The sequence below is a fragment of the Arachis stenosperma genome, chromosome 1 (assembly GCF_014773155.1).
Source record: "Arachis stenosperma cultivar V10309 chromosome 1, arast.V10309.gnm1.PFL2, whole genome shotgun sequence".
NCBI classification, from domain to species: domain Eukaryota; kingdom Viridiplantae; phylum Streptophyta; class Magnoliopsida; order Fabales; family Fabaceae; genus Arachis; species Arachis stenosperma.
In genome coordinates this window covers 13,429,484-13,501,572 of record NC_080377.1, presented here as the reverse complement: position 1 = coordinate 13,501,572, position 72,089 = coordinate 13,429,484, and the positions used below count along the sequence as shown (strand labels likewise).

The 72,089-nt window shown below is 31.8% G+C and overlaps 4 protein-coding genes across 5 annotated transcripts; 2 read left to right on the top strand and 2 right to left on the bottom strand.

Moving 5' to 3' along the window:
- Positions 1-19,062: 19,062 nt before the first annotated feature.
- Positions 19,063-26,779, top strand: LOC130975663 (diacylglycerol O-acyltransferase 2D-like). Its single transcript, XM_057900422.1, has 9 exons — positions 19,063-19,244; positions 20,083-20,157; positions 23,246-23,331; positions 23,778-23,884; positions 23,970-24,125; positions 24,512-24,598; positions 24,695-24,792; positions 26,207-26,294; positions 26,508-26,779. Exons 1-9 carry the CDS (start codon positions 19,063-19,065, stop codon positions 26,607-26,609), a joined length of 981 nt encoding a protein of 326 aa, XP_057756405.1. The 3' UTR covers positions 26,610-26,779.
- Positions 26,780-32,960: 6,181 nt separating this feature from the next.
- LOC130975654 (uncharacterized) lies at positions 32,961-36,252 on the bottom strand. Its single transcript, XM_057900417.1, has 5 exons — positions 35,629-36,252; positions 35,357-35,508; positions 34,960-35,068; positions 34,777-34,844; positions 32,961-33,111 (listed from the first exon to the last, which is right to left on the bottom strand). Exons 1-5 carry the CDS (start codon positions 36,250-36,252, stop codon positions 32,961-32,963), a joined length of 1,104 nt encoding a protein of 367 aa, XP_057756400.1.
- Positions 36,253-44,016: 7,764 nt separating this feature from the next.
- LOC130975646 (glutathione S-transferase T2-like) lies at positions 44,017-44,571 on the top strand. The gene has a single exon (XM_057900410.1). The coding sequence runs from the start codon at positions 44,017-44,019 to the stop codon at positions 44,569-44,571; it is 555 nt and encodes a 184-aa protein (XP_057756393.1).
- Positions 44,572-66,044: 21,473 nt separating this feature from the next.
- On the bottom strand, positions 66,045-70,886 carry LOC130941689 (protein PIN-LIKES 3-like). Of its 2 annotated transcripts, none has more exons than XM_057870261.1 (11): positions 70,692-70,886; positions 69,982-70,164; positions 69,751-69,830; positions 69,537-69,661; positions 68,781-68,902; positions 68,370-68,567; positions 68,179-68,271; positions 67,841-67,941; positions 67,380-67,432; positions 66,655-66,840; positions 66,045-66,410 (listed from the first exon to the last, which is right to left on the bottom strand). In XM_057870261.1, exons 2-11 carry the CDS (start codon positions 70,114-70,116, stop codon positions 66,286-66,288), a joined length of 1,218 nt encoding a protein of 405 aa, XP_057726244.1. In that variant the 5' UTR covers positions 70,117-70,164; positions 70,692-70,886; the 3' UTR covers positions 66,045-66,285. The 2 variants fall into 2 exon arrangements, with proteins under 2 accessions (XP_057726244.1, XP_057726253.1); XM_057870270.1 differs by lacking the exon at positions 70,692-70,886 and adding an exon at positions 70,431-70,639.
- Between the last annotated feature and the right edge of the window lie 1,203 nt (positions 70,887-72,089).

Sequence of the window (72,089 nt, the reverse complement as noted above, 5' to 3'; positions counted from 1 at the left end):
AAACAAATGAAAACATCCCTAAAAGTAGCTTGAACTTACTAAAAACTACCTAAAAACAATGCCAAAAAGCGTATAAATTATCCGCTCATCAACGCTGCAGAGCTCCTCACCCCCAACAATGGAGTTTAGAGACTCATGCCATCAAAAAGTACAAAGTTCAGATCTAAAATGTCATGAGGTACAAAATAAGTCTCTAAAAGTTGTTTAAATACTAAACTAGTAACCTAGGTTTACAGAAAATGAGTAAACTAAGATAGATAGTGCAGAAATCCACTTCTGGGGCCCACTTGGTGTGTGCTGGGGCTGAGACTTGAGCTTCTCATGTGCCTGGGTTGTTTCTGGAGTTGAACGTCAGGTTGTAACCTGTTTCTGGCGTTTAACTCCAACTTGCAACCTGTTTCTGGCGTTCAACGCCAGAATGCAACATGAAACTGGCGTTACACGCCAGTTTACATCGTTTATCTTCGAGCAAAGTATAAATTATTATATATTTCTGGAAAGCCCTAGATGTCTACTTTTCAACCCAATTGAGATCGTGCCAATTGAACTCCTGTAGCTCCAAGAAATCCATTCTGAGTGCAGGGAGGTCAGAATCCAACAACATCAGCAGTCCTTTTTCAGCCTGAATCAGATTTTTGCTCAGCTCCCTCAATTTCAGCCAGAAAATATCTAAAATCACAGAAAAACACAAAAACTCATAGTAAAGTCCAGAAATATGAATTTTGCCTAAAAACTAATAAAAATATACTAAAAACTAACTAAAACATACTAAAAACTACATGAAATTACCCTCAAAAAGCGTATAAAATATCTGCTCATCACAACACCAAACTTAAACTATTACTTGTCCCCAAGCAACTAGATAAATAAAATAGGATAAAAAGAAATCAAGAAGCGATAATATCTCAGAGTTTCAAGTGAAGCTCAGATTCTAATTAGATGAGCGGGGCTAGTAGCTTTTTGCTTTCGAACAGTTTTGGCATCTCACTTTATCCTTTGGAATTTAGAATGATTGGCATCCATAGGAACTCAGAATTCAGATAGTATTATTGATTCTCCTAGTTTAGTATGTTGATTCTTGAACACAACTACTTTATGAGTCTTGGCCGTGGCCCTAAGCACTTTGTTTTCCAGTATTACCACCGGATACATAAATGCCACAGACACATAACTGGGTGAACCTTTTTAGATTGTGACTTAGCTTTGCTAAAGTTCCCAATTAGAGGTGTCCAGAGTTCTTAAGCACACTCTTTTGCTTTGGATCACGACTTTAACCACTCAGTCTCAAGCTTTTCACTTGGACTTGCATGCCACAAGCACATGGTTAGGGACAGCTTGATTTAGCCGCTTAAGCCTGGATTTATTTCCTTGGACCCTCCTATCCATTGATGCTCAAAGCCTTGGATCCTTTTTACCCTTGCCTTTTGGTTTAAAGGGCTATTGGCTTTTTCTACTGCTCCTTCTCTTTTTTTCACTGCTTTTTCTTGCTTCAAGAATCAATTTCATGATTTTTCAGATCATCAATAACATTTCTCTTGTTCATCATTCTTTCAAGAGCCAACAATTTTAACATTCATAAAATTCAATATAAAAAATATGCACTGTTCAGACATTCATTCAGAAGACAAATAGTATTGCCACCACATATAAATAATTAGAATTTCCCTTATTAAAAACTCGAAAAAATATTGCCTCCTTATTCTAAAAATCTGCTATTTTATTTATGTTTGATGATGATGAGAAAAATAAATTATAGCTTAATTGGAGATAAAATCAAAATAGATATACTAATTACTACTACTCATATATAACTTCTAAGGTAAATTCCTAAGAAGAACAACTATCACAGAGTTAAGGCTAAGATTAGGACTCAACAACCTTTATTTTGGGAGGTGGATGCTCCTTTAATCTGTGGGGTGCTTGGCCCTTCAAGAGATAGCTTCTGACGCTTCAGTTGCTTCAGTTCACGCCCTTGCTCTTCTTGTTCCCTAAGCAGTTTGTAAAGCATGCTATTTTGATTTTTCTGTTCTTCCTTTAGTTGCTCCATAGCTTCTTGCAACTTGGTGACAGATGGTTCAAGACGCTCCCAGTATTCAATTTGAGGGATTTCCAGGAAGAACTCCTGTGCTTTCCTCTTGATGGGGTTGTCCTGCACTTGTTGTCCTTCCATTGACTTTTTGGTGATTGGTCACTCAACTGAGATATACTCAGTTACTCCCATCTTTACCCCAGCATCTTTACATAGCATAGAGATTAAGCTTGGATAAGCCTATTTGGCATCTTTGGAGTTCTTATTTGCAATTGTGTAAAGTTCACAAGAAATCAGCTGATGAACTTCCACTTCTTTTCCCAATATAATGCAATGGATCATTACTGCGCTTTTAATGGTGACTTCAAAGCAGTTGCTAGTGGGCAGTATAGAATGCCCAATGAAGTCTAGCCAGCCTCTGACGACTGGTTTGAGATCTTCTCTCTCGAGTTGATTTGGGACACCCTTTGTGCTGGTTGTCCACTTTGTTCCAGGGAGGCATATGTCCTCTAGAATTTCATCCAAGCCCTTATTTGTTCTCATTATTCTCCTATTAAAGGAGTCTGGGTCATCTTTCAGCTGAGGTAGCTTAAAGATCTCCCTGATTTTGTCAGGGTGGAGGTGAACAATCTTCCCTCTGACCAAAGTTTGATAGTCATAGAAGGCGGTTCCAGCTATTCTCTGCCTGTCTGTTTACCACAGATTAGAGTAGAATTCCTGAACCATGTGTCTTCCCACCTTTGTTTCAGGATTAGCTAGGATTTCCCAGCTCCTGTTTTGAATTTGCTCTTGGATCTCCGGATATTCGTCTTCTTTTAGATCAAATTTAACTTTCGGGATCACTGACCTTAGACCCATTATTTTGTAGTAATGGTCTGAATGTTCTTTGGTTAAGAACTTCCCTTGATTCCAAAGTGATTTTGGAATATTCTCTTTCTTGCCTCTTGGAGTGGTTTGTTTTTCCTTAGGAGCCATGATCTTAGTGGGTATTGGTTTAGTGATCATGGATAAACACACCAAACTTAGAGGTTTGCTTGTCCTCAAGCAAAAGAGAGGAAAGGAGAGGGATAGAAGGACAGCCAATTTTGAATTGTGGAGGAGAGGAGGGAGGCCGAACGTGGATTTAAAGGGGGTGGGTTTTTGAAAATTTTGAAAAAGATAAGATAGAAGATATGATGAGTTTAAAAAAGCTTTGAGAAGATTTAAAAAGATTTGAAAGGAATTCAAAAAGATAATTGAGTTTTGAAAATGGTTTGAAAAGATTTTGAAGAAAAATTAAGAAACATGTTTAGGATTAAAAATTTTTGGAATTGAAGTTGAAAGATGAGAGTTTGTAACATGTTTATGCAAGAAATCTTGAATTGAAACATGAAAAATGGAAAAAATTTGAAGTGAAAACGAATTTACATCCTCCCCACAATCCTGGCGTTAAACGCCCAAACGCTGCATATTTTGGGCGTTTAACGCCCATTTGTAGCTTCTCCTGGGAGTTTAACGCCCAGCTGTAGCATCTGGCTGGCGTTAAACGCCAGAAAATCCTTTATCACTGGGCATTTTTCTGAACGCCCATGATGCTGCAAATCTGGTGTTAAACGCCCAGAAGTTGCTTCTTTCTGGCGTTTAGCGCCCAGATGGCTATCTCTACTGGCGTTAAACGCCCAGTAGATGCTCCTTTTGGGCGTTTAATGCCTAAAATAGCTCTTATTGTCTTTTTCGCACCAGTGAGCTTCTTTTTGCTATTTTATCCTCTGAATCTTTCTGTAACTCTGTGAAGTCATGCAATTGCTATTTTACCTTGAAAATAATTAGTATGAACCTGTAAAATTCAATTAATTAACAAAATGGCTAGGTTACCTCCCAGCAACCGCTTCTTTATTGTCTTTAGCTGGACTATTACTGAGCTTTAATCAAGTCTCAGTTTTGAGCATTCTTGCTCAAAATTGCTTTCAAGATAATGTTTGACTCTCTGTCCATTAACAATGAACTTTTTGTTAGAATCATTATCCTGAAACTCTACGTATCCATATGGTGACACACCTGTAATCACATATGGTCCTCTCTACTGGGATTTTAATTTCCAGGGGAATAATCTGAGCCTAGAATTAAACAGCAGAACTTTCTGTCCTGGCTCAAAAGACTCTGGATGATAGCTTCTTATCATGCCATCTTTTTGCTTTCTCTTTGTAAATTTTTGTATTTTCGAAAGCATTGAGTCTGAATTCCTCTAACTCATTTAACTGGAGCAATCGTTTTTCTCTAGCTAACTTGGCATCAAGGTTTAGGAATCTAGTTGCCCAGTAGGCCTTATGTTCCAGTTCCACTGGCAAGTGACAGGCTTTTCTATACACAAGCTGGTATGGAAAGGTCCATATAGGAGTCTTGAATGCTGTTTTGTATGCCCACAGAGCGTCATCCAAGCTTCTTGCCCAATCCCTTCTACGGTTAATCACAGTCCGTTCCAGGATTCTTTTAAGTTCTCTATTAGAGACTTCAGCTTGCCCATTTGTCTGTGGATAATATGGAATTGCCACCCTGTGGCTAACTCCATATCGAACCATAGCAGAGTAAAGCTGTTTATTGCAGAAATGAGCGCCCCCATCACTGATTAGTACTCTAGGGACACCAAATCTGCTGAAGATATGTTTTTGGAGGAATTTCAGCACTATCTTAGTATCATTAGTGGGTGTTGCAATAGCTTCCACCCATTTGGATACATAATCCACTGCCACCAGAATATAAGTGTTTGAGTATGATGGTGGGAAAGGCCCCATGAAGTCAATACCCCATACATCAAATAACTCAATCTCCAAGATCCCTTGTTGAGGCATGGCATAACTGTGAGGCAGATTGCCAGATCTTTGACAACTGTCACAATTAAGTACAAACTCTCAGGAGTCTTTATGGAGAGTAGGCCAATAGAAGCCACATTGGAGGACTCTTGTGGCTGCTCGCTCACTTCCAAAATGTCCTCCATATTGTGATCCATGGTAATGCCATAGGATCTTCTGTGCTTCTTCTTTAGGCACACATCTACGGATTACTCCGTCCGCACATCTCTTGAAGAGATATGGTTCATCCCAAAGATAGTACTTTGCATCTGTGATCAATTTCTTTGATTGCTGTCTACTATACTCTTTGGGTATGAATCTCACAGCCTTGTAGTTTGCAATGTCTGCAAACCATGGTACTTCCTGGATGGCAAAGAGTTGCTCATTCGAAAAGTTTTCAGAGATCTCAGTAAGAGGGAAGGACGCCCCTTCTACTGGTTCTATTCGGGACAGGTGATCTGCTACATGGTTCTCTGTCCCTTTTCTGTCTCTTATTTCTATATCAAACTCTTGTAGAAGCAACACCCATCTTATGAGTCTGGGTTTTGAATCCTGCTTTGTGAGTAGATATTTAAGAGCAGCATGGTCAGTGTACACAATCACTTTTGATCCTACTAAATAAGATTTGAACTTGTCAATGGCGTAAACCACTGCAAGTAACTCTTTTTCTGTGGTTGTGTAGTTCTTCTGTGCGTTATTTAAAACACGACTGGCATAATAAATGATGTGCAGAAGCTTGTCATGCCTTTGTCCCAACACTGCACCAATGGCATGGTCACTGGAATCACACATTAGTTCAAATGGTAATGTCCAGTTTGGTGCAGAGATGACTAGTGTTGTGAGCAGCTTAGCTTTCAGAGTCTCAAATGCCTGCAGACACTCCTTATCAAAGATAAATGGCGTGTCAGCAGCTAGCAGATTACTCAGAGGTTTTGCAATTTTTGAAAAATCTTTTATAAACCTCCTATAGAATCCTGCATGTCCCAGAAAGCTTCTGATTACCTCAACATTGGTAGGTGGTGGTAATTTTTCAATTACCTCTATCTTAGCTTAATCCACCTCTATTCCCTTGTTTAAAATTTTGTGCCCAAGGACAATTCCTTCAGTCACCATAAAGTGACATTTCTCCCAGTTTAAAACCAGGTTAGTCTCTTGGCACCTCTTTAGAACAAGTGCTAGATGGTCAAGACAGGAGTTGAATGAGTCTCCAAATACTGAAAAGTCATCCATGAAGACTTCCAGAAAATTTTCCACCATATCAAAGAAAATAGAGAGCATGCACCTTTGAATGGTTGCAAGTGCATTGCATAGACCGAATGGCATCCTTCTGTATGCAAATACTCCGGATGGACATGTGAATGCTGTTTTCTCTTGATCCTGGAGATCTACTGCAATTTGATTATAACCTGAATATCCATCTAGGAAGCAGTAGTATTCATGACCTGCTAGTCTTTCTAGCATATGGTCTATGAATGGTAAAGGAAAATGATCCTTTCTGGTAGTTGTATTCAGCCTTCTGTAATCAATACACATACGCCACCATGTAACTATTCTTGTAGGAACCAGTTCATTTTTTTCATTATGAACCACTGTCATGCCACCCTTCTTAGGGACGACTTGGACAGGGCTTACCCAGGGGCTATCAGAAATAGGATAAATAATCCCAGCCTCTAGTAATTTAGTGACCTCCTTCTGCACCACATCCTTCATGGCTGGATTTAGTCGCCTCTGTGGTTAAACCACTGGCTTAGCGTCATCCTCCAATAGGATCTTGTGCATGCATCTGACTGGGCTAATGCCCTTAAGATCACTGATGGACCATCCAAGAGCTGTCTTGTGTGTCCTTAGCACTTGAATCAATGCTTCCTCTTCCTGTGGCTCTAAGGTAGAGCTTATGATTATAGGAAAAGTGTCACCTTCTCCCAGAAATGCATATCTCAGGGATGGTGGTAATGGTTTGAGCTCGGGTTTAGGAGGTTTCTCCTCTTCCTGAGGGATTTTCAGAGGTTCTATTATTCTCTCTGGTTCCTCCAGATCAGGCTGAGCATCTTTAAAAATATCCTCTAGCTCTGATTCGAGACTCTCAATCATATTGACCTCTTTCACCAGAGAGTCAATAATATCAATGCTTATGCAGTCGTTTGGGGTGTGTCTGGATGCTGCATAGCTTTGACAACATTCAACTTAAACTCGTCCTCATTGACTCTCAGGGTTAATTCCCCTTTTTGGACGTCAATGAGGGTTCGTCTAGTTGCTAGGAAAGGTCTTCCTAGAATGAGAGTTGCACTCTTGTGCTCCTCCATTTCCAGCACCACAAAGTCAGTGGGAAAGGCAAATGGCCCAACCATGACAATCATGTCTTCAATCACGCCTGATGGGTATTTAATAGAGCCATCATCAAGTTGGAGACATATTTGGGTTGGTTTGACTTCTTCAGTCAAACCAAGCTTTCTGATAGTAGATGCAGGTATTAGGTTGATACTTGCCCCAAAATCACATAGAGCTTGCTTGGTACAAGTACCCTCTAATGTGCATGGTATCATAAAGCTTCCGGGATCTTTAAGCTTCTCTGGTAAGCTTTTCAGAATGACTGCACTGCATTCTACTGTGAGGTAAACTTTTTCAGTTTCTCTCCAATCCTTCTTATGACTTAAGATCTCTTTCATGAACTTAGCATAAGAGGGTATTTGCTCAAGTGCCTCTGCAAACGGAATCTTTATTTCAAGAGTCCTAAGATAGTCTGCAAAGCGGGCAAATTGCTTATCCTGTTCCGCTTGGCGGAGCTTCTGAGGATAAGGCATCTTGGCTTTGTATTCCTCAACCTTAGTTGCTATAGGTTTATTTCCTACAGAGGTGGTTGGGAAAGCCTTCTTAGAGGGGTTGCTATCAGCACTTGTATGTGTCTGATCCCTCACTGGCGTTTGAATGCCAGGGTTGGAAGCTGGATTGGCGTTGCATGCCAATTCCTTACCTGTTTTTGGCGTTTGAACGCTAGAACTGAGCTTCCTTTGGGCGTTTAATGCCACTTCCTTGCCTGTTTGTGGCGTTTGAACGCCAGAACTGAGCATGGGTTGGGCGTTTAACGCCAGCCTTTCACCCTTTTCTGGCGTTTGAACGCCATAGTTGTTCCTCTCTGGGCTCTTACTGTCCTCAGAGGGATTTTGGGTAGCAGTTTGTTCATTTCTTGGCTTTCTGCTGCCTTGAAGTGAGGTATTTAATGTTTTCCCACTTCTTAATTAAACTGCTTGGCACTCTTCTATTATTTGTTTTGATAACTGTTGTTTTGTTTGCTTCAGCTGCACTTCCATATTCATATTAGCCATTCTTGTCTCTTGTAGTATCTCCTTGAATTTGGCTAGCTGTTTTGTTAGAAAATCTAATTGCTGATTGAATTCAGTAACTTGTTCTGCAGGACTTAGTTTAGCAGTTACTGTTTTAGCCTCTTCTTTCATGGAAGGTTCACTACTTAGGTACAGATGCTGATTTCTGGCAACTGTATTAATGAGCTCTTGAGCTTCTTCAATTGTCTTTCTCATGTGTATAGATCCACCAGCTGAGTGGTCCAAAGACATCTGAGCTTTCTCTGTAAGCCCATAATAGAAGATGTTTAACTGCACCCACTCTGAAAATATTTCAAAGGGGCATTTTCTTAACATCTTTTTGTATCTCTCCCAGGCATCATAAAGAGATTCATTATCTCCTTGTTTAAAGTCTTGGATGTTCAGCCTTAGCTGTGTTCATAAAGAGATTCATTATCTCCTTGTATAAAGAGATTCCTTCTGGACTGTTCATTTCCACTTAGGTACATAATGGAGAAAGGAAGATGATGTGGATTTATTTTATTTATTTTATTATATAAAAAAATAATTTTCGAAATAATAAAATAAAATAAAATAAAATAAAAAATAAAAATAAAATTTAAAAAATATTTTAAAAATTTTCGAAAAAGTGAGAAAAGAGAAAGTGGTTAGGATATTTTTGAAAAAGATATGATTTTTAAAAATTTTAAAAGGATAAGATTTGAAAAATTTTGAAATTAAAATCTGAATTTTTATGAAGAGTTTCGAAAAAAATGTTTAAAAATAGTTAGAAAAAATAGTTTTTTTTTATTTTTGAATTTTATTATGAAAGAGAAAAACACACAAAAGACGCAAGACTTAAAATTTTTAAATCCAATGCTCCTTGTTTTCGAAAATTTTGGAGAAAAAACACCAAGGCACACCAAACTTAAAAATTTTAAGATCAAAGCATAAAGAAGACTCAAGAACACCTTGAAGACTCACAAGAACAACAAGAACAAAAGATAGAACACCAAACTTAAAATTTTTAGAAAACCACAATAAAATTTTCGATAATTAAAGAACAATTAATAAGAGAACACCAAACTTAAAGTTTGGCATAAGATTTAATCAAAGAAAAATTATTTTTGAAAAAGTTTTAAAAGGAAGATACCCAATTGCTAAGAACACAAGCCCACGCTCTAGCCAATTGAGCTATAAATGTAACGTGTTTTAAAGAGGTATTTTTAATAAATATTTTTTTTTTGAAAACTGATAGTTTGAAAAAGCATAAGAAAAACAAGAAAATACACTAAACAAGACAAACTAAAGATCAAATAAGGAAAATAGACAAGAACAACTTGAAGGTCAAAGATGAACAAAGAACATGCAATTCGAAAATTGAAAGACAAAGAAAAGCATGCAATTGACACCAAACTTAAAATATGACACTAAACTCACATAAAAAAAAAACTAAAAATCAATAAAGAAAAATAATATTTTTGAAAAATTTTTGAAAAGAAAATAAAAGACTCTGACCCAAAAGACAAAATTTTCTAATCTAAGCAACAAGATTCACCGTCAGTTGTTCAAACTCAAACAATCCCCGGCAATAGCACCAAAAACTTGGTGCACGAAATTGTAAATCACACTTTTCACAATTCGTACCACTAACCAGCAAGTGCATTGGGTCGTCCAAGTAATACCTTATGTGAGTAAGGGTCGATCCCAGAGAGATGGTTGGCTTGAAGCAAGCTATGGTTATCTTGTAACTCTTAGTCAGGATATCAATTATAATTATCAGTTGACTTGCAAATGAACAAGAGAGCATGGATTAAATAATACTTATTATGCAGTAATGGAGAATATATTGGAGTTTTGGAGATGTTTTGTCTTCTAAATCTCTGCTTTCTCCATGTCTTCTTTTTCACGCACGCAAGGTTCCTTCTATGGCAAGCTGTGTGTTGGTGGATCACCATTGTCAATGGCTACCATTCGTCCTCTCAGTGAAAATGGTCCAGGTGCGCTGTCACCGCACGGCTAATCATCTGTCAGTTCTCACTCATGCTGGAATAGGATCCATTGTTCCTTTTGCGTCTGTCACTACGCCCAACCCTTGTGAGTTTGAAGTTCGTCACAGTCATTCAATCTCTGAATCCTACTCAGAATACCACAGACAAGGTTTAGACTTTCTGGATTATCAAGAATGCTGCCAATGGATTCTAGCTTATACCACGAAGATTCTGATTAAGGAGTCCAAGAGATACTCATTCAATCGAAGGTAGAACGGAGGTGGTTGTCAGACACACGTTCATAGATTGAGAATAGTGATGAGTGTCACGGATCATCACATTCATCATATTGAAGTGCGAATGAACCTCTTAGAGAGAAACAAGCGTGTTTGAATAGAAAACAGAAATAATTGCATTAATTCATCGAGACGCTGCAGAGCTCCTCACCCCCAATAATGGAGTTTAGAGACTCATGCCGTTAAAAAGTACAAAGTTCAGATCTAAAATGTCATAAGGTACAAAATAAGTCTCTAAAAGTTGTTTAAATACTAAACTAGTAACCTAGGTTTACAGAAAATGAGTAAACTAAGATAGATAGTGCAAAAATCTACTTCTGGGGCCTACTTAGTGTGTGCTGGGGCTGAGACTTGAGCTTCTCACGTGCCTGGGTTGTTTCTGGAGTTGAACGTCAGGTTGTAACCTGTTTCTGGCGTTTAACTCCAACTTGCAACCTGTTTCTGGCGTTCAATGCCAGAATGTAACATGGAACTGGCGTTAAGCGCCAGTTGACGTCGTTTATCTTTGAGCAAAGTATGGACTATTATATATTACTGGAAAGTCCTAAATGTCTACTTTCCAACCTAATTGAGAGCGTGCCAATTGGACTTCTGTATCTCTAAAAAATCCATTCTGAGTGCAGGGAGGTCAAAATCCAACAACATCAGCAGTCCTTTTTCAGCCTGAATCAGATTTTTGCTCAACTCCCTCAATTTCAGCCAGAAAATACTTGAAATCACAGAAAAACACACAAACTCATAGTAAAGTCCAGAAATATGAATTTTGCCTAAAAACTAATAAAAATATACTAAAAATTAACTAAAACATACTAAAAACTACATGAAATTACCCCCCCAAAAGCGTATAAAATATCCGCTCATCAATGATGTAATATTATTTAAAATAAAAAAAGGGATAGGAAGAACAAAGTAAATGAATACCCAAACATGGGCTAGGAAGCAACCTAGTTTGAGAGGAAGTGAAGCCCTTCTCATCCTTGTTTTATGAAGCATTAGCCTCAGCCCATTTCAAGAAAGCCAAGAGAGTATTGTATTGGGAGGGAGTCAAGCCCGTTTCTCTGAATTAGGGCATTCGGTGGCTAGGACAGACAGGGCTGGAAGGAGGCAACGGTGCTATGCACAGAAGAGGGAGCCCTTTCTCTGGAGATGCACGGCCGTCCTAGGAATCACGGATGACCTGGGGATGACAGTTCTTTCCATAACAAATATCCACGGTGTGACCTCCTTTTCCACATAACATGCAAAGCTTGGAAGAAGGAGCACTATGTCCGATGCTGGCGGAACCAGAGCCTCACCCGCGGCCATAGGAGGCGCGTCAGGTGTCCAATGTAGCGGTGATAATCCGCTACTCATCCAGGATACTAGATTCGATTTGGATCTGCCGCTCTTGTTGAATTACCATAGCAAAAACTCTTGTCATAGGAGGCAGAGGGTCCATGAGAAGTAACTGTGAACGAACGACTGCATACTGTTCATCCAGGTCCTTCAAAAATCTAATGATGAAGTCCTGGTTTCGATGAATTTTAGCTGAACAAGTGCAGATAGGAAGAGGTCTGGAGTTTTCAAGTTCTTCCGAGAGAGTTTTCAGATAAGTATAGAAGTCAGTGATCGTAAGTGTACCTTGTTTTAGGCTGTAAACTTCTTCTTGTAATTCTACTATGCGTAAGAGATCTGATTGTGAAAATCGTTCTTTAAGATCAACCCAAACAGTCAGCAGTATTGAGATATATCACACTCTGAGTGATGGACGATGAAAACGAATGAAAAAGCCAGGAAAGAATGAGGTTGTTACAACATTCCCAGGCTGGGAAGAGAGGATCTTTAGAAATGGGAGAAGGTATTGTACCAGTAAGAAAATCATGTTTATTTTTTGAAATAACTGCCATGGTGAAGGATCTGCTCCAAGAATGGTAGTTATTTCCTGTTAAAACAGGAGTAACAAGCACAAACGTAGGATTTTCACTAGGATGTATATAATAGGGACTGAATTGATCTTGAGAAATATCCATTGTGTGATGAAAAAGAAGGAAAAAAGGGAGGAGTTGACTGATTATTAGGATTAGAAGTTTTAACCATATTTTGGGTATCAACAGAGCCGTAATGGCTCTGATACCATAACAAAAACAAGAAAAAGGCAGAGAATAGCATTAAAGAAAATCATAAATATGTATTGAAGTTATGTTTTACATGATACAAAAGTCATGCTATTTATAGGGATATTACCAACTAACTTCATAAATATTCATCTACTAACTACTAACTCTCAACTACTTATTAAATATTTTTTGTGTTGTTAATATGTTGGGCTGATGGAGATTGGTTTAATACCCCCCCCCCCACAAAAAACGGCGATCCTTCCCTTCCCGTGTCAAGTTCTTCTTGGTAGCGTTTAAGTAAACTTACTCCTTCATCACTACCTAATGAGATCCCATAGAATCTGCACAAACCATAATTGCCATTTGCATTATAAGATTGTCCATTTTTTGTTTCGAAAACCCGTGCTGCCATTCATCCAAATCCGCAATGGTAATGACTATTCTGCCCTCATGTTATCCTCCTGCTGTGAATCCTGTGTCATCATCTCTGCCGCCATGTCCCAATGCATCTTCATCGGTTCATTACATGCTTCAACATCCTTAGTGTAGTCGTGTTCAACAATAAAGATCCATTTTATTACTGGTCCTATTTTCTGCATACTTTTCAATCAATCTTTCCTGGGTACATGATTTTTCCCATGATCAAAGAGCCCTTATGCAAAAGAACTATTGTTATCTACATCCTTCTTATCCTGCTTCGCCTTAACATCGACATCATTCCTCCTATACTTAGCCTCTCTCACATAAATCTCTTTAGTCCGCAACTACATTCGGTTCATTTCATTTATTGCTTTCCATGCACCTCATTTCGTAGTATATCTGAAAGCTATTAGAGCAATAATAAGTAGTTGTGTTAGAGTAATGATAAGTAGGTGAGAGTTAGTAGTGAGTAGATAAATATTTATGAGGTTAGTTTGAAATATTCTTATAAATAACATGACTCTTTATCATGTAAACAACAACTTCAATACATATTTTTCATTCTCTTATCTCTGTTTTCTTGTTATGGTTTCAGAGCTCTAAAAGAGCTCTATTGGTACCCATGGTGAAAACTTTAAACCTAAATAATCAGTCCCCATTGTCTTCTTCCTTTCTAATGGCAGAATCATCTTCTAACGTAGCACAAGATCCCACTAGCCCTTTTTTATATTCATCCTAATGAATCTAACCTCTGTCCTTGTTACTCCTGTCCTTATTGGTAGTAACTATCACTCTTGGTGTTGATCCTTTTCTATGGTCATCATCTCCAAAAATAAATATAGCTTTCTCACTGGCTCCATTCCTTCTCCTTTTACTGATGATCCTCTGTTTTCAATATGGGAACGTTGTAGTAACCTGGTGTTGTCTTGACCATTTCATTCCCTCTCTCCCTCTATTACCCAAAGCGTTGTTTATTTTCCTATTGCCTCTTCTGTATGGACTGACCTTTAAGAGTGTGTTTTCCAAAGTGATCTTCTTTGTATTGCAGAATTACAAGGAGAAATTTATGCTCTTAGACAACAAAATTGGTCAGTAACAGAATTTTATACCTCTTTTAAGACATTGTGGAAAGAGCTTGATAACTCACGTCTTCTTCCCGTATATAATTGCCCAGCCAAAATACATTACTCACAAGATTTCATCATTCGATTTCTTAAAGGTCTGGATGAGTGTTTTTCTATAGTCCGGTTACAACTTCAAAATGCATCTGGAATTTCAGACGATCAACGAACCATTGCTGCTGCGGTAGAAGCTCGTCGTACTCCTACTAGTCGTGGTCATGGGTATGCCTCTTCAAACCCAGGACACTGCAGTAGTGGTTCCTCGAAGGTTTGCTCTTATTGTGGTCGAGGAGGGAACACCGTAGATGTTTGTTACAATAAGCATGGCTACCCTCCCGGCCACCCGCATCACCTAAGAAGACCACAATTCCTTAACTGTGTCTCTGCCTCTATTAATGCCGTTGTTGTGCTGACACCGCCTCCTGGCTCTCTCACGTCGCCAGTTCCCTCTCGTGTCCTAGTTCATGAAGAAAGGGCTCCTCATCAAAGAACACACACAGAGTAGGCTTTGGGCCTCACTCCAACCTAACACAACATCCTTCTAGCATTTCTAAAAAAGGTTGAATCTCAATCTTCAGATAGAAAGGATAAAAGCCTCTCACCCTCTAACCAAATTGGGCTTCTTCCTAACCCAACTTTGGGTACCCATTATTATACTCATTCCACACTTATTCTATTTTAAATAATTTTACTGAACAACATAAATTTACAGGCACTTGGATCATTAATTCTGGTGTCACAGATCATATTACCTCAATTTTATTCATATGCTTAATGGCTCTAAAGTTACTTCCTTTTGTAAAGGTGTTGTTAAATTTTTAACTTCATTAATATCCATTTTCTAGTCATACAATAAACACCACTCATTCAACACCCATTACACCTTTCAATTTATGACATTTTTGTTTAGGACATCTTTCTAGACAAAGATTAAAATTTTTATATAGACAATTTCTCTTTATTTCTATGCTTCATAATGAGCCTTGTGATGTTTGTCATTTTTTCAAGTAAAAGAAACTTTCATTCTCTCCAAGTTTTAATAAAGCTAATGTAATTTTTTAATTATTGCATTTTGATATATGGGGGCGTTTTGACAAAATTCAATTTATAATCATAAATATTTTTTAACTATTGTTGATGATTTTAGCCATTTCACTTAGGTAGTTTTATTGCAATAAAAAAGCGAAGTACAAAATCATGTCAAGAATTTTATTGCGTTGGTCGAAACGTAATTTAACTCCAAAGTTATGTATATACGTTCTGACAATGGATCGGAATTTATTTTACATGATTTCTTTTCTTTAAAAGGTATAATTTATCAACATAGTTGTGTTGAAACACCCAGAGTGGAATGTAAGCACCAACATATTTTAAATGTGGCTCATGCTCTCATGTTCCAATCTAACTTACCTCTCTCATTTTGGTCCTACGTTATCAATCATGCAGTTTATCTAATTAACTGAGTCCTTTCTTCTATAAATAATTTTAAAACTCCTTTTGAAATTTTATTTAATAAATCTCCTAACTACAATGAGACAAAGATTTTTGGTTGCTTATGCTATATATCAACTCTTATGGCTAATCATTCTAAATTTGATCCAAAGTCAAAGAAAGCTGTTTTTCTTGGTTTTAAAAATTGAATAAAAGGTCACATTGTTTACACTTTGGAAAATAAAAAATTTGAATTTTTCAGAAATATTGTTTTCTATAAAATGGTTTTGCCACTGGTACTAAATTACTTTTAAACATATCAAGTCCAAACATGTCCAAAACAAAACAATTCCATGAAACACCAATCAAACAACCCATTTTCCTTCTCATTGGGCCTGAACCATTACTCATTGACCCACTCATACTTCATCATCAACCTAATACACCTCAGTTCATCTCTTCTCCTCCTTCACAATTCTTAACCACGTCTAATGCTTCCCAATCAGACATAATCTCTATTACACAGTCCTCAACCATTCCTTCTACCATCCGTCACAGCCTCCTACCTCTGTCAAAGACATCCCCTAACCGTCTCGCTGACTACATTTGTGGCTCTTCTCTCTACTCCAACTCTACCATCTTCAACTTATAGTTATCCTATTTTCTCTGTTCTTTCTTTGACCTCTCTCTCCCTTTTTCATCAGAAATTCATTTTATTCTTGCATTCTAAAATTGAGCCAAAGTCTTATCAGTACGCCAATAAATATTCTCATTGGCGTAGTACTATAAAAGCTAAACTTGTTGCTCTGGATTTGAACCAAACTTGGTATGTTGTGGATTGTCCTCCTAGTGTAAAATCCATTGGCTGTAAATGGATGTATCAGACCAAGCGTCGCCCTGAGAGTTCTGTGGAACGCTATAAGACTCAGTCTCGTAGCAAAAGAATACACTCAAACAGAAGGGTGAATTTCTTGGAGACTTTTTCTTCTGTAGTCAAATCAGCTACCATCTGACTTGTATTACCTCTGGCTTTCAAGAAGAGGTGGCTTATCTATTAATTAAATGTTAACAATGCCTTTACACGAAGATTTATCTGAAGATGTATACATAACCTTGCCTCCTGGCTCTAGTCATTCAAATCAATGTTATAAACGGCTGAAATCACTGTATGGTTTACAACAATCAAGTCGTATGTGGTATGAAAAATTTTCTAAACTTTTAATTTCTTGTGGGTACCAACAGACTCTCTCTAATTACCATCTTTTTGTCAAATTTATTGGTGCTAAAGTTTCTGTCTCGTTGGTGTATGTTAATGATATTATTCTCACTAGCAATTCTATTTTTGAGATGACTGTCATTAAATCTATGTTAAATTAGTATTTTAAAATCAAAGATTTGGGTATTCTTAAATATTTTTTGTGTATTGAAGTTGCTCATTTTGCTCAAGAAATTTCTTTATCTCAAAGAAAGTACTATGTTGATTTATTGAAAGACTCTGGTTTGTTGGGTGCTAAACCAGCATCTATTTCCATAGATAGTTCTACAAAGTTGCATCAAGACAGTAGCCCTTTGCTTCCTGATCCCTTAATTTATCGTCGTCTTGTTGGCAGCCTCCTCTATCTTACTACTACTCGGCCTGACATTACATTTGCTATGCAGTAGGTTAGCCAATTCATGGCTTCTCCTACTGAATCTCATTTTGTTGCAGCAAATTGGGTTTTGAGATACTTGATGTCTAATTCAGGCAGAGGCATCTTTTTTTTGTGACTCTTCTGTTCATATATGTGGATTCAATGATTCTGATTGGCGCAAGTTGTCCAGATACTTGTCGTTCTTTAACTGGTTACTGCTTCTTTTTGGGAAAGTCTTTGATCTCTTGGAAAACAAAGAAGCAATCCACTATTGCCAAGTCTTCAACAAAAACAGAATATAGCGCTCTTGCAAACACCACCTGTGAGCTCCAATGGTTGATCAATATGCTGTTTTTTCTTCAAATTCCAACTTATCGCACTCCTATTCTTTTCTGTGATAATCAGAGCGCTCTACACATGGCAGCAAGCAAATCCTATTTTTCATGAGCTAACTAAACACTTGGAAGCTGATTGTCATGTGGTCCTCAAAAGACTCAAGTTGGAACGATGAAACTTCTTCCTTCTCTTTTTCAGGACAATTGACTGGCATCTTTACTAAGTCATTATCTCCTTCATCTCTTTCATCTTAATCTCTCAAATTTTAGAGCTCTTTGAATTTTTTCATCCTCCAACTTGTGGAGATGTATTAGAACAATAATAAGTAGTTGTGTTAGAGTAATGATATTTTTTTATCAAACATTCTCTCTTTTCTCTATGGTAACATTTGTTTTGAGGTATTGAGACAGAAATTGGGAGACTGAGACTCAGTATCATATTTGTTGGATCAGAGACTGGTACTAAAATTTCTGTCTCTGTCCTCAAAATTTCAGTATTTCAGTACCTCCAAAAAGTGAGGACACAGGGGACTAAAATTTTTAGAGATAGAGACTGAAACTTAAATAACATTTTACACCTAAAATACCTTCATTTCAATTAATTAATTTCAATTTTACCCTTTGTACAAATTAAATTAGAATTTTATTTTCTGTCTCCCACTTTGCACCAAACAGAATACTGAAATTTATTTCAATCTCTGTCTCTTAATCTCTGTCTCTCAGTCTCAGTCTTTCCGTCTCTGTCTCTTTATCAAACGCTACCTATATGTACTCTCGATGTACTCTTATGGAGATTTTAAATTACATATTTTTTTAGATGTAACCAAATTTGAGATTTTAAATTACATATTTTGTTAGATGTAACCAAATTTATTACTGAAAGCTATCTTTAAATAAATTGCTACATTCCACGTCAGATTATCTCATTCATTTTCAATTTATTGCCGCCAATACTATAATGAATAAGGATGCTATTGGCCAACTAACTTAAAGTCGGTGAATTAGTTAATTCAATTTTTTTAAAAAAAAATAAGTCTTATAGTTCAAATTTTCTAAATTTTATATGTAATTTGTTGCTATTGCATGGCAAGGACAAACTCTACTAATAGAGAGAAGGACAAAATTGCCTTCACATTTGGAATAGAACGAGAGCAGAGTCACTGAATTGAAGTTCTTTTATTTTTAGTTACTGAATAATACGCCAAGTTCTCTTAGCTTGCTGCATATGCTATATATAGACACACACGACTATAGCCAAAGAAGATCAAGACAGTAACTAATTTATTTTTCCTTTCAGTCTCAACTACTCCCTAACTTTCCTTTCTGCCACGTTCTTATTATATCACACGTGCGTGACATTGTTGCTTCCCATCCATATTTCATAACATTTAATTTACCTCACAAGTATCGTTTTTATTATTAAATAAAAAATACAAAAAATACTGTACACACAAAATTAGTAGGGTAAGAGAGGCAACATCAATCTTTAAATCTAATTAATTGATGTAGGGTAGAAATGATAGTTGATATTGTATTAAAACATTATAAATTAAACAAAACACATAGTATAGATAGAGCGAGAAACATGGCAGAGGAGAAGGTGTTTAGGTCCAATGAAGTGTTCGCCGGCGATGTGTCTTCCTGTAATAAGTTATTGAAAGGCCTAAAAACAACTGTGGCATTGGCATTGTGGTTGGGACCTATTCACTTCAACGGTGCCTTCTCCCTCTTCTCACTTTTTTTCCTCCCTCTCTCAAAGGCACTCTTGTGAGTTTCCATCTCTCTCGTCTTCCTCTCACTCTCACATATACATTGTCTTAAAACAAAATCTTACATGGAAATACGAATATGGTTTTGGGTTTTTTAATGTGTACAAATAATAAAATATAAAAATAAAAGCTTAATTATCCTTTGATCTTTTCAACTTAGGCATCTTAGAGAGGACTATTATTAGTATGTTCACCCCCTTTCAATAGTAAGAAATTAATTTGTCAAATTTTGATAGATAAATTTATTATTTTTAAATTAAGGGCTATTTTATTCTTCAATTTGTATGAATATAATAAGGCTGTGTTTGTTTCTGAGAATAAGATAATATACTGAAAATAAGATATAAATGACAAAGACATTTATATTCTATTTGATGATAAAGTAAATCAAATTGTAAAAATTTAATTTATTTTTAATTTTCTATTCAAAAAATTTAAGATGAAAAAATTAATAATAAAAAATATAATTATAAAAATTAACAATAATAATGAAAGAAAAAAATAAAAAATAAGTTGTATTTCTTATTAGTATTTATGTGTTTTTCTTATTAGAATAGATATAAAATACATTAATTTAGTGTCTCTAAATATAATATTTCTATTCATTCAATTTAATTCTTTGTCACAGTCTCGTTTTTATAAACAAATGCAACAAGAGAGTTTCAAAGAAAGAGGCAAACAAATTAATTTCCAAATATTTTAGAAGGTTATTTTCATGTGGCTATATTTTCAAAGAGTGATTTAATTCTTTTTTTCTTTACTTTTGTTACTAACTATTAATATTTTTTCTAAAAAAATAACATTAAGAAAAAAAAATCTTTTACATTGTATAACAGGACATTTGCTTTGCTGTTTGTGTTTGTGGTGATTCCTACCAATGAAAAGAGTAAATTTGGTCGAACATTGTCCAGGTTAGTGGTTACCTTGTTGGATTTCTATTTTTGTTTATGGAATATTTTTTATCCCGTTATTAAAGAAAATTTCATGCTCTAAGTTGTTTGATGATTTGATGAACTAGAAGGGATTAAAAGAGAAAAATAAGTTCTTTTCATTTTGAAAAGAATAAAAAATCCCTTCAACAAATATTTGTTGAATTATTACACCTTATATACTATATACTCCTTATGTACTGTACTCCCACTAAAAAATTACAACAAATAAACTTACATCTACTATTGGTAAAAAATACACTAGTAACACCCTTCCGCAAGTTAGAATCGTATAAATCTAACCATTCTAACTTAGAAACATCAGTAAGAAAAGGACCCAGTGGGAGAACTTTAGTAAGAAAATCAGCAAGTTGATCTTTGGAACAAACTAGCATAAGATGAATGAGACTAGACAAATATTTTTCACGAATAATGTTACAATCTACTTCAATATATTTGGTTCTTTTATGAAAGATGGAATTACTAGCGATCTGAATGGCTGACTGGTTGTCTAGAATAGAGTGATAGACTTTTGAAGCGATAAACCAATAAAATCCATTAAGAAAGATAACCAACTAGCTTCACAAGTGGCAACAACAAGAGACCTATATTCAGTTTATACAGAGGACTTGGCAATGGTGGTGAGATTCTTACTCTTTCGGCTAACGAGAGAGTTTCTAAGCATGAAGCAATAATCGAAAACGGAACCACGAGTAGCCCAGTCAACATCAGCAAATCCGATGAGATGCAGATTGAGAAGAATAGACCAATTGCAGGTCTGCTTTTTAAATATTGGAGTACGCAAAAATTAGCCTGTAGGTGAGAAGTGGTTGCACAGTCCAAAAACTGGCTCAAACGTCCCACAGCATAAGAGATATCAGGTCTAGTATTTGTGAGGTAAAGGAGTCGGTCGATGAGTTGTCTGTAAGTAATGTTGTCCGTTAAAATGGTACATGATTCCTTCGAGTGTTTTTAACTATAATCAAATGGGGTGGAGAGAGATTTCCAATCTAGATAACCAAAATCTTTGAGAAGGTCTATGACGTACTCTAGGCTGATAAATGTGAATTCTAGAGTTAGAGCGTGCTACTTCCATTCCCAAAAAGTACTTGAGATCACCAATATCTTTTATTTTGAATTTGTCATCCAAAATTTACTTGATGAAATTGATTTCACGAATGTCATTCCCAGTTAAAACCAAGTCATCAACGTATACTAAAATGGCAGTGAACTTTTCAGATTGTTTCTTGATGAATAGGGAATCATAAAAAAATTGCTTATAACCATATAGAGACTTTTGTAATTTACAAACCAAACCTGGTTGTGATACAGCCAAATCGGGTGGTATCTTCATATAAATTTTCTTGTCCAAATCTCCATGAAGAAAAGCAGTATTGACCTCCAACTGTTTCTTTGCCAGTTGCCAATGCTAACATTACTCATAGGGTAATCATTTTGACAACTGGACTAAAAGTGTCACCATAATTCACTCCTTGTACTTGAGTGAATCCTTTTGCAACTAGCCTCATTTTGTGCCTTTCTATGCTGCCATCGGGATTGAATTTTACCCAAAAAATTCATTTGCAACCCAAGCCTTCTTGCCTTTTGGGAGTTGAGTGAGACATCAAGTTATGCTCTAATCTAGAACTGTCAATTCAGCTTGTATTGCCTTTCTCCAACATTCATGTGTAGCTGCTTCCTCATAAGTACTAGGTTCTGGATTTGAGGTGATGGCTAGAGAAAGGGACTTATATTTTGGGGTTAGTTTATCATATGATAAGTATTGTGAGATAAGATATAAAGAGTTAGAGTTGATAAAGTTGCTAGAGTGAGCTGCGTGGGTTATCATACAATGGTAGTCCTTTAAATAAGCAAATGATTTTTTTACTCTTTCATATTTTCTAGTGATGCAATCATGTGTGATGTTGTAGTTTTGTGATGCAGGTGCATTGTTATAGTGTGTGGTGTGGTAATGAGTGCAATGATGTGTGAGAAAATTGGTGAGTGAATTGAGCTTGAGAAATATTGATTTGAATATGTGAGTGTGGTATATGTGAGTGGTGGAAAATGATGTGTGGATGGTGTATCATGTTGAAAAAGATCAATGCATTGTGGAGTACGAGTGGGTAGCGCAGGAATGTCAGTGTAGTGAAATATGAAAATGGAAAATGAGTTTCATAGAAAGTTACATGGCTAAATATAAAAATTTCTTTTGATTTTAAATTAATAAGTTGAAAACCTTTTGTTCCTAATTTAAAACTGAAAAAAAGTTGTTTTCCCGTCTCTTGAGTCTAATTTTATTTTTGAATTTGTTAATGTCGAAAAAATAAGCCTAGATTTTTTCTAGGGGGAAGAAAATAAGATTTTGATTGATATTGATCAGATTTGTGGTGTTCTTCGAAATTTAAGATTGAAGATTCGTGAGTTAATGGAGGAGATTGCCATTGCTCTAGTTGTCAAAATCACTCCTCGAGGATTTGTTTACATGTGCGCCATTTTGAAAAATCAATGAAACACAAAGTAATAAAAATTCAGATCAAGAAAGAATCTTGCGAAATAGCCTCTCATCAAACTCTATTGGAAGAGTTTGAAGGAAGAGATAAGGAGAGAGAAAAGGAAATGTAGAAAGAAAAATTAGGAAAATAAAGAAAATGGCAAAATTGGCGACGATTGGATCTCAATTCACAACTTTTTTAATTTTATTCAAAGTCTGGTTGCTCTCCGCATTCACCACACTATAAAGAAAATCTCATGGCCTAAATTGTTCAAGTTGTGATGATAATTTGATAAACCAAAAGAGATTAAGAGAGGAAAATAAGTTCTTCTCATTTTGAAAAGAATGAAAAAAAATTTTTAAAAATATTTTTTTATTGTACGTTATATACTATGTACTCTTAATATATACTGTACTCCCACTAAAAAAATTATAACAAATAAATTTACATCTATTATTGATAAAAAATAATAAATTAAGTAACAATTATAAAAGAAAAATAAAACACAAACCAGTTATTAACTAACCAAATATAAACCTTGTTTTTTGTTTCTATTTTTATTTTCTATTTTTCAGGTTTATATGCAAACATGCTTGCAGTTATTTTCCCGTGACACTTCATGTAGAGGATATAAAGGCCTTCAATCCTAATCGTGTTTATGGTTTGAACCAAACTACTCTTGATTAAATTTTAGATTATAAATACTACGCTTAATTACTTGATAGTATAACATTTTTATATACCTACAAAGTATATATTTCTTTTGTTCTTCGTTTCATTTAAAATTAAATTGTGAGGTGTTTCCGGGAGAAAAAGCTAAGGTTCATTCAAAATAGTGGGCGGATGCATAGAGTGAGGAATAACATTACATTTTATTTACATTCAAAAATAAATTTCTATTTTTAAAATATGTTCATGACGATAAATTTATCAAAAAATACTTAATCACATTAAACTTATAATATATGAGCTCATGCTAATTAATTGTAGACTAGATTGAATTTTAATTATGATTAAGATTTTGTTATTCTATATTATTAAAATACATTATTATTTTTGTGAATGAAATCATTTTGTCATTTTATGGCCCTATATATTAATGTGCAGTTTTTGGTTATGAACCACATTCAATTTTGTCGAATGGCATTATTGCACTAACAAGCAGCACAGGTCTCATACCTCTTCCTAAGATAAAAGTTCTTGCAAGCAATGTGGTAAGCTTTTTTTCTACTTGAGAATTTAATTATTTTTTTGTAATGATTATCATTAATAAGTATATAATTTTAAAATTTTATGTAGATATTTTATATACCATTTTTGAGACACATATGGACTTGGTTGGGTTTTACATCAGTGTCGAAGAAAAATTTTCTGTGGCTATTGGATTCTGGCTATAGTTGCATTCTTGTGCCTGGTGGATGGCGAGAAATCTCTCTCATGGAGTATAGTTCTGAGGTCCATTTAATTTCTTCCTTCATTTCTATATAATTATTCATATATCAAAAGTTATCATTATTTTTTAATCAAATTATTTTATTATTATTATGAATAAATTACTTAGAGAAAAAATTAATACCCCCTAAATATTTGTAAATATGACAAATATTTTAAAACCTTTAAAAATGCAAATGGAATAAATATTATAAAACAAATGAAGTATTAATGTTTTCTATGTATGTGTTTTTATTTAAATTTATTGTGTTGCATTATCCTATTTCTAGTATTGGATAAGATGGACTGACGGAATCATTGAAGAAGATTTAATTACTATTTTCATTTATGATTTAATTATAAAAAGAAATTTTTGGTTCATATTAAAAAATTTATTTTGTATTTTATAGGTTATCTTTCTTAAGGAAAGAAGAGGATTTGTCCGCGTAGCAATGGAGAAGGGCAAACCTCTTGTTCCAGTTTTCTGCTTTGGGCAGGTAATTTCATGGGTCTATATTATTCCTTTTAATACTTCATGCTTTTCATTTTAACTAACCACAATTTCTCTTTTGATGCAATGGTGCTATATATAGTCAGATATCTATAATTGGTGGAAACCAAATTGGAAGTTGATTCTCAATTTTGCAAGGGCCATCAAATTCCCCGCAATATTTTTTTGGGGAATTTTCGGGTTTGTGTTTATTTTTTATGTCAATGTACCTCTTGGATAATTAGAATTTTGGATAGAAATGATTGAAGGTGGTGTATAAATTAAAAGGCGAAAACTCACGTGCAGTTATCTTTACGTAAAGTTAATAATTAAGAACGGTTAGATGATTTGATAAATTTAATTAAATTATGATCTAATGATTCTTAATTACCACTTTAAATAGAGACCGTGTATGTGAGTTTCTACCAAATATGGTTAGAATCCATGAATTTATCTAAAGAATTATTACAACAGTAATTAGGCCAGAGACAGGACAGAACATGATATTGAAATAGAGACAATAGGACGGAAACACTAAAAATGATTGTTTGTGTATTGTGTTTGGATACGATGTACAACACTAATGTAATGTCCAGTATTATGTTTAGATACACATAGACAATACTAAAATATTATATGAAATGACTAAAATAATCATATGATTCCAAATTTTCTACGTTAAGTACAAACTAATTTAATAGAGAATGAGAGTACGTAAGCAGATGAAACTTGAAAAATTATTTGAAGAGACAAAAAATTTTAATAAAAAAAATATAATAGTATTTATATTAAATAAAAATTATAAATATATTTATTTTATTTTTAAATTTATTATTAATATGTAGGAATACATATGGTTAAGATTAACAAAAAAATACATCTGAGTTTGATTAATAAAAAATTTTGTTTAGGTTAATAAGTCAAATTAATTTTAAATAAAAAATCACTTTTAAAAAAGAATCCGTTTTTACATAAAAAAAATTTAATTTTTGCACATAAAAATCTATTTTTATTTAGAAAACTAATTTTTTATCTAAAAACTGATTTTTCTTTAAATTATATAAAATAAATTACAACTTATAAATTATTTTTTAGCATTTTAAAAGATCAATTTTATCTTTAATAATATTTATCTTTCAAAAGTTTCAAAACTAATTATAGGAAAAACAAGAAGGGATAATAGTGGAATAACAAAAAATATCTATAGACAAAAAAGAAAATAAAATTTATAAAAAAGTCCGTGTTCACTCTTCTAAATCTCGTGTCCATCATTGTCATTTATAAAAGAGTGGACACAAAAATATAAAAAACTGTCTCGAAGACAATGTGTTCCGTGTCTATATCTCTGCTTCCAAACACATTTTAAACATGTACTGTCTATGTCTCTGTATTCCGACTTCGAAAATAAACACTACCTTATAGATTATGACGGTTTTCAACCATTGCTAAACGGTTTAGTGACGCTTGGACTTAAATTGCTGCTAAACGGTTTAGTTAATATTATATTGCATCTTTTGAGAAAATATTTTTTTATAGAATATAATTAACCCAAGTAATTTTTCATTTTTGAGGCTGAGAAAATATAATTTTAGCACAAGTCCTCTTTTCTATTCAGGTCTCCAATACCATTCAAACGTCCAATGTATGTTGTGGTAGGTAAACCTATTGAGGTCAACAAAAATCCAGAACCAACCATGGAGGAGGTATGTACTATATATATACTCTTAATTTTAAATTTTATGTTAGTTTTAGAAAGAAAAGAAAAAGGTAATGCGTTACTCAAAGAACTGTATATATCTTCTTTTTCATACATTTTTTTTCTATATAATAGATATTTTGAGAAATTAAAACTTTTAGTCTTCCAACAATATTTTATTCTACTTGAACACTAACACTAGATGGAAAATAAATTTTAGGTTGGCAAAGTACATAGTCAGTTTATTGAAGCACTTGAAGATCTTTTTGAACGGTACAAAACTCAAGCTGGGTATCCAAACCTTTCGTTGAAAATTGTTTGATTACAATCAATCAAGGCCATGAATATGATCGTGTGTATTATTCCTTATTTCATGTTTTCTTAATGTAATAAATTTATCAGTTAAGTAGTTATCTAGTGTTTTCCTTTTTGGGAATTCACCTCAATAATTATGTCATTCTCTATTATTGTAAAGTGTTCCTCGCTCTTTTTTTTTTTCTGATGGGAAGTGTTCCTCGCTCTTTATAATTAAGGAACACTACAATTACCAGATATAGTAACTCATATTGTGTCATCCAATAATATCATTCACATTCAGTTTTGTACTTTGTTCATTCTTTGAATCTTCGTTATGTACTTTGGTTTCGTTCTTAATTAAGTAAGACCCTTTTGTTACGGATAAAAGTTGAATATATCTAAAGTATTATAGTTAAGACTTTGGATTTATTTGGTGAACCTTCACAAAAAATTATTTTTAAGTAATTTTTTTTAAAAGATCTTATAAAAAAATAAAAATAATTTTATTTTTAGATATTTTATATAAATATATTTTTTTTTGTTTAGTAATTATGTTTAGGTAGAACAATATAAAAATATATTTTTTTATTTATTTATATTATCTTAGAACATTTTTTTAAGTAAAAAAAATATTTTAAAAAATATGTAAATTATAATTTTTTAAAAAAATTATAATACTTTTATTTTTATTATTAAAATTTTACCAAAACACACTAAAAAAATTTATTAAAAAAAATTTTTTTAACAATTTAATATTTGACACTCAAACAAGCACTTCATCAACAATATTATGACACCTATACAGTGAAAACTTGAGGGAAAATAATAATATAAAAATGAAATAATTAATAAAAATAAAATAATTTAATGGTAATCAGTGGCTAAAAAAAGAGGTTGAATCTTAGTTTTTTTTTTGTGTAGAATATTACTTTTACTTTTTCAATAAGACTTCAGGAGATATTTTCACTTTTGTCTCGTGACGAGTTGAGAGACATATTTTTTAACTTTGTCTCCTGAGTACCAGAAACAGAAAAAAGCAGAGAAGAAAAAATGACACCAGATATATCTTGATTCAGCTATTAGGTGCGATGTAGCCTACATCCAGTCTCCATCACAATAATGATAAAATTTTACTATCTTTTTCAAGATTACAAACACCAATTCTTCCCTAAGATCTATCCAATCCTATCAAGGACAAATTCAAATTCTAACCCAATCCAAAAGAATTCCCACAAGATCATAACACAAAACAGAAAGATGTACAAAGCAAACCTGAGACATCTTATGGCTTTTTCTCTAATTTTTCTCATTGCTATTTTTCTCTCATTAGCTTTTTCTTACAAACCTCACCATGTTTGTCTTTTTTACCACGAGACTCAGACAGACAAAATTAAGAAAAAGAAATACTATATGAACAACATGAAGGAGAAGAACTCTAATAGCTTGGGTAGTTATGAGAGTGAACTCTGTGCTTTTCACTTACTCTCATTGTCTCAACCTTTGGCTATTCACCCTTAATATAGAGGAGTGAAGCTTCCAAGGTTGAAACCGGTTCAGCCTTCACAGCATCTTCTTCTCCAACATCAGAGTACCAGCGGCTTCAACAGAGAGGAGAGAGAGAGCGCCGAATCTGTTGCATGCATGTCACCAGATCCTTCTCATCCTTTTTCTTCTAACTTCTTCAATCTAGGCCATTGAACTTGACTTTGACCCCAAGTTTTTATTCTGATCGTTGATGTGGTTCTGACCCATGTAAGCTTCACGTTCTCCATGGTTACCTCTTTCATGCATGAGACCTTGAAGCTTTCTTATTTGATCTTTGGTGAAGCACAAATGAAGAAATAAACTTTTTTGTGTGCTTTGATCGAGAGAGTAGCTACGGTTTGTAGCCTTCTTTTCTTCACTTTGATTTGGCAAAATTTTTTTCCTTTCTTCAAAATCTTATCTCTAAACCTTCCATTTCTTCTTTCTTTTTCTTGGATGAACACAAGATGTGACCGAAGAAAGAGAGAGGAGAGAAAAGAGAGAAACTTTCGATGGAAGCTTTTAATGAAATTAAATCAAATTGAATTCTAAGTTCCAATTACCAAGGGATGGAGTAACCGAAATATGTTTTGAGAACTTTGGGTTCCTCTTTGATTCATCAATTTTAGTTCATGGGCTTGTGATTTGGGCTTGTCTATTCTTCTTTAGTCTCAAGGTTCAGCCACTTTGTGAAATAATTTTTGCACAGGGCTGAATTTATTTAATGATTAAGTTGGGCTTGTTTAACTTGGGCCACTATGAAAATTAAGTTGCTTTCCTGCACACTCACTAAATTCATCAAACAAATAATTGGAAATAATTTATTAAACATTTTTTAATAATATTTGTTCATCATATTAATTTAATATAAGTTTTTCAAACTCAACAATCTCTCCCTTGATGACAAACATTATTAAAACTGAATTGAAAATATTAAGATAGAGTACTTTCCCTTTGAAGATTCGTAGATTTCTCCCCCTTTCTTATGTTCAATAAACTCCCCCTTAATGTGTGCCTGATTAACCAAACATTCATAGAAGCATTGCCTATATACATACTCCAAAAAGTTCTTAAAGGATGATTAAAATTTCAAAAATTGGAGCTTTTTAATAGAGAGCCATTTTTCCACAAGTCAAAGCACACAGAACTATTTAAGAACAAGGGTTAATGACGCTCCATAAGCCAGACAGTCCGTATACATTTGAGCAAAAAATATTTTTGTCAAAACAATCAAAGCTCAAAACTGAAATCAATCCATTAAAATAGAGTGCTCAAAACAGAGCAAAATCAGAGCATTAATAAGAGCCAATAACAGGGCAGTAAAAAATAGAGTATCAATAATAAAAATAGAGCATCAATAGTGAAATAGAAAACTGTTTCAATTCAGTCCCTTTTCTCCCCCTTTTGTCATCAAGGAGGGACACCTGCAAGTAAAATAGATTAAACAATGTAGTCCAAAATGATAAGTCATGCTTAACAGGGAAGTAGTGCCAAAGTTAAGGTAGTTACAGTCTTCCAACATAAACTAAAGTGCAATATATAAATGAAAATAGTTTCAAATTCAGAAAGAGCAAAATAAGGAGCAGTCAGTATCAGCAGCAGGGAGTAAACTAGGCATCAGAGGTCTCTTCATCAGATTCCAGAACATCATCTTCTTTTTCAGAAGAAGCCATGTCCTCATCAACTGAATCTAAATACTTTAAGAGCAAGTTTACTCGTTCATGAGATTTTAGCCAAGCCTTTTCATTTTGCAATGCAAGCTTTCTAGCTTTTTTGCTGAATTTCACCATTTGCTTGGACATGGTAGCAAACTCCAAGAGAACATCTTTAACCATTCTAGAGAAGAGATATTTATAGGAATCAGATATTCCAGCAACAAAGGGAGATGGAAGACTTTCATCCTCACTTTCAGACACCACCGAAGCCTTAGTGTCTTTTGCCTTTTTACCTTTAGCATGGTCCGGTATACCACCACATTTGGTTGTGGATACTTTGTTCTCCACATGCTCATTACTTAAATCAATATTAAAATACTCAAACAAGCAAGTAAAAAACATACCATAGGACAAGGTACTCTTTTTATCACTTCTTACATAATTCCACATGTGATGAATCATAAGATAAGCAAAGGAGATTGGATTTGAATTTAAGATAGCATAGAGTATGAGAGTATTACAGACAGTTACTCTCTTGTATGACCCGCTCTGTGGTGTGATAATGTGAGTGATGATACGGTGCAGAAGAGCCCTAACAGGTCCTAGGGGTTTGTGTGCAGGAGTAGTACCATCCATAGAAGAGAAGTTTTCACATATACAAGCTAGAGCATCTTAATGGGAAATTCCAACATGATTATCCCACTTTCCAGACATATATGCCTTGACCCTTGTATCCTCATACCCCAGGACAACACTTAGGGTTTCAGTACTCAAGGTAAAATGTGTGTTTTTGACAAAAGAATGGATCTTACCTTTATGAAGAATCATATTTGCATAAAATTTGCGCACCAAGTTTGGGTAAACTGGTTTTCAGATTTTGAAAATAAGAGACCATTTCAAATCATGAAAGTTTGATTTAAAGTCAATTCCTTTCTCAGATAAGGCTTCAAGATCAACAACAAAAGATGCACAGAAATTGCGATTTGCGAGAACTTGAGTGTGAAACTCATAAGCCGCACAAGATATAAAATGATAGGGATCAAAATGAGAATGAGATTTATCATATTTCTGTTTGAAGTCCAGAGAATCAAGGTTAGGGGACACCCTTGTGTCATGAAAATCAGAGCATTTTGGTCCTCGAGAAGGATGTTGAGAAAGAGCCGAATGGCCAGTGGGATGAGGAGTGGACCGGCGAGGAGGAATAAAAGAGCAAGAGGAGGGGCTTCCCCATCATGCATGGGTTTCTTACCTTTTGCTCTTTTATTATGGGAAGAGGTAGTCTTCTTACGAGCCGAAGAACTCTTTTGATGAATGACCTTCTTTACCATGGATTCTGATGAATGGGATGAACAAGAAAAAGAAGAATGGAAATGTATATGTATGTGAGTGTGTGACTGTGGTTGCTTGGGGAGAGACGGGTTTTTTGGAAGAAAAATATGCTCCGGTGCTTCTTCTAGTGGTTATCTTCTTTCTCATTTGAAGGAAAAATGGAAGAAGGAAAGATAGAGAGTGACGAAGAGGAGAAGTGGTGGAGAGAAATTAGGAGTGAATAACCACCATTAATGCATAGTAGAAACTTTCTCTTTTAAAAACAAACGCAATTAATGAAACGGTTTTCAAAACAAATTTATTTAAATTTTAAAAACATGGTAACCGAAAAGACTAGTTATGAGGAATGGTGAAAGGATATAACTGACATGACTAAGAATGGAATGAAGAGACTGCTCATGGAGATTTTAAAATCAAAAGAAATTTAAACAATAAAAAAATTTATGATTTATAATAATGAGCCCATATCATATGAACAAAATTTGTCTTACATAGGCCCAAAAGGTGGTTAGTGCAAGCTTCAACCCATTTCTCCATTTTACAATCTAGAATTTTCTAGGCTTTGTACAAGCCTTCCTTTGAAGATTTCATCACTTGTCCAGTTTTGTCTCCCTGCTACCTATAAGATAAAATAACACAGAGAGCACAAAATCATCATTTAATCAATAGAACTAAAATCAATCATTTCCAGTTCTATTCTTAGCTTGCAAAATCTATCTTCATACAGAGGTTTAGTGAAAATATCAGCCAATTGCTCTTCAGATTTTACAAATTGAATATCAATAGTTTTCTTTTGCACATGTTCTCTAATGAAATAATATCTCACTTCAATGTGCTTAGTTCTAGAGTGCAACACAGGATTTTTTGAAATATTTATAGCACTCATATTATCACAAAATAAAGGAATACTATTAATTTCAGTTTGTAATCTTCAAGTGAGTTTTAAGCCAAATTAATTGTGAGCAACAAGCAAATGTTGATATATATTCAGCTTTAGCCGTGGATAAAGCAATAGTGGTTTGCTTTTTACTTGACCACATATTTAGGGAGTTCCCAAGAAAACAACACATCCCCAAAGTGCTTCTCCTATCCACACGATCTCCCGCATAATCTGCATCACAATACCCTGCTACATCAAACTCATTAGATTTAGGATACCACAAGCCGAGATCACATCTGCCTTTTATATATCTAATGATTCTCTTAACGGCTGAAATATGCAACTCTTTTACGTGAGATTGAAATCTAGAGCAAACACCCACACTTTGAACAATGTCCGGCCTAGAGGATATAAGATATATAAGAGATCCTATCATTCCTCTATACCTTGTTTCATCAACATCTTTGCCATTTTCATCCTTGTCAAGTTTAGTATTTGGATGCATGGGAGTACCCATTGGTTTGGAGTTTTCTAAACCAAATTTCTTTATTAATTCTTTGGCATATTTTTCTTGGTGAATAAAGATGCCACTAGGAGTTTGTTTGATTTGAAGTCCAAGAAAGAAAGTTAATTCTCCCATCAAACTCATTTCAAACTCACTAGTCATTAGTTTTCTAAACTCTTCACACAAGAATTTATTTGCCGATCCAAACACAATATCATCCACATAAACTTGAACAAGTAAAATATCATCATTAGATGCTTTTATAAATAAAGTAGTATCGGTAATACCCCTTTAAAATTTATTTTTCAATAAGAATGCACTAAGTCTTTCATACCAAGCTCTTGGAGCTTGCCTAAGGCCATAAAGGGCCTTTGAAAGTTTAAAAACATTATTAGAAAAATCTTTATTTTCAAAACTGGGGGGTTGAGTTACAAATACTTCTCTATCAAAATATCCATTTAAAAAGGCACATTTAACATCAATTTAGAACATTTTGAAACCCTTGTGGGCAGCATAGGCAAGTAGCAACCGAATTGCTTCCATTCTTACTACCAGGGCAAATGACTCATCAAAGTCAATGCCTTCCTCTTGATCGTAACCGTGGACCACCAATCTATCCTTGTTACGAACAACACTACCATATTCACCCAATTTATTTTTGAAAATTCACTTAGTACCGGTTACTATTTTACTATTCATGTACGGTACAAGTGTCCAAACCTCATTTTTCTCAAATTGGTTTAGCTCTTCTTTCATTGCTTTTACCTAAGAGAGATCTTCAAGAGCTTGTTTCACATTGAGAGATTCTAATTGGGACAAGAAAGCAACGTTGTTAGATTCCACTTGCTTCTTTCTTGAGGACCTAGTGGTTATGCCTTATGAAGGATCTCCAACGATGAATTCATGAGAATAATTCCTCAAAAACTTTCATTCATGTGGCTTTTGAGAAGAGGCTTCAGGTTATGACTTTGGTAAGGTTCTAGTGAGTTCACCATTCTGGATTCTCTGGCCTGGTCAGGAGACAAAATAGAAATGTCTCCTTCATTCTGAGGAGCAGTTTCTGGACTGACATTTTTCACAGCTGGAACAAATTTGGAATTTGCTTGATTTACTTGAGGACTTGCTTCTGCATTACTTCCTACATCATCATCTAAAATAGCATTGGGTATAGAGTTAGCATCACAAAAAGATACATGTATGGACTCTTCAATAGTTCTATGTTCTTTAAGATAAACTCTATAGGCTTTGCTAGTAGTTGAATACCCAACAAACATACTTTCATAAGACTTTGGATCAAATTTTCCAAGATTTTTTTTGTTGTTAAGTACAAAACATTTGCATCCAAAAACATGAAAGTATTTGAGATTAGGAGGAGTTCCTTTCCATAGCTCATAGGGAGTTCTCTTCAAACCTTTTCTAATGATGGTTTTATTTAGGATGTAGCAAGCTGTGTTTACAACTTCGACCCACAAAAATTTTAGAACATCATTTTCATAAAGCATTGCCCTAGTCATTTCTTGAAGACTTTTATTTCTTCTTTCAACAACCCCATTTTATTGAGGTATTCTAGGGCATGAAAAATTATGTGCAATTTCAAATTCATCACAAAAGTTTTCAAAATCTTGATTTTCAAATTCTTTTCCATGATCACTTCTTATGTGAGCAATTTTTAAATCCTTTTCATTTTGAATCTTTTTACAAATAGAAGAAAAGGCACAGAAAGCATCATTTTTATGAGCCAAGAAAAGAACCATCCATATCTTGAATAATCATCAACCACCACCAAACCATAATGTCTTCCTCCCAAATTTTGAGTTCTAGTGGGACCAAAAAGATCAATATGTAACATTTCTAATGGCCTTTTAGTAGAAATTCCATCTTTGGACTTAAAAGAAGATTTTATTTGTTTGTATAATTGACAAGATTCACAAGTAATATCTTTGACAAATTTAATGTTTGAAATTCCTCTAACTAAAATTTTCTTAACAAGCTTGGAAATTTGGTACATGCTAGCATACCCAAATTTCTTATGCCAAAGTCATTTTTTGGATTCTATGGATGTAAAACATGTTACTTTTTTATCTTTTAAGTTCTCTAGAGTAAGTCCATACACATTGTTACATCTTTTACCTCAAACAAAATATCACCAGATTTCTCACAAACAACTAAGCAATCCATTTTCTAAATATAACCAAATATTCAAGATCACACAATTGGCTAATGCTTAGTATGTTATGTTTTAATCCATCAACGAGTAAAACATCATTTATGAAAGAAGAAAAGTTCTTACCAACTTTACCTAGGGCCAATATCTTTCCTTTTACCATTATCACCGAAAGTTACAAAGCCTCCATCATACTCGTCAAGCTTGATGAAGAATGTAGACTTACCGGTCATATACATAGAGTATCCACTATCCATGTACCATATGTATTCTTTTCTCTTGGATGCTAGGCAAACCTACAAAAGATACTCAAGTGACCTTAGGTATCCAAATCTTTTTGGATCCTTTAATGTTAAACCATCTTCTTTGGCCAAGACCATTGTAGTTGCCTACTATCTTGTACACTTTGTCTCCAATCATTTTCTCACTTATGAAACATTGAATAGGAAAATGACCATTCCGATTGCATAATCTACAAAATCTTTTAGGTTGATGTTTTTTCAAATTTGTTCGGTTTTGAAATCTTATGTCATTCGAAGTGGAAGCCATATTAGAAAAAGGAGATTTTTCAATAAATATTTCAGATTTTTTGTGAAAACCCAACCCAGCTTTATCATAAAGAGGTTTTTGACTAACCAAGAGTTGATTCAGATTTTCAGAACTTTGAGCAAAGTTGGCTAGCTACTCTTTTTGGCTTTTTACTTCTTTGTGTAACCTTTCATTTTCTTCAAAGCAATTTAAGTATGCAATCAGAGAGTGTTGTTTCTCACAGCCCTTAATTTCAGCCTTTAACCGCTTATATTCTTCAACAAGATCAATAGGGGTTTTGGCTTCCCTTAATTTATCTTTGAGAAAATCATTTTCTACCTTTAGAATGGTATTTTGATACTCAACTTCATAATTTTCATTCAAGAAGCATCTAAGTTTTTCAGTGAGATGATCAATCATAAGATGAAGATTTTCAGTGGTAGGTTCAATAAAACATACCTCATCTGTTTGATCAACCATGAGACAAGTTTGAGATTTGCTATCTGATTCTTCCTCATCCTCAGAGTCATTCTCTAAGTCTTCCCAAGATGTCATGAGTCCCTTCTTCTTTTTCATTTTTGACTTGTCTTCTTTCTTCAGTTTTGGACAATCAAACTTGTAATGTCCAGCTTCTCTGCAGTTGTGACAAATGACCTTGCTTAAATTCCTCTTTGGTTTCCTTGAACCACCTCCTTTGTTTTGTTCCTTCATCTTCATCATTTTTCTAAATTTCTTAGCAAACAAAATAAACTCATCGTCAGATAAATTATCACTGGATTCATCATCCAGAGATTCAGTGACTGATTTGAGAGCAATTCCTTTCTTTTTTATATCCTTTTTCAAATAAATATTTTCAAAGACAAGTAAGTTTCCTCTCAGATCATCATAGGTCATTTCATCAATGCCACTACTCTCAGCTATTACTATAGCCTTGGTTTTCCACTCTTTAGTGAGACATCTCAATATTTTCCTCACAAGCAAAGATTCTGAGTGTTTGGTTCCCATAGCATCCAAGCCAGTGATGATAACGTTGAATCTTTCCAACAGTTCATCAATTGTTTCTCCTTCTTTCATTGAGAACATTTCGTATTCTTTGTTTAGCATGTCTATTCTAGTTCTTTTGACTTGGGTTGTGCCTTCATGGGTAACTTGGAGCTTGTCCCATATTTTTTTTGCTGTTGTGCATCTTGATACCCGTCGATATTCCTTGAAGCTGACAACACAATTAAGAAGGTTGACAGCTTTAGCATTGAGCTCTATTTTCTTTTGGTCATCATCATTTCAATCAGACTCAGCCTTTCGAATAACCACACCATCAGCTTTTGTTGTGGTTGGGACTTGTGGGCCCTCTAGAATTATCTTCCAGAGTCTGTAATCTACCTACTGAACAAAAATCTTTATTCTCTCCTTCCAGTAGCTGTAGTTCTTTCCATTGAAAAACGGAGGTCTGTTGCTTGATTTCCCTTCTATCAGAGTATAGGCCACCACATTAGAACCACTGTTGTTTTCCATCAGGATCTTTTCTCCAAGTTACAAAGTTTGATTTCTTTGAGATCAAGCTCTGATACCAATTGATGGTAATTAGTGGCTAAGAGAAGGGGGGTTGAATCTTAGCTTCCCTTTATGCAGAATATTACTTTTACTTTTTCAATAAGACTTCAGGAGATATTTTCACTTTTGTCTTGTGACGAGTTGAGAGATATTTTTTCATTTTGTCTTCTGAGTACCAGAAACAGAAAAGAACAAGAGAAGAAGAAATGACACCAAATATATCCTGGTTTAGCTACTAGCTGTAATGTAGCCTGCATCCAGTCTCCATCACAACAATGATGGAATTTTACTATCGTTCTCAAGATTACAAACACAAACTCTTTCCTAGGATCTACCCAATCCTATCAAGGACAAATTCAGATTCTAGCCCAATCCAAATTTGACTAGGACTCAAAACCTAACTTTCAACTGCAAAGTGCTAACCCAACTTGTAAGAAAATTCCCACAGGATCATGACAAAAAACAAAAAGATGTACAAAGCAAACCTAAGACATCTTATGACTTTTTCTCTAATTTTGCTCACTGCTTTTTTTCTCTCATTGGCTTTTTCTTACAAACCTCACCATATTTACCTTTTTTACCATGAGACTCAGACAGACAAAACTAAAAAAAAAGAAATATGAACAACATGAAGGAGAAGAACTCTAATAGCTTGGGTAGCTATGAGAGTAAAATCTGTACTTTTCACTTACTCTCCTTGTCACAACCCTTGGCCGTTCACCCTTAATATAGAGGGGTGAAGCTTCCAAGGTGGAAACCGGTTCAGCCTTCACAACATCTTCTTCTCCAACATCAGAGTACCAGTGACTTCAACAGAGAGGAGAGAGAGTGTCGAATCTGTTGCATGCATGTCACCAGATCTCTCTCATCTTTTTTCTTCCAACTTCTTTAATCTAGGCCATTGAGCTTGACTTTGGCCCCAAATTTTGATTCTGATTGTTGATGTGGTTCTGACCCATGTAGGCTTTATGTTCTCCATGGTTACCTCTTCCATGTATGAGACCTTGAAACTTTCTTCTTTGATCCTCGGTAAAGCACAAATGAAGAAATAAACTTTTTGTGTGCTTTGACTGAGAGAGTAGCTACAGTTTGTAGCCTTCTTTTCTTTACTTTGATTTGGCAAAAACCTTTTTGCCTTTCTTCAAAATCTAATCTCTGAACCTTCTATTTTCTTCTTTCTTTTTCCTGGATGAACACATGATGTGACCGAAGCAAGAGAGAGGAGAGAGAAGAGAGAAACTTTCGGTGAAAGCTTTTAATGAAATCTATTACTTGTATAATAGCCGTGGCTCATTAAGTCACGTGTTGCTCTCACGTTATTTTGGAATAAAAAAATGAAAAGGAGTAACCTAAAGGTAAAGTTATTTCTGTCTCTGCGCTGCTCCTTCTCTTACACAATCAATTTCTCACACACACACACACTCTCTCTCCCTCTCTTTGTCCTCCTTCCTTCATCGTGTCAGTGTCCCACTCTCTTCAATCTTCACCAATTTCTTCTTTCATTGTTCCAAAATCACCAATCCCTACGACTCCCACCTAAAACACTAACCCCAGCAGCTGGAATTTGTTGGCTGAAAGCAAAGAGGAAGAGGACGTGGTGGAGGTAGGAGACCTCTCCAAAATTCTCAACCCACAAAGACTATAACAAGCGAGATGGACTATAATTCTTTATCCTAAAGCTGAAGGTTATCATCGTATTTTCTAGGATTTATTTGATTGTCTTTCAAATAAATGTTAATTTAGTATTATTTTTTATTGTGATCTATTGGTATATAAAGGTGTTTAAAAGATCAATTAAGGATCCTTACTAGATTATGATATGAGATTGCAGCACAGTTCTTCTGGGCAAGGAAATGGACTCAGAAAGTTTGCAACTTATGTTAAATAATTTCTCTTTCTACCTTTTTTTATATAGAAATTATGTTTATTTTGTTCCTTTTTTGTGGTTTTAATTTTTTATTTGAGATAAGCATGTATTAATATACATATTTATTATTTCCAAAATGTAATTAGTCTGAACAAAACATGAACCCAACTTACTTAATTAAAAGGCCTGCTTAAAGTAAAAATATAATATGGGAGCTCACAAACTAGATACCTCGTGCATCTATCCGAGGGACCGTTTTTGCCCAACTAGACCCTTTTAAGTGTGGTTTAACTCTTTCGTATCTCTTTTTTTATTTTTCAATCATATCTTTTGAAGTCATTTTAATCATAGATAAAGCTGGTATGGAATCTTGCATCATATTTGCTCTTTTATATTTGATATTTAATTAAGTCAAGAATCTAATTTCCTTTAACTTATGCTAAACATATCCCAGAAAAAATATGACAACACAGTTGAAAAATGCACAAAAGCATTAGATCTGAATCCAGTGTACATTAAAGCTTTAGTAAAAAGAGGAGAAGCTCATGAAAAACTTGAACATTTTGAAAAAACCATTGTTGGTAAGTTCAGATCTTATATTAGGGGTTATAATACTTTAAGCATGACTTGAACTTTATTCTCTTTTGCACATTAAGGGGGTAAGTGTAGTTTCTCAAACTGAAAAGGTGCCACTGTTATGTGGTATTTGCCAACCTAGAAAAAGCCAGTATGAATATCATTATGCATTACTTATTGTTGGATCTTAATGAAGAAGTACGTATTTTGCATACTGATGCCATTCAGGTTATTTTTTTTCTTTTCTCATCATTGAGTTCATTCATACCATAATTTTTTCACTTTACTAATTTTAGTTATTTTTTTAAATATCAATTGACAGATATGAAAAAGATCTTAGAAATTGATCCTTCAAATCAAGCTAGGAAGGCAATCAGACGAGTTGAGCCGCTTGCTGCAGAAAAACGGGAAATAATGAAGAGGTGATTGGCAAGTTTCTGTTATCATGTTTATCTTGAATTTTAATTATAGTTGCTATTCTATTATGTACTTTGCGTAGAATAGTGCATGGGCATTATTTCCTTACATGACCTTGATCCTTCATGTATACATTTATAATTTGTTACCCAAATATGATGCTCTTTTCTTTATTTCTTCTCGCTGCTGTAAAATTACCATCAATTACGGAAAAATATTTTGTCTTGGTTTCTGTGTATATATTGGCACATTCATCTAACTTTTTCGTCCATCCATAAGATTTATTTGCAATCTTGTAGGTGAAATTGGCTAAGTCCATATGTTTGTTTAGTCAGATGAAACCTTTTTAGAAAGAAATTATTTTATCAAAGGAATTTATGGATGCCTTATTATGATATTTCTAAGCATGGGATACTTAGGTGATAAAAAGATATACTATTATTTTATCAAAGGAATTTATTTTCAATTTCTTTCTTCATTCTTCCGAAATCACCAATTCCTTAGGATAGATGTTGCTGGTGTAAATTCTTCTTTTGTATGTCTTCTGAAACTCCTTTCTTTCTTATCTTTGGTTTGCCTTAGTCACTAGACAAGAAGATGAAGAATATTTTAGAATTTAAAACTTAGTCCATGAAGGTGATGTTTTTTTTTTAAAAGAAAATTTAGTTACTTTCTTTATAATAATAGCATTTTCTGTAAAGAAATTGAAAATAACTTTGCAGTGAATTTTAATTTTGAATTAACAGAGGCTATATTTTACTTTAGTTGTTTCAATCTGAAATTTCTGGTATTATACTATCTGACAAATATTGAATTATTGAATGTTGCTTTGTTGTCATTATTTTCCTAATAGTTTTTCAACTATTTACAATTCAATAGTTGAAAATGCTATGTAAATTGAGCCGGTTCATATTATCTCCTTAAGTTTTTCTAATTTCTGTGAGAAATATTTTATCCCATTTTATAGAGACGAATCTCAAGTTTTAGATTTGTTGAGTTGTATTTTTAAAAGTTATTTAGAAGTTTTGTTACTATTCTTTATTTTGTTCTTTGACTTTTTCTCTCTTTTTTTGTTTTTTATTTGCTTTGTTTTTATTTTGGAGATACTCATCAAATTTTATTTTAGTTTCATTTGTGATATTAAATCACTTGTGGTATTTATTTTAGTTTTATTTTAGTAGAAAACTAGAAATTTATGTTAGTTTCACAACTAAATTGAGTGTCAAATTCACATTTGCGCCTTTTTTTTTCTTTGTTGAAAGTCAGAATTACCTGGGCATTATTTATGTACAAGTGTACACCAATTGATTTTTATTGGTAAGCTATTTAAAATACTTTTTTTATTTTGTATCCCTTCGTCTTGAATTATCAAGGGTCTGTTTGCTAGGAAAAACGAGCTACTTGATGAAGTTAATAGATATTTCTCTTTGCATATGTTTACTTAAATTAGGTTTTTTTTTCTATTTAGCTATCAAGCTTATCTTGATACTTTTTCTGAGAAGTTTGAGTGTTTGATTCTGTTCTCTTATTTTTTTAAATAAAATTAGTAAAAAATGTATTCTTATTTATTACTCTCTTTTGTTTATATATTCATTCCTTGATTGTATATCTTTTTTTTCTTTTGAGTACAATTTTTAAATTTTATTGATGGCCACTTTATTTTTTACATAAATAGATAATTATCTTATGTGTATCCTCATTTAAGTCTACCACTCCTAAATCTATACATAGATTTTTTTTTTATTTTTAGAACAATTTCAATGGTAATTATCCTAAGTTCCTCCTGTGATATAAGAGCAACTCCAATGAGCATATGTTGAGGCCCTGTTTCTGACAAAAGGGGAACTGGGACCGTTGGAGTAAAATGGAATGGGGTCCTTGTACAAGGACCGATGGGACAAAGTCCTTCTGAACGGGGACTGAGAGCAACGAATAATAACTTGCCATTTGGCAAGTTATTATTTAAATAAATAATTATATAAAATTTTAATTAATTATGTTAAATAATTAAATAATAATTAATTTAGTAATAATTATAATAATTAATTATATTAAATAATTATATTTTTATTTAATTAATGATTTATATTAATTATTTAAATAATAATTAAATTATAATTAATTTATTAATAATTATAATAATTAATTAGATTAAATGATTAATTTTTATTTAATTAATAATTTATATTAATTATTTATATCAAAAATAATATTAAATATTATTTATATTTATATTATTATATTAAATTAGCCGTTGTAAAACTAACCGTTGCAAAAATAGCCGTTAGAAACTAGCCGTTAGAAACTAGCCGTTACTATGTTACCGTTATTATTAATAAATTAATATTTTTTTACTCTATATATACCACTTAGATACACTTGTATTCTCACATTCTCTACTACTCTTCTTCATCTTCTTCCAAGTTTACAAAATCAAAATTCTGCTACTATTATTTTTTGTTCGAAAAAATGGATCCAAACCAACTCAACTCTTTCTTCAATTACTTACAAAACTTTCCTCAAATTCCAAATACCCAACAATCTCAAACCTCAAACTCTTAAGTTTCAAATCAAAACTTCATACTACCAAATACATTTCAAAATCCAAATCCACAAAATCTCTCTAATTTCAATTTTCAAACTCCTTATAATAATCAATTTCCTATATTCCAACCGCAAAATCAAAATTCAAAACACCCCATTTTCCATTTTCATCCATATTTAACCCCTCTATCGGAAATGTTACTCCAACTTCTTTGCCGTTTCCAACTCAATTCAATGCATCAAGACATAACTCATCTGGTGTTGGTGGCTCTTCTAACCCATCCTCTCAGACTCCTATACAATCTAGTCCAAATTCGCAATATTCAGATTTTGCCAACCCTTGTGGATTAGATGCTAGCGACATTAATGATGATGATATTGAAGATCGGAGGCAAGATAGTATTCAACACTGGCATTGGAAAGAGGATGAGATGCTGATCAGTGAATGGTTAAATGTTTCAACTGACCCTGTAGTTGGTACCGATCAAAAGGGGGAAACATTTTGGAGTCGAATTCATAGCTACTGTGTAGAATTTTGCACCGACATGACAATGGAGCAATGACGGACCCAGAAAATTTTAGGAGTGGGGGCAAAAATATATATATTAAATAAATTTTGTTAAATATTATTAATTATATGGAGATATAAAAATTAAAGAGTTAGTGAACACTTTTATTCTTAAAATACTATTCATTATATATAATTTATAACAAAATATTTTTTATTTTTAAAACTTGAAATTAAAATATTTTAATTAAATTATAGATAACTTATTATCATAACTAATCTTTTATAGACATTTAATAATAAAAGACTGAATTAACTGGCACATTAACGCCTAATAATACATTAGTATTTATAATTTAAAATTAGAATTATATATAAATACTAGAAAAATTAAATCTTTATATGAAAAATATGTTTATATAAAATAATAGAAACATAATTTACAATTTTTTTCTTTCTTTTTTTTAAATAATTAAATTTGTTATATATTTTTTTAATTTAATTTTAATATAATGTTAGATAAAAGATTTTATGCATCTGTTTAATTATATATTGTAATTAAAATATTTTTTATTATTATTTTTAAAAATAAAAAATATATTCTAAATTAGTAAATTAATCAGTTCATTTTAAAATTTTATATGCAATATAGGTACATATAATAGAATAAAAGATAAAAAATAAATAATAAAGATGAATAAATTGAGAATAAAATAAAATATATAAAGTCACAAAAAAATAAAATATTAGATTAATAACTAAACTATAATTGTTTGAATTAAAAATTGCAATTGAAAATATCAAAAAGAAAAATAATGAAATTAAAAGATACATATAGTCATGAAGAGTTATATAAAAAAATTGGAGAATTTAAAATTTACTTTTTGATGAAGAGAAGATAACCACTAGATAATGAATAGAAAAAGAATGTTAAAAATATAAAAATAAGAAGAGGGTTTAAGAGAATAAAAGAGTGGCGGTACCATAATTAAATTTGATTAGGTTAAATAATAGTCAAAATGATAGAAAAATAAAAAAGTAAACTTAAAACTTTAGCTAATTGAATTTATTTTATTTGTAGTGGGGTCATTTAAAATTTAAAGTGGGGGCATATTATATATAACTATATTTTTTAAAACAAAAATTAAAAACACCATGGGGGCACCTCATTATTGTGCCTAGGTCCATCCCTGCAAGGGAGGTAGTTGCATGTAAGAAACAATGGTATAAGATCAACAAGGCTGTTGCACAATTTGCTGGTTGCTACGATCAAGCTAGTCGAAACATAAGGAGTGGTTCGAACGCTGATGATATAAAGGAGTTAGCTTATAAATTTTATTCTACAAATTATGGTCAAAAGTTTACTTTTGAGATGCATTGGAACATGCTTCGGTTGGAGCAAAAATGGAGAAGCCAACTACCTACACAGAGTGGCGACTCAAAGGGAACCAAGGTTAGTGCAACTGGAGTATACTCATCCTCATCAAACCCAGAAACACCGTTGGCTGACGAACTCGGTGTGGACTCTCCCATTCGCCCACAAGGATCAAAGAAGAGCAAGCGAATAGGTAAGGGAAAAGCACAGATGTCTGAAGATTTTAGCGAAAGAAAATTATCGGTTGTCAAAAAATTATCTCTCATGGAAGATATTAAGAATGTTAGAGAAAAGGAACTAATGAAAAGGGAAAAAGAAAGAGAAGAGGAGAAGGAACATAGAGCAAAGATGATGGCAATCAAAGAGAAGGAGTTACAAATTCAAGCGGCAATGAAAGAACAAGAATTACAAACTCAGAGGTATATTAAAGAAATGGAGATAAAAGCAAAAGAAAGGGAAATGGATATGCAAATACTTAATGCTGACACATCTACAATGAGTGAGAAACGACGAGCTCTTCATGAGATTGCATGTGAGAAAATAATGGCCAAGTGGTTTACTTAATGGTTCCTTGTATTCGTAGAGTTATGTAGTATGTTCTTATTTATTTATTGCGTATTACTGGTATGTGATGTAGTTTGTTTTATTTATTTCTGATGTAAGTTTTTAAATTAGTCAATATTATTGTGTCGTTATTGTTCATGAAAGTGACCGTTGCAAAACTAGCCGTTAAGTAGCCGTTGCAAAACTAGCCGTTAAGTAGCCGTTAAGGAAAACTAGCCGTTGCAAAACTAGCCGTTGCAAAACTAGCCGTTAAGGTACTTATTGCAGACACACTTATAAATATCAACTATCAATGACTCCACAACTCCACTTCAACTCTTGTTTCTCACCTCGACAGAGAACTAAAAATTACATTTCTCCATATGGCTAGAAATTTTGATGATATGTTCAATGAGGCTTTGTATTGCAAAAGAAGACGGCAAGATAACACACTCATAGATAATTGGATCGATGAGTATTTATTCAAAGATTCAGAAGAAGAAGATATCGATAGAAGCCATATCCCAATTACTCGTAGATGGATCAACAGAGATCGAGAAGCAGGACATGATCGCCTTTTCCAAGATTACTTTGCAGATGAACCGGTGTATAATGCTGACATTTTCTGACGGAGATTTCGAATGAGAAGAGATGTGTTCCTTCGGATAGTAGACGCTCTCTCAAACGTCTATCCGTATTTCCAATAGAAGGTTGATGCAACTGGAAGAAGAGGCTTGTCGCCACTTCAAAAATGTACCACTGCGATACGGATGTTAGCATATGGCGTAGCAACTGATGATGTTGATGATTATGTGCGCATAGGCGAGAGCACTACAATTGAATGTTTGAAAAAAATTGTTGAAGGTGTCATTTCCGTGTTACAGGATGAATACTTGCGAAAACCCAATCCAAATGACGTACAATGCCTGCTACAAATAGCGGAGGGTCGTGGCTTCCCTGGCATGTGGGGTAGCATTGACTGCATGCATTGGCAATGGAAAAATTGTCCAAAGGCGTGGAAAGGTATGTACATGAGTGGTTATCATGGGGTTGCAACCATAGTACTTGAGGTTGTAGCATCTTCAGACCTTTGGATATGGCATGCGTTCTTTGGAGTTTCTGGTTCAAATAATGATATCAACGTGTTAGATCGTTCTCTAGTGTTTGATGATATTCTAAATGACCGTGCTCCGGAAGTAAATTATACTATTAATGGTAATAATTATACAATGGGATACTATTTAGCAGATGGTATTTATCCTGAATGGGCCACATTTGTCAAATCAATCTCAAAGCCACAAGGTGAGAAACGCAAGTTATTTGCACAATACCAAGAAGGGCAAAGAAAAGATGTGGAACGAACATTTGGAGTGTTGCAAGCACGCTTTGTAATTATACGTGGTCCAGCTCGTTTTTGGGAAAAGAAAAAGTTTGCCAACATAATGAGAGCTTGTATTATATTGCATAATATGATTGTTGAGGATGAAAGAGACAACTATGCAGAAAATTTTGCTCAACGCTTAGAGTATGATGATGTTGAAAATGGCTTATCACAACCTCAGCTGGGAGAGGAAGATTTTGCACCATACCATCAATTTCTCCAAAGAAATGCCCAACTTCGAAATAGGCAGCAACATAGACAATTGAAGGAGGACTTGATTGAACACATATGGCAATTTCATAATGCTTGTCGTCAACTATAGAGTTTAATTATGTTTTTCTTTGTATTAAGTAATTTTACAAATTAGTGTAACACCGAATTATCTATTGTGTATTATTGTTATATATGAATTTATTTAATATTAATATCTTTTAATAGTGAATTATTTTTAAATTTAAATATTTAAATTACATTATTAAAAAAATTAGTTACATTAATTACAAGTATTTTAATTAATTAATTAAGTGGAACCACAATAGGGACTAAAGTTAGTTCCTCCTAATGGAAAAGAGAGAGATGCTTTGAGTTCCTATTTACTGTTTATGATGCAAAAGCTGATGTGGATTTACTTTTTATGACAGGTGGGCCATAAATAGGAATTGGGATGAGTTCCCTACTAGAGATGGTCTAAGGGTACTTTTGTCTATTGGAGTGTGAGAATGAGTTCCTTCACATGGATCGATGAGGAGAGTTTCTACTCAGAAGAACTCTCAGCCTCCAACAAAAATTTGACATGTGGAATGTCAATAAAAAAATTAAATATATATATAATGATAATTGTATTATATACATATATATTATAAAATGATAATTGTATTGTATACATATATATTATAAGTGTTGCTATTCCATATAAATGAATTAAAAAATATGTTACATATAAATAAATTAAAATATATATTACATACATATTATATGTATGTTAATTAATTTTGTAAATTAGTTTAATTATATTTTTTATATTAAGTAATTTTATAAATTAATTTAAATTAATTAATAATTATAATAATTAAATAGATAGCAGTATAGACAGTTAAAAAAAATTTGATTGAACGCATATGACAATTTCACAATGTTTGTTGTCAACTATAAAATTTAACTATGTCTTTCTTTTAATAGTGAATTATTTTTGAATTTATAAATTTAAATAAAATTGTCAAAAAATATAATAGCTACATTAATTTTAATTATTTTAATTAATTAATTAAGTGGGACTATAATAGGGACTAAAGTTAGTTCCTCCTAATGGAGAAGAGAGAGATGTTTTGAGTTCATATTTACTGTTTATGACGCAAAAACTGATGTGAAATTACTTTTTATGACAGGTGAGCCATAAATAGAAATGTGGATGAGTTCCCTACTAGAGATGGTCTTAGATTTCGCTTTTCTTTAGGTGTTACCTCATGTTGTCTTTGTTATCTGTCTCTTCTCTCTCATCCTCTTCTCATCTCATCCTCTCTTCTCCTATTAACTTACAATTTATATAGAAAATAACTTAGGGTTAATGTATCTTATCATTTATATACCTTATTTGTGTATCAATTGTTGTTAGCTTAAGGCCTATATATAGGATTATTTAGTGGGGTCCGCAAATATCTTTCGATTGATATCTAAGGTCAATCAACATCAATATCTTTCAAATCTCTATCTTGCTTCTTTTTTTTTCTCCCAAAATAAGGGTTCAATAGATTTCGAAATTCAAATTACTCAATTGATTTGTGTTTATAAATAAAGGCAGAACCCATTTATCATGGCAGATTTTTTTGACATTCATGTTGCTGTTGTATATGTTTCTTAATTACTGTTTTATTGACTGAAATATATTTTCTTTCATTCCTTTAATTGTATTTCAATATGACAACTGTCATGGATATGGTTAATAAGATTAATCTTGAGAAGAAAGCATAGAACCTCAAAGTTAGGGTGATTAGGCTTTAGACTGTTCCTACTTTCACTGGTCAGCTTCTCCCAAATTTCATGGAGATGATTTTGGTTGATGAATTTGTGAGTTATAGTGGTCTAAATCTATTAAAATTTTTTGGCTGTTTATTTTTTGTATTTAGATGTGTTTCTCCTCACCTTTTTTATATCAAAGTTTGAAATTTTGTTTCATTTAAATTTGTTTTTCTCTTTATTCGATTTATCATTTATCATATTTTTAGTATAATTTATGTTGATTGGTAGGGGTGCAAGATACAAGCTACTGTTCGAAAGACTATGATTTACAGGTTTAAACAACTTCTCTCTGAGGGTCGAGTATATGTCATGAAGCTCTTTTCTGTTGTGCCAACCAAGGATCTTATAGGGCCACTAAGCATCAGTTTAAGTTAATTTTCCAATTTAGGACCACTGCGATTTTATTCCAAAATCTGTTCTTATAATCTCTCCATTCACTGAACTTTTGGAAAACAAAGAGGATTAACTATTCTTTTTTCCTTTTTATATCGGTATTCGAGTACACTGATTTTAAAGTGCTGTTTGGGTGGAGTTACTGGAATTGATGGAGTTGGTTGTGTTAGAAAAATTACTTGCATTTGAGATCTTAGGTTAATAAATTTGTGACTTGCGTATGTGTATGAAATTTTTTTAAACTTTATATTATTTTTTTATTTTATAACTAATAACTAATATGAATTTTTCGTGTTATTATTATGTCTTACTGATAACATTTTTAATTTATTAGGAAACTAGATATTTCTTTTAGGTTCAAGTACGAAACTAAAGCAATTTTTACTCTTTCGATTACTGATGATTTTTCTCAATTTTGACTCTTATTTATCTCAATGTTAAAAGATTTAATTTTATGCATTTGAATAATAATATACTTTTATTGTAATACGTAAAAAAACTTATAAAATTCTATACGGTTCAATTTCAATTGCTCCTTTTCTTAAATTTTAATGCGAGAAAAGAATTTTTTTATATACATAAATTATATTGGTTTTTGTTCTTATTTATGTTTATCTTCTTAATTGTGTTGTTTATATTTTTAAGTTGTATTTGTTGTTACATAATTTATACAGTTGAACAAGATACAATGTTTTGTGAGATAGAATTTTTATAGCCAATTCTAAGATGTGCTCATCAAAATTAATATTTTGAAAAGCAACGATACTTATGCAAACTATGTTAGTGATAGAATAAATAAATAAATATTTTTTATTAATGTAAAAAGTGACAATCCAAGAACACCGAAAAAATAAATCCAAAAAAGAATAGAAATTTTTAACCTGTGCACGCACGGGTCTTCTATTAGTTAAATCAAATTGAATTCCAAGTTCCAATTACCAAGGGATGGAGTTGAGAATCTTGGGCTCCTTTCTTTGATTCATTCATTTTGGTTCATGGACTTGTGATTTGGACTTGTCTATTCTTTTTTAGGTTCAAAGTTCAGCCACTTGTTGTGAAATAATTTTTACACAGGGCTGAATTCATTTAAAGATCAAGTTGGACTTGTTTAACTTGGGCCACTATGAAAATTAAATCGTTTTCCTGCATACTCACTAAATTCATCAAACAAATAATTAAAAATAATTTATTAAACACTTTCTAAAAATGTTGTTCATCGTATTAATTTAATATAAATTTTTCAAACTTAACATAATTATTTTATGGATTACAAAATCAGGCAACTAGCCACATGAAGAAGGTTGACCAAAGAGTAACAGCAATTGAAGCCGAAGCATATGTCCATAGCATGATTACAGAGCATTCACGTTCACCTGATCCAAACAATTGAGCCATAGTTTCTAAGAGTGTGGACTCATGGTTAGTTATCTCTAAAAGTTTCACACGCAGTTGATTCTTTGTATAAAATAGAATTAGTGTTACATTTCAAAAAATACATGAATATCAATCAAATATAACATTATCTCAATTTTAGAAGAAAAAAAGTTAATGTGTATTTTCATAATCTAATTTTGGAGAATATTATTAGTATGATCATGAATAAAATTGGTAATTAAAAAGTAGGAATAAATGTGTGTGTACCTGTATTCATAGCTGGTGGAAGTGAATATTGAAGAAGTAGCACAAATTGAAATAAGGGATCTGAGTGAACCAAACCCAAGTGTATTGCTCCTTTAACAACCACAACACCCAAAAGTGGCAAAAAAATGTACCGAACTACAATAATTCCCACAATGGTCCATAGTGGAGTACTTGCTCCCCTTAAGCCTGGCCAATGCATTCATAACATTAATTTTAAAAAAAAAAGGAAAAGTCTAGGAGCCAGCAGTTTTGTTGAATTTTGGCCAGCATGTAACCAGCAGAGAAATGTGAGTCATTGGATGAAATCTCACATCAATCTCACACCATTAAATTATCATTGATGGCTATTTGCTGGCTACCAATCACAAAAGTTGCTGCCCCTAGCATTGTTCCTAAAAAAATCATGTAGTATACATCACTTAAGCCTGGGTCAAAACATTTTCGGTTTGGTTCTTAGAACATTGTTAATTCATTTCAACCAAATTTATTACTAGAAAGCGACTTTTCAATAACAATGCTAAAAAAGAAAGGGGGTGGGTTTAAATTAAGAGAAAAAATGTGACGCGTGAATCCGGTATTTGTTTCATCACACTATCTCTATCAACCAAATTTATTACTGAAAGCTATATGTCTTCAAATAAAATTGCAATAATAAAGAAATAAATAAATGAATGTCGCTTATTTCATTCCAAATTAAGTAGCATTTAATTTTCTCCATACTATTTCTAGAATTTGAGTCTTGAATTGATGTAGGGTAGGAGAGGCAACATGAGTCTTTAAAGCTAGCTTATTTTCAACTGGTGCACCTCTATCATGTTCTTATATATGTTAATATACACGTATGCCCAAATCCGAATATATAATCATATAAAATAGTAATGGTAGTTGATACTTGATACCGTACTCAAACATTAAAAATTAAACACAACACATATTAATATATTTGGCGGAAGAGAAGGTATTCAGGTGCAATGAGGTTATCGCCGGCGATGTGTCTTGGTGCAATAAGTTGTTGAAAGGCCTAAAAACAATTGTGGCATTGGCATTGTGGTTGGGACGTATTCACTTCAATGGTGCCTTCTCCCTCTTCTCACTCCTTTTCCTCCCTCTCTCCAAGGCACTCTTGTGAGTCTCCATCTCTCGTCTAAAAGAAAATGTTATATGGAAATGCAAATATGGCTTTAGGTTTTGTATGTGTACAAATAATAAAATATAAAAATAAAAGCTTAATTCTCCTTTGATCTTTTCAAATAAGATTTTTCACAAAATAAAAACCAGTTTCTGGCATTGTATGATAGGACATTTGCTTTGCTTGTGTTTGTGGCCATTCCTATCGATGAAAAGAGTAAATTTGGTCAAAAATTGTCCAGGTTAGTGGTTACCTTGTTGGGATTTCTATTTTTGTTTATGGAACATTTTTATTTCTCAGTTATAAAAGAAAAATAAAATATAGATCAGTTATTAACTAAGCAAATATAGACCTTGTTTTCTGCTTCTATTTTTCATCAGGTTTATATGCAAACATGCTTGCAGTTATTTTCCCGTGACACTTCATGTAGAGGATATAAAGACCTTCAATCCTAATCGTGCTTATGGTTTGAACCAAACTATTCTTGATTAAATTTTAGAGAATAATTACTATGCTTACCTGATAGTATAAAGTTTTTATATACTTACAACGTATATATTTTAAGGGAAAGACTCACATACAGTCATTTTCATGTGAAGTTGATAGTTAAAAGTTGTTATATAATAATTTAGCGAAACAGGTTAAATCATCTAACAGTCTTTAATTAGCAACTTCACATAAAGACAATTTGTATGCGAATTTTTACCTTATTTTGTTTGTTCTTCTTTTCATTTGAAATTAAATTGTGGGGTGTTTCTGGAAGAAAAAGCTGAGGTTTATACAAAATATAGTGGAATGCATGGAGTGTGTCAGTGTGATAACATAAGATTTTATTTACATTCAAAATTAAATTTCTATTTTTAAAATATTTTTATGACGATAAAGCCATCAAAAAATATTTAGTCACATTAAACTTATAATATATGAGCTCACGCTGACTAGTTTTAGACTAGATTGAATTTTAATTATGATTAAAATTTTGTTATTCTATATTATTAAAATAAATTATTATTTTTGTGAATGAAATCATTTTGTTATTTTATGGCCCTGTTAATGTGCAGTTTTTGGCTATGAACCACATTCAATTTTGTCGAATGGCATGATTGCACTAACAAGTAGCACAGATCTCATACCTCTTCCTAAGATAAAAGTTCTTGCAAGCAGTGTGGTAAGCTTTTTTTCTACTTGAGAATTTAATTAATTATTTTTTTGTAATGATTATCATTAATAAGTTTATAATTTTAAAATTTTCTATAGGTATTTTATATACCATTTTTGAGACACATATGGACTTGGTTGGGTTTTACATCAGTGTCGAAGAAAAATTTTGTGTCGCTATTGGATTCTGGCTATAGTTGCATTCTTGTGCCTGGTGGATTGCGAGAAATATCTCTCATGGAGTATAGTTCTGAGGTGCATTTTTATATAATTATATTATTATTATTATTATTACGAATAAATTAATTAGAGGAAAAAAAGTCACCTAAATACTTATAAAGATTTAGCTAATATGTATTCTAATGACACATGAAAAATTTATTATTAATGAAAATTTTTTAATTTTTATTTAATAATATAAAATAAATACATTAAAAATTGAAATTTTTTTGTATTTTTAATAAAAAAATTCAATTTATAATTTTAACATGTATTTTTAGAGAATAAATAAGATAAATTTTATATATAGATATGATAAATATTTTAAAACCTTTAAAAATAATGCAAATGGAATAAATATTATATAACAAAAAGTATTAATGTAGTCAAAAAAAAGTCTTAAAAATTAAAAGGCAAGTTACATGAAAAAAATGGAGAGAATTTATTCTCGTTACATATGCTAGCGGTTTAACAAGCACGTTTCAGTCCTTTTTAAATGGGATTTAAAGTTAATTATTTTAATGAATTTTAAAATTTTAAATTCGAATAACATAAAAATAATAATATAGAATAGTCAATGATAATATAAAAATGTTCAAATTAAAATAATCATATGTTACCTATCTATAAACAATAACAATATGAAAATGATTGAATTATAATGAACACATATATTATCTATCTACAAATAACATAATTCATAAAATAGTTATTACAATAAATAAGCGATATTTAAAAGTCATTTTTTTTGTTTAGAGACTTTTTTTTTTAAGTGGTAAGCTAAAGTACGGATCTGTATTTGAAGAATCTTTCTTGTGCCTACAAAAAGTGTAAAGAAGAAAAATAATTATGTCTTTTCTGTGATTATAGATCAAATTATAAGTAAAAACGTTAAGATAAACCTAAAGTAATTTCTGAATTTGTACCGAGTAAAAATTTTTAGCAATTCCTTATAAATCTCCTTATCAATAAATTCTTGAGTCTTGAAGAACTAAAAAATTTAGAAATCAATAAAATATATCATATGTCAATACAAATTTCATTGTATTTGAACGACAATTTAACAATAAAAAAAATAAAGCCTGTAAAATTGAAATTTCTTACACATGCACAACAAAAGAAGCCATTAAATTCTCTATAGAGCATTCAAATATATAATTATCCGATATTACCTCTATTTTGTGCGGTTTCTTAATCTAATGAAAAGTACTTGCAATGTTCTTCTTTACTAACATGAGTTGATTCTGCTTCTGTGAGTTTGTTGCTAGAAAAAAAATGTTTAATTTATTATCACCGATTTAAAATTATTTTTTGCAACTTTATTCAACATGAAAAATATAATCTCCATTGTAATTTCAGAGTAACTTTTTAATATTTTAGGCATAAATTCTTTCTCTTTATTTAATGAAAAATGAAGAATATAGAAGGGAGATAGATAATAGGCATATCAATAACATTCTGATTACGATGATTGCATTACTTTATATGTTGTTGGAACAATATTTTTTTTTTATCATCTTTTAGAATTGGGTCTTGTCTGTTTTAACCATTCCTCCCCAACCAGCCAATAGAATAAATTTGAAGGGAATGAACCTATTAGATAACATATGATTATGATTATTAACATAAAAATAGAAGTATGTATATTTAATGCAATTTTTACAGTAATTAATTTAAAAAATTACTTTATTGTCTATTGGTTCGATTGATGCAATTGCTTGCTTATCTTTTCATGCACTCCAGAAACTTTGGAATCCTTCTTCGTGTAATTGATATTTGTTAATATATTTTTAGTATATCTAGTAGGTCTCAGTTAATGATAATTAGTACGTACTTGTTGCATAAAATAGATGTTCAAGTTCGTTGTCTTTATCTTCTGACATATATTGATGAGCTCCTTTGAAATTAAATAGTCTATTAAAAAAATATAAGTCGTTAGTCGTCAATAAATTGAAGTTTGTAAACAAAAATATCTATATCAGTGATAAAAATTTAAAGATTAAAGTTATATGAAGAGTGAATTGTATCAAGAAGTAACTATACATAGATTTACTAAGAACATAAATTATCTGTGATGAAGGTAACAATATTTTTTTGAAAACTATATTTCTGGTAATACACCATAAAGATTTTTATAAAGATTATAATAAAAAAATTAATATTTTATAAATAATTAATATAAAAATTAATATGATAATTAATATAAAAATATAAATTAATTAATTAATATGATAACTATCACCAAGTATTTATATTTTTTTAATATTCTTTGAAAACTTTTTTTATAATTTTTATGCATTTATATATTCTTTTGTTTATTGTAACATTTTATTTAATTATTTTATTTTTTCATATTTATGTGAATTATAACAAAATGATTCAAGAAAATATAAAATTTTTTAAATTAATTATTTTTTTGTTTTCGCTAAAATTTACATATTTTTTATTTTAATTGGTAAATAAATATTTTAAGTATTATATTGGTTTTTATAAAAAATTTTGTGTATAGATTTTAATTTTTTTTGTTAGGCACTGGCACTCTTTTATTATAATTTTTTCTTGAAATGGTGATCTTAAATAAATACATTTTTTAACATCAATTATGCTCATAATTAATGTTTACTATGAATACATTAATATGTTAACATATAAGAATAAAATAATAATTTTTTTATAAATTTATTTACCTATTAAAATTATGTCACAATACTAAATATATATATATATATATATATATATAAAGTAGAATACTAACCAATTATATTTTTTTTACGTCTATTGTTTTGATCAAACCTATTTTCATGAATTTCTGATAGTATGTAAAAAGAACACATTAACAAAATTATAAAATTGTTCATTGAATTAAATTTGTACAGTATCAGTGGTAATTGAGAGGTTACTTTATAAGAAACAAATCATACAAAATTAAATTGATTGGAAGTAATAAAATACGTAAAATACCCATTAATATCATAATTATCCAAACTCTTAATAACTAAAAAAATAGATAGTGACCCTAAAATACAAATATATGATAGGCAATTTGAGCTCCTGTAAAAAGTTATCATTTGAAAAATAATTCAAGTGTAACCGTATAATAGATTTATTAAGTGAAGAAATTATCATTTATTTTTTACAATGTTATATTTATTAAAAATATTTGAACCTTTTTTGTGTATTAAATAAAATGTTTAAAAGAAGTGTAAAATATTAAAAAAATATGAAATGTAAAATTCTATTAGATATTAATCGGACCACTATTATTATGAGCATCTGAATAATAGCAATTATATTATTGAAACGATAATAATGTATTTTAAATGATTATATTTTACAGTGTATAATTTTTTTTTTAGAAATAAGTAATTCGTGAATATAAAAATTATATTAAATTGCTAGCATTTTATATTAAAAATAGTAAATTTATCAATTTAAATTTATATAGTGAAAAAATTGCCACTTCTGATATATCTATTTTTTAGAAGGAAAAGTATAAAAAAATATTGAAATTACCAACTAAATTTTTTTGTTATACAGTGAAAAAATTTAAATTACAATTATATTATTAAACATATAGCAAATATATTTTTTTTTATAATGATACGGCGAGAACATTTTATTTATTTTTATAATAATATTATTTAGGACAATAATAAAAAATTTATTGAATCAAAATTTATGAAAAAATAAATTACTATTAATTAAATAAATATATAGTAGTCCTACCCATATTTATTATCATTTGGTCTATTATTTGAATCAATTTTATTTTTATTATGAGTATCTAAATATTTAAAAAAATTATTATTAACATAAAAATAATGTATGCTGAGAATTTAAGAGTATATTCGGTAGATAAATTACAGATAAATAGTACTAAGAGTATATTAACATAAAGATATTGTAGAAATAATTCAAATTAAATGGCAAACTAAATTATAGAAAAAAAGGTTAAAAAAATATACTAGAATTATCTACTAAATTTTTTTGTTACAAAAGCAAAAATTTTAATAAATATATTATTAAACATTGAACATATATATTTTTTTTATAATAATACAGTTATAAAAATTTTATATCTGTATAATATTATATTAAAAAATTATTAAATTATTTAATAATTGAGATTATAATTATATAAAGTACATTAAGACGATATAATAATATCTATAATAATATTATTTAGGCCAATAATAAAAGATTTATTGAATCAAAATTTAAGAAAAATAAATTATTATTAATTAAATAAATATAAATATATAGAATTTTTACTTATATTTGGATCGTTTGGTATATTACTTGAATCAATTCCGTTGTTATTGTGAGTATCTGTATACGTAGAAAATTTATTATTAAGATGAAAATAATGTAATTTGATAATTTAAGGGTACACTCAAGAAATAAATTATACATATTTCGTACTAAGAGTCCAGTAACATAGATATATCATAAAAAATAATTCATATTAAATGATAAACTAACAATATAAATTTATTAATGGAAGTATAACATAGAGGAACTGATACAGAGTATTATTGAGCAGATATATTTGTGATATCTTGTACCAGTGTTGTCATGTTAGTTGGTCCACTTGATGTATCGATTTATTTTTCTCGTCTAATACTTTCTCGGTAACTGGCACGCCATCTGACAAGGTATTGCTGACTCTGTTCTTCGCTCATATTTTATCTTCGTTGCCTGGCATAGTCTTGCCAAGTTCGTCGACCACTTCCACATGAATCTTCCATTGGTATGTTGTTAATGGTAACTAATCAAAGAAACATATAAACATAGTTTTACACTTTTATTTAACGAGGAAAAACAAATTACAGTAGATTTTACGTTAGGTAAAGTGAGAAGGATGCCGGAGAAGATGGATGAGAAATGAAGGAAATTTTTTCTATTATGGAGTACCGGTAATGTAAAGTGAGAGAGATTAAGAGGAAAAACTGGTATCTTATTAATTATTATAGATAAAGATGAAGTAGTGAAAATTTTATAACTGACCTATACAGGAGTATTATGCAGTAACGTGATGTGAGAGAAATTAACGGGAGAAACTGGTATCTTATTAGTGAAATAATTATAGAAGTTATATTGACGTGAACGTGAACAAAAATAAAGTAGTGAGAATTCTGTAACTGTGAGTAAGTTATTAGGAAAGATAAAAATAGAAAAAAATTTTGAACACCAAAATGAATTTTTTTATTATATATTGTTATAGATATCGATTTTGACAGTTAAGTTTTATTTCTATGTATTATATTATCTTATATTCTTATTTATATTAGAGTAGTTTATCTATCTTGTGTTCTAAGAATATATATTAAGATTATAAAATAAAAATTTTTTATTAAAAATATATTTCATAGATTTATTTCTATGCATTTATGATTTTATTTAAGATAATTATTTTATATTTTATAGATTATATTTCTTAAGGAAAGAAGAGGATTTGTCCGCGTAGCAATGGAGAAGGGCAAACCTCTTGTTCCAGTTTTCTGCTTTGGGCAGGTAAATTCATGGATCTATATTATTCCTTTTAATACTTCATGCTTTTCATTTGAACTAACTACAATTTCTCCTTTGATGCAACGGTGCTATATAAAGTCAGATATCTATAATTGGTGGAAACCAAATTGAAAGTTGATTCTCAATTTAGCAGGGGTCATCAAATTCCCCCCAATATATTTTTGGGGAATTTTCGGGTTTGTGTTTATTTTTTGTCAATGTATACCTTTTGGCTAATTAGAATCTTGGATGGAAATTATTGAAGGTGGTGTATAAATAAAAAATGGTTAGAATTCATGATTTATCTAAAGAATTATTACAATATTAATGGTAGATTGTGGCGGTTTTCAACCATTGCTAAACAGTTTAATGACACTTGAATAACTGTCGCTAAATGGTTTAGTGAGGTAAAAATTCAAGTACAGTTAACTTTATATGAAATTGATAGTTGAGAGTTGTTAAATGATAAATTTGACTAAATTGTCATCTAACAGCTACTAACTATCAACTTCACATAAAGTTAACTGCACCTGAATTTTCACCAAGTTAATATTATATTACATCATTTGAGAAATATTTTTTTTATATAATATAATTAACCCAAGTAATTTTTCATTTTTGAGGCTGATAAAATATAATTTAAGCACAAGTCCTCTTTTTCTATTCAGGTCTCCAATACATTCAAACGTCCAATGTATGTTGTGGTGGGTAAACCTATTGAGGTCAACAAAAATCCAGAACCAACCATGGAGGAGGTATGTACTATATATATACTTCTAATTTTAAATTTTATGTTAGTTTTAGAAAGAAAAGAGAAAAAGGTTTTCATACATTTTTTTTTTATATATAATAGATGTTTTCGAACCATAATTGAACATTTATTTAAAAGACTTTAATACTAACACTAGATGGAAAATAAATTTTAGGTTGGCAAAGTACATAGTCAGTTTATTGAAGCACTTGAAGATCTTTTTGAACGGTACAAAACTCAAGCTGGGTATCCAAATCTTTCGTTGAAAATTGTTTGATTACAATCAATCAAGGCCATGAATATGATCGTGTGTATTATTCCTTATTTCATGTTTTTCTTAATGTAATAAATTCATCAGTTAAGTAGTTATCTTGTGTTTTCCTTTTTGGGAATTCACCTTAATAATTATGTCATTCTCTATTAGTGTAAAGTGTTCCTTTTTAGTCTTTATAATTAAGGAACACTCCAATGTAATTTTTTATTTTGAATCGTCCTTAACGTTTTATTTTGTATTAAAATCGTCTTTTTAACTTTTTACGGACAAAAATACTCTCCACCACCACTAGCACCTTTACCACCACCACCTCCCTTACTCCCATCAAATACTAATAATCAAATTCAAGAACAGCAATAATAACACATTATTCAAATCCAGAAATAATAACATCAAACTCAACAACCAAATCAACACACAACAACAATGAAATCAGAAAATAACAAATCAAAATCAGATTAGAAGTAGAAGCAGAAGTAGACCCGAAAGCAGAAGAAGCAGAAGCAAAAGCTCAAGTAGAAACAAAAAGCAGATGTCGAAGCAAAAAGCAGAAGTCGAAGCAAGAAGCAGAAGCCAAAGCAGAAATAGAGGTTGAAGCAAGAAGCAAAAGCAGGGAAGTGCAGCTGCGAAGAGTAGCGGCGAGAACACGGCATTGAGGAGCAACGGTATAGAAGCAGAAGCTCTCTCCCTGGCTCGCGATGGCGACGGCGGCCGCAAGTTTCGCCAGCCCCCTTTCCCCTTTCCCTTCCCCTCTCCCTTTTCCTTCCTCCCCCCTCCCTCTTCCTCTCCCTCGTGTCCTTTCCCCTTTCCCTTTCTCCCCTCCCCTCGCGTCTTTTTTTTTATTTTATAATTTTTTATTAGGATAGGGATAATTTAGTAATAAAATTAAAAATTTCATTAAAAATAACGATTTTAATACGAAACAAAATGTTAAGAATGATTCTAAATAAAAAATTACGTTGAAAATAATTTCAATTCTAACCCTAAATATTAAGGACCAAAATAATACTTACCCCATATAGTAACTCATATTATTTCATTCAATAATATCATTCACATTCAGTTTTATACTTTGAATCCTCATTATTTACTTTATTCTTAAATAAGACTCTATTGTTATGGATAAAAGTTGAATATTCTAAAGTATTATAGGTAATGTTGTAAAATAACTAAATAAAGAAATAAAGAAGAGGTAATAAATATAATGTATGAAAATATAATTAGATAGTTTTATTAGTAATGTTCATTAGAATTATTATATTAATAGATATATTTAATAATATTGTAGTAAAGAATATAAAAGAGATAATAGTATAAGAGAGAGAGAGTAAATAATATTTAACCTCTATTTATACACACACTAAGCCTTGAAAAGTGCATTTATTTGCATCTGTCTTGAAGATTGATTCCTTCAATCTTGAGAAAGTTGGTCACCCAATATTATGAAGAAAGTCACAATATATTAAATGGACATCCATCCATTCATACTTATCACAATACTCCTCTTTGGATGGCTATTTAGGAATATGCCTCATTAAAACCTTACTAAAGAAAAACCCAGTGGGAAAAAAATTTTAGTGAAGAAAAAAGAGTACAATATCCTTTGTGATGGGGACTGCCTCATTAAAAACTTTGTCAAGAAAAACCCAATGGAAAAAAATCTGACCAATGAAAAAAGAGTACAGTCTCCCCCTCTTATTGACATCAGTTGATGTCTCGAAATCGGCGCATCCCAATCTCATGTACTAATCTTTCAAAGGAGGATTTGGGGAGTGACTTTGTAAATAAATCTGCCAAATTTTCACTTGAGCGGATCTGTTGGACATCAATTGTCCCTTGATTTTGAAGATCATAAGTGAAAAAGAATTTAGAAGAAATATGCTTTGTTCTATCACCTTTGATGTATCCACCCTTAAGTTGAGCAATGCATGCTGTATTATCTTCAAACAGGACAGTTGGAGCTATCTTATGATCAATCAGCCCACATGATGACAGGATATATTGGATCAAACTCCTGAACTAAAAATACTCGCGACTAGCTTCATGTATCGCTAGTATTTCGGCATGATTAGAGGATGTTGCAATAATCGTCTATTTCGTGGACCTCCGTGATATAGTTGTACCACCATATGTGAACAGGTATCCTATTTGAGATCTTCCTTTGTGTGGATCAGACAAGTATCCAGCATCTGCATAGCCAACTAGTTGTGACTTGGATCCATAAGGATAGAACAATCCCATATCAACCGTTAAATAAAGATATCGAAATATTTGTTTGATTCCACTCCAATGTCTTCTGGTTGGAGAGGAACTATATCTTACCAGTAAGTTAACAGCAAATGATATATCAGGTCGTGTATTATTAGCAAGATACATTAGCGCTCCAATGGCACTAAGATATGGTACTTCAGGACCAAGGATATCTTCATTTTCTTCCTTAGGAAGGAATTGACCCTTTTCCACATCTAAAGATCTTACAATTATTGGGGTACTCAAGAGATGTGACTTATCCATATAAAATCTTTTCAAGATCTTCTCTGTGTATGTTGTTTGATGAATAAAGATCCCATTTTTTATATGCTTGATCTGCAGGTCGAGACAAAATTTAGTTCTTCCAAGATCTTTCATCTCAAACTCTTCTTTTAGAGTTTTTTATAATTGTTGGAATCTCTTCAGGAGTTCCAATGATATTTAAATCATCAACGTACACAGCAATTATAATGAATCCAGATGCAGTTTTCTTTATGAAAACACACGGGTAGATATCATCATTCTTGAATCCGTTTTTTGCCAGATACTCAATAAGACGATTATATCACATTCGCCCAGATTGCTTTAAACCGTATAAAGATCTTTGCAATTTGACTGAGTATAACCCTTGTGAATATTCATTGGATGATTTAGATATCTTTAGTCCTTCAGAAACTTTCATATAGATATCCCAATCTAATGAGCCGTATAAATAGGCTGTTACCACATCCATTAAATGCATATGCAGTTTATGATATGCAGATAAACTGAACAAATAATACAATGTTATCGTATCCACTATAAGGGAATACGTTTCTTCATAATCTATATCGGACCTTTGTGAAAAATCTTGTGCCACAAGTCGGGCTTTGTAGCGCACAACTTCATTTTTCTCATTTCGTTTTTCTCACAAATACCCATCGGTATCCAACAGGTTTTACATCTTCAGGTGTACGGACTACAGGTCCAAAGACTTCACGTATACCCATCGGTATCCAACAGGTTTTACATCTTCAGGTGTACGGACTACAGGTCCAAAGACTTCACGTTTTGCAAGTGAGTATAATTCAGCCTTCATGGCTTCTTTCCATTTTGGCCAATCATTCCTTTGTCAATATTCTTCGATTGATCTTGGCTCAAAATCCTTACTTTCATGCATAATATCCAATGCCACATTATATGCAAATATTTCATTGACAATTGTCTTATTTCGGTTCCATTTTTTTCCTATAAAGACATAATTTATCGAGATCTCGTCATTTTCACAATTTTCAGGTACCTAAACGTCTTCTGGCATTAACTCTATATTAGAATTTTGGACAACTGCAGGTGTCTTTACTATGTCTTTTTCAATAGAAATCGTATTTACCTCTTTTCTCTTTCGAAGATTTTTATCTTTGGAACTGACAGGCCTGCCACGCTTCTGGCGTGTATTTGCTTCTATGGCAATTTGTCCAACTGGGACATCAATTTGAATTGGGGCATTTTTCGCTGGTATATAAGACTTGGTTATCCTCTTTGTATCGGAAAATGCATCAGGCAATTCATTTGCTATTCTTTGCAAATGTATAATCTTTTGAACTTCTAATTTACATTGCCCTGATCAAGGATCTAAATACATCAATGATGATGTATTCCAATTAAGTTCCTTTTCAGGAAGCTTATTCTCTCCCCCTAATATTGGATATTTTGATTCATCAAAATGACAATCCACAAATCGGGCTTTAAATACATCTCCCGTTTGTATCTCAAGATACCTCACTATAGAGGGAGAATCATATCCAACATATATCTCCAATTTTCTTTGGGGTTCTATTTTGGTGTGATTAGGTGGTGCAATGGAAATATATATCACACATCTAAATATTCTTAAATGGGAAATATTTGGCTGCTGGCCAAAAGCTAATTGCATAGGAGAGAACTGATGGTAACTCGTTGGCCTCAAACGAATAAGTGCTGCAGCATGTAAAATAGCATGCCCCAAAACCAAAGTTGGGAGATTTGTTCTCATAAGTAAAGGTCTAGCAATCAATTGGAGGCGTTTAAGAAGTGATTCTACTAACCCATTTTGTGTGTGAACATAAGCTACTAGATGTTCAACACTTATTTCATTAGCCATACAATAAGCATCAAAAGCTTGGGAAGTAAATTCACCAGCATTATCAAGACGAATTGCTTTGATTGGATTTTCTGGAAATTGTGCTTTTAATCAAATAATTTGACCCAATAATCTCGCAAATGCCATGTTGTGAGAAGATAATAAGCACACATGTGACCATATGGAAGATGCATCTATTAGGACCATAAAATATTTAAAAGATCCACATGGTGGATGAATAGGTCCACATATATCACCTTGAATCCTTTCTAGGAATTTAGGGGACTCAAATCTAATCTTTACTGGTGATGGCCTTAAAATTAACCTCCCTTGAGAACATGTAGCACAACAAAATTCACTAGTTTTAAGAATCTTCTGGTTCTTTAGAGAATGTCTATGGGAGTTTTCAATAATTCTTTTCATCATGGTTGCTCCCGGATGACCCAATCGGTCGTGCCAAGTTATGAATTCATTTGGACTAGTAAACTTCTGGTTTACAATGGCATGTGATTCAATTGCACTAATCTTGGTATAATACAACCCAGATGAAAGTGAGAGTAACTTTTCTAATATAACCTTTTTATTTAAATCAAGAGTTGTGATACATAAATACTCATGATTTTTCTCGTTCATTGTTTCAATATGATATCCATTTCGGCGAATATCTTTGAAACTCAACAAGTTCCTCAAAGACTTGGTAGATAATAGTGCATTATTTATTACAAATTTTGTTCCTCCAGGAAACAAAATTATAGCTCTTCCAAAGCCTTCTATCACATTGTCCGAGGCAATAATAGTATTAACATACTCTTCTTTTGGCACAAGATGGGTAAAATATATATCACTTTCAAGAATAGTGTGCAAACTTGCACTATCCGCAAGGCAAATATTTTCAAAATATGTCCTTGCCATTTTTCTTCAAAGACAAATGATAATAATAATGAAATGAGTAGAAGAACATACACAGTAAAATTATTCACATGAATACTTAACAAACATATACACATATCAAACTATTTCACATTGATCAAATAGCCAATATTTTCTTCAGAATCCTTAAAAAGAAATTAGATACATCATAATGAGTGGTGGAATTTTCATCATTTGAAACAAAATTTGTTTCCTTTCCTTTGTCGTCTCTTTTCAAGGATGCTTAATAAAGATCAACAAGGTGCCTTAGGGTACGACAGGTACGTGACCAATGGCCATTTCCACCACAACGAAAACACTTATCCTCTTTTGATTTATTTTGTCCAATATTTCTTTCTTTATCCCACTTCTGGTGAGATCCTTTGTGAACATAATTCCTTTTCCTTCCATAATTTTTTCGTTACTAAAACTTTGCCATTTACCTCTTCTGGGGTAATGATTTGCCACATTTACTTCAGGAGATGGGACGGCACCAGTTGGGCGCGCATCATGATTTCTCAAAAGTAATTCATTGTTGCGTTCAGCAACAAAAAGGCAAGAAATTAACTCATAATATTTTTAAATTCTTTTTCTCGATTGCTATTGCAGGAGCACATTCGAGACATGGAAGGTCGAGAAAGTTTTCTCTAACATATCGGGCTCGAAGAGGTATCACCGTCTTTTGATGATTGTACCTTTCTTCAAGGTCTTTCCACAGATCTGCAAGATCTTTTAATGTGGGATATTCATTTTTCAATCATACTTCAAGATGACGACGAAGGAAAAACATGGATTTGGCTTTATCCTTTTGGGATGTATTATTTTCAACCTTAATGATATCTCCAAGATCCATTGAATCAAGATGGATTTTAGCATCTAGTATCCATGATAAATAATTATTTCCAAATATATCAAAAGCATTATATTCAAGATGAAAGAGATTCGACATAAAAAAAATTTGTTACCTGGAGTCTTTCTAAATTTCATTAGAGGTTCGTACTAATAACGTGTTGTAAAATAACTAAATAAATAAATAAATAAGAGGTAACAAATATAATGTATGAAAATATAATTAGATAGTTCTAATAGTAATGTTCACTAGAATTACTATATTAATAGATATATTTAATAATATTGTAATAAAGAATATAAGAGAGAGAATAGTATAAGAGAGAGAGTAAAAAATATTTAATATTCTTATTGTTGTGTAACTGTGTGTTACGCAGTGAGATTTAACCTCTATTTATACACATATTAAGCCTTGCTTTTCAAAGTACATTTATTTGCATCTGTCTTGAAGATTGATTTCTTCAATCTTGAGAAAGTTGGCCGCCCAATATTATGAAGAAAGTCACAATATATTAAATGGACATACATCCATTCATACTATTGTGTAGGTAAGACTTCAAATTTGTTCAGGTGATTTTTACGAAAAGATCCTTTTTTCAAGTGATTTTTTTGTAAATATCTTTTAAAAAAATAAAAATAATTTTATGTTTAGATATTTTATATAAAAATATTTTTTTATTTAATAATAATGTTTAAATACAATAATATAAACATATTTTTTATTTATTTATTATGCTAAAAATATCTTTTTTTAAATAAAAATTTTTTTAAAAAAATATAAATTGTAATTTCTAAAAAAAATATTTATTATTATTATTATTCTAATATTTTTATTTTTACTACTAAAATTTTACTAAACACGTTAAAAAATAAAAAAATTATTAAAAAATTTATCTTTTTCTAATAATTTAATGATACCTAAACAAACACTTCATCAACAAATATTATAACACTTCAGAATGTACCTATACATGCAACAATTTCTTTCCCTACTCTTCTTTCCCCTAACATTCTGTCCAATATGACCAATTGCTGAAATAAAGTTTTACAATAGAACAAAATTTCTTTAAGCAGAGATAGTGAAAACTTGAGGTGGAAAAAACTATAAAAATGAAATAATTAATAAAAATGAAATAATTATTATATGAATACAAAATCAGGCAACTAGCCACATGAAGAAGGTTGACCAAAGAGTAACAGCTATTGAAGCCAAAGCATAAGTCCATAGCATGATTACAGAGCATTCACTTTCACCTGATCCAAACAATTGAGCCATAGTTCCTAACAATGTGGACTCATGGTTAGTTATGTCTAAAAGTTTCACACGCGGTTGATTCTTTGTATAAAATAGAATTAGTGTTACATTTCAAAAAATACATGAATATCAGTCAAATATAACATTATCTCAATTTTAGAAGGAAAAAAAAAGTTAATGTATATTTTCATAATCTAATTTTGGAGAATATTATTAGTATGATAATAAATAAAATTGGTAATTAAAAAGTAGGAATAAATGTGTGTGTACCTATATTCATAGCTGGTGGAAGTGAATATTGAAGAAGGAGAACAAATTGAAATAAGGGATCAGACTGAACCAAACCCAAGTGTATTGCTCCTTTAACAACCACAACACCCAAAAGTGGCAGAAAAATGTACCGAACTACAATAATTCCCACAATGGTCCATAATGGAGTACTTGCTCCCCTTAAGCCTGGACAATGCATTCATAACATTAATTTTAAAAAAAATAATCATGTAGTATACATCACTTATGAATAAGTCACTGTGTCTAGAAGCCAACGAGTTATAACTCAAATGACATAGTCCCCCTCCTCACCCAAAAGTTTCGAATTCGAGTTTCACTCTTAACTTTGAAAAAAAAAAAGTCAATTGTATAGAACAATTTTTGTTTGAAAAATTGGTATAGTGTAAAAAATAACAATAAATAAAGATTTAGTTCCTTAGAGAGATTTTTATAATTTCACGACAATTTTCAATCAATTTCCTATAACTAATAATACTTTTAATTAAATTCCTATATTACATAAATATTTTTCAATTAAGTCTCTCGCTTCTTGGGAAATTTAATTTTATGCTGTACAAAAGCTTCTAGGAAAAAAAAAGTACAAGTTATATTTAATATGGAAAATTATTTAACCCAATAAAATAAGCTATGTATATAAGAAACTAAACTACCATTGCAATTTACAAAAAAAGAAAAAAAAACAACCGCTGCAATTAATAGTGTACCTCTGAGTAAGTTTGCACCCATTATAAGTGTGACGGTTGGAATGGCTGCGTCACTGAAAATTGAAAATGAGATGTATTCTTTAGAATCCCAGAGACAAAATAATGGAACAAAATTACTTAGACAACATATAATTAAGAAAATAGAAAGTGCATACATTAGTTAAAGTTCACCTCTATTTAAGGGTTGCATACATAATACATTTATATAAAAACTAAAGTAGCTGTTTAGTTATTCTTTGAACTTTTGGAACATGCAAAAACATGTAAGAAAGTTACTTTTTTCCTTTTAGTTATGTAAGGATCACAACTTGCATATATAGAGAAGCAATTTTTTTTTAAAAAAAAGAAGTGAGTGCATGGATCAAACAATATTAAAGTGGTTTAAAAAAAATGGTATGTATATTATTTTAAACATAGACTTATAATTTAAGATCGTGATGAGCAAGTTTTGAGAGGCATACCCCAACATGGATACAGAGTCTTCAACCACACGAAGTGGAGCATCACTTCCAATCAATACATTTCTTAATTGGGGAATTACACCAATCATAAAGCCACAAATCTAAGAAGGAAAAAGAGAAAAAAAAAATACATATCATATAACTTATGATAAAAAAAATACTACATTTAATTTAATGGTTTCTCATCTTATAAACTCTTTATTCTTTCTTGTTTTCTTCGATGTGAGACTAACTTCATGCACTCCTCACGCTTGCAAACAAAACCAAGGTACTAGTGCAGCCTATATTACAAAAATGCATACAAAATATGAATTTTAAGAGAGAATAAAGTGTCATACTGCTCCAATGGTTGATGGTGCAAACATGGATTTCCAATTGACATTGCTTACAATCTTCTCCACTTGGTTCTTAATTCTTTTTGACATTGAAATCTGGAGAAATGACACCAAAATATTATTGTGTGTGAAAATTAACAAAATTTGCTTATCTAAATTAAACTCATGAATATATACAATGTTTTTGTGGCAACCTTGAGTTTTTCCTGAGATTCTGGGGTTGGAAGCAGAATGGTGTATGCATCATTCAATGTGTCTTTTGCAGGATTAAGAGTTTCTGAGTGAGATATCTCCCCTGAAGCCTTCACTTTGTTGGTGCCTTCTTTTTGGAGTCTACTTGATGAAATTCTTATTATGTTGTAAACATAAGACCATAAGAAAACTGCTCCAATCTAAGGTTCCCCAATGAGTAGTAATCAAAATTAGAACAAATTAACCCCTTTGTTTTCTTCATTCTTTCTTTCTTTCATTCTAGAATAGATTCACCAATAAGTATTGACAATAGCAAATTCAACATTGACATCAAAGGCGCGTTTGGTAACTATTTCAAGACAGAACACAATGTTTATTTCGAGAATTATACAGATAAAATGACAGTTACATACCGCCATGGAAAGTGTAGCATAAGCCATTCCATATTGATAGCAGAGATCAGGATCTCCAAAAGGACTTCCTTTTTCTTTACATGTGGCTGGAATAATAATTACCAGCAAGTTTCCCAAGTTTCCTGTTTCACATGATGATCAATGAATACATGAAGTTTGAAGCTTAAGTAAGATAAAACAAAATAACAGAAATGACACATTCCAAAGTTTTCATGGGTAACAATAAGCATTATTTGGATGTCCCTTATGAACCAGAAATCTTTGACACCAGTCTCATATTACATTGAAGTAACATTGTTTCCTAGGATTACATATTCTGTTGAAGAATCTGAACAACTTTGTACAAATTAACAGAAACATATGAGCTCTAATATGATTATAGACATTATCTAACAATATTTCCATTTTGGTTATCTAAGATTTCTCAAATATGCCATGATAGCAGGAGTTCATTTTCTATGGTTGCAAAAGGTTGCATTTGATAACTATCTCAGAATAGAAATACAAAGATATTGTGACACAGAAATTTGTTTAAAGGAGGAGATAGATACAAAAACATGCATAATTTCTCTGTCTTGCAATGAAATTTTCCCAATTTACTTAATTTTTGAACTAAAAGACTTACTAGCCAAAAAGGGTGCCTTAAGTATGTATAGTGCAAACACATTAATGTTATAGTGAAAGCATCATAGAGATACATGTATGTATGTATGTATGTATGTAGGTATGTATTTATGTATGTATGTAGGTATGTACCTGCAGAACAGCAACCTACTATTAGACCTTCAATGTGTTTTGGAGGCCTTGTGATCTTAATCACAATCCATCCTAATCCTGATCCTAATATGAATGTAGCAAGAATGTTGATTGGCATGAACCACCTAATTCACACAACCCAATATGTCAATTCAATTCAACAAACCAATAATAATAATCCTCAAATTAGTTATGATCACAAAACAATACTCACACTAACAGAAAACTCTCCAAAGTAATTGTTTTGGCCAAACTGCTACCAACCAATGAAGGATTGAACACATAAAATACAAGCTGTCACAGAAAATAAGATCAATGCTACAAGTAATTAAAGTTGGCTATCATAAATCATATTTGTGTTTTGTTGGATTATATTATTTAAATACTTTTTAATAATTTCTTTTAGGATTAGCAAGTTACACAGAAACAAATTAATAAAGCTTACATGATTGACTTTCTTCCTTGAATCTTCTCCAAGAATACTAATCTGATCCACTGCAAGAAACAAACCAATTGCAGTAACAAGCAAGACTTTGATCACTGGAAAGGAAGCAACACTAAAGAGCTCCAGAAACCCCATCTATTATTGTCACAAGTTCTTGCACTTTCCACAAGGTGCAATATAATCCTACACACAATAATTCATGTGAAAATAGATTCTGAATTACATTGTTCACATTGAAAATAACAAAACATAACCCCAACAAAAAAGAAGAAACCGACAAGCATTCACATAAGACCAAGCAACCTTTTTATTCCAAATCATATGAACATAAGAGGAACTTCAATGTCTTATTATATGTTGCAGCTAGCAACCATTCAAAACATATTAATTAATGGGGTGCATAAAAAATCTTTTTTTTTTAAATAATAAATTCGTACACAGTAAATTACCAACAAATGCATCTTCCAATGAACTGACACAAACACTGAACACAATGTGACCAACTGACATTGATATGCAGAAGATTAACTGACAATGATACCGTGATATATATATATATATATATATTTTTAATTATTAATTAAAATATCAATACAAAAGAAACAAAAATATGGGTAGCATGTGATTGATTATTATATAACACATGCAATGAAAATAAGAATGAATACGTGCTATAATATGGTGACTGTAAATTTTAGATTCCTCATCACCTGAATAGGGGCTTCTATCTTTACTTCTTTAGAGAGAGAGAGAGAGAGAGAGAGAGAGAGAGAAAAATGGTTTTTGCCTTAGCTTGATGGTGTCATAGTGATGGCTGAGATGATAAGGAAGAAGAAAATGGTGTCATGAGAGGAACATTTACGTGTTGCAACAAAACGCTAAGGAGAATAAAAACTATATATAAGGTTTATAGAGAGAATAAAAAACAAAGGAATTTATAAAGAGATATATTTAATTTTGAAACAAAAAGTGAGCCATATGATAATGATAAGAACGGGGAATAAAAAGATATATTTAATTTTAATATAAAAATTCAATCACAAAGAAAAAAAATAAAAAAAGGAACAATATAGGTATAGAAATATTATTTTGGAAACCATTAAAAAGAAATATTATTATTCTATATATTAAAAATGCTATGCTATATGCACTATCTCCTGGTTCAAACAAATATCTATTTTTAAATTTTTATTTAGAAATTGGATAATAATATAATATCAATTAATTTAAATTTTATTAGTAATTTTATCAAATAAAGAAAAATTACAACCATACTAGGTTTACATTAAAATTGGTCACCAATATATAATACATATTTAAAATAAATTAAATTATATATATACTTATACATAAATATATAGTGACTAATTTAGTAGATGAGTTTCGACATGCATATATTATTTTTGTAAAAATAAATGTGTTGAAATTATAAAGATAACTTTCACAATTAATTTAGTTTATTTGAAATTAAGATTTTTTCAATCATTTTGTGATGAAAACAGTTAGTTCTACTTCTATGTATGTAATTAAAAATAAAATAAAATGAATATCTCAAATAATTATTACTTAAAAACTATAAATTGGTTTTCTTTTGTGGTTTTAAATTGGCCGTAAATTAATTGTTGTTTTTATTAAGATTGTAAATTCACTAAATTTTGCCCATCAATCTTATACATGGTTAGTTGAGGTTATTTAATTTATAGCCAAATCAATTAAAGAATAATCTTCTTGACTAAGAATTTGGAAAATTGTAAGCAAAAGTAGTAGAATTATTAAATAAAATTGTTCAACACGTTGGTCTTCAAGTATTAATTCATTTTCTTTTTCGTATGTAATGGTCTTTAAGATTGTGTATGTTAATAACTGAGATTTGAAAGTTTATTTGGAGATAGATAAAAATAAAAATAAATAAATTATATAACGTGACACATATGGTTTACTATCATAAATTCATAATCATTGTCCCGGTAATTAAGAGAAAAAATAAAGTGACTTTACTAAAGTTATATTATTACCGCTCATTTTTCGAAATACTGTAAAGGAACTTTATAAGTGTGCAATAATATTAGTTCGTCCTACTTTTTTTAATATTACGATATCGTCCTACT

Excerpts from the sequence above, each read along its gene's own strand:
- LOC130975646 (XM_057900410.1), top strand. The coding sequence starts at position 44,017 with ATGCTTCGGTTGGAGCAAAAATGGAGAAGCCAACTACCTACACAGAGT.
- LOC130975654 (XM_057900417.1), bottom strand. The coding sequence starts at position 36,252 with ATGTTCTCAATGAAAGAAGGAGAAACAATTGATGAACTGTTGGAAAGA. Across the intron at positions 35,069-35,356 it reads TGCTTTGAAGAAAATGAAAG|TGAGAAAATGATTGGAGACA; the intron begins GTTACACAAAGA and ends ATGTTTCATAAG. Across the intron at positions 34,845-34,959 it reads AAAAGATTTGGATACCTAAG|CTTGACGAGTATGATGGAGG; the intron begins GTCACTTGAGTA and ends TTCTTCATCAAG.
- LOC130975663 (XM_057900422.1), top strand. The coding sequence starts at position 19,063 with ATGGCAGAGGAGAAGGTGTTTAGGTCCAATGAAGTGTTCGCCGGCGAT. Across the intron at positions 24,599-24,694 it reads CAGTTTTCTGCTTTGGGCAG|TCAGATATCTATAATTGGTG; the intron begins GTAATTTCATGG and ends TGCTATATATAG. Across the intron at positions 24,793-26,206 it reads TTTTTTTGGGGAATTTTCGG|GTCTCCAATACCATTCAAAC; the intron begins GTTTGTGTTTAT and ends TTTTCTATTCAG.
- LOC130941689 (XM_057870261.1), bottom strand. The coding sequence starts at position 70,116 with ATGGGGTTTCTGGAGCTCTTTAGTGTTGCTTCCTTTCCAGTGATCAAA. Across the intron at positions 69,831-69,981 it reads CAAGGAAGAAAGTCAATCAT|CTTGTATTTTATGTGTTCAA; the intron begins GTAAGCTTTATT and ends TTTCTGTGACAG. Across the intron at positions 67,942-68,178 it reads CACCATCAACCATTGGAGCA|ATTTGTGGCTTTATGATTGG; the intron begins GTATGACACTTT and ends TTTCCTTCTTAG.